We start from the raw sequence: 72,089 nt of genomic DNA on the forward strand, positions 1-72,089 counted from the left end.
ATTAATGGCTTAAACTTATGATATAGCCATTACTAAGCATAAAGATGGTTAGGGAATTTTCTTACCAATTAAGGATGCTTGGATCTTGATTTTGAGAATTTTAGCTTTGAAAAAAAGTGAAAAGCCGAGAGCTAGGTGATGAACAAATGCCTTGGCTGATTTTTTTTGATTTTGATGAAATGATTTGCTAGTTGGTTGGCTTGGTTTTGTTTTTGATTTAGCAAATTACCACCTTGCCCTTGAATTTGTGTGGTCCTTAATCAACCACACCTCCTTCCTTTCATGTCATGCTTATGTCACCCTTATGATGTCATCCTCCCTTCCTTGTCTTCTTTCTATTGGTTGGATGACATCACTCCCCTTAATCCCTTTGATTAGCTTCCTAATCGTTTGCCTAATGACCGCTGATCTGTTGTACGGTTCGCTTAACTTTCGTTCTCGTTTATCGTTTGAAGGATCATACCCGGGATCTTATTACTTAGGTCCCCTTGACCTTTCTCAATACATTATATTCCTTTTTATGATCCTCTATTATAATCCTTTAATTTAAATCCTTTTTATCCTGTTACCTTATACTCAATTCTCTCCGTATCTTGTGGATTTCCGGGAAAAACCAAAGTGTTCGGAATTGGGTTCTGACGATATTTACATACACTTATATACTTCATATAGTACTAATAAAATCCCAGAATATCCATAACAGAACCCCTACATAGTGTGGCGTGAAAAGTTTTCTCATTCAGCTAAAACACTATTCACAAGGGTTACAAAAAGTTGAAAAAATTTTGGGGTTATTACATTCTACTTGGGGAAAGGGGGAACGAGCTTTACGTTTCAGAGTCATGGATTTCATCTGAACTAGGAGTGGCATAAGTGGCCGAGTAGCGCCGGCCCAGCCTTATTATATTGGCCCAAATGGCCTGGAAGTTCCGCTAAGGCGGTCCATTCCTTAGGAGTTCAGTGTTCGGTTGACAAGTAAATCCGACAGGTTCTCCTCTACATGTAGAAAATGGTGGGGTTGCACTACTACGACTGATCATCGTAAGTGGTCTTCCTGGCGCGGCAAACTCCCGTAATGAGTTCATCATCCAATTGGATATTTCTGCAACACTACCCAGAGCATTTCGATAGAAAGGCTACGGTTGGGCGATTGTTGAGTGTTGGCAGGGTCAAGTTTTCAAAATGATGTTTGCATCAAATGAAGTATCTCGTAACTTCATTTTATTTTGATGATATTTTAAAAGATTTAATCTATTCAAATCTTGTCTTGTAGTCTCATCTATGTGATGAACTGTTGAAAGCTCATTATACTTTGAACAGTGGTAGTTCAAGTAGCTTTATAAATGATATAAGTATAGTGAAGTATTTGGTAACTTCATCCCTTGTTTTTACTTATATCTAGTAAGTAATTATCTTACTCATGATAAAAGATTCTAGTAAGTATCCATTTAGATACTTATATTATTGTTATCACTACATATTATCTTGCGAGCTGTAAGGCTCACTCTTGCTTTATTTCTTCATCACACAACAACAGTTAGGAAAGATGGCCAGACTCCAGCAGACCCAGCGCAAGCGCGTGGGAAGCATCTCGCGTCTTCCCGATGATGTTGTGGCTGCTATAGCTGCAGAGGTAGATCTATTGGTAGATCAGGCATTCTATTTTTGAGAATCAAATTATGTATAATTTTAACTTGTGGCAGATAATGGCAATTAACTGTAAATTTATCAAGTAATCATTTTGGGTTGTAATAACTTTTAAATTGTGGATTCAAAGACTTGTACTTATTTAAATTTCATCTCTGGGACTATAACGGGTTGTGGTGTGTGTTAGTGTGGGGTCACAGCATAAGGTTATTATTATTAATTAAGTGAAGTGATATTGTGGAAAGAAAGACCGTGACGACCCGGATCCCCGACCCCGGATCTGGGGGTGTTACACTAATTTTACACATTGAGAATGTAAATTAACAGTTAAAAAGTTTTTCTTAGAATTTAAAAAATTCTAAGATGAATTTTGAATTTTGAAAAATAAATATTCATAGAATTTTGAAATATTTATAAATCATATTTTTGTTAATTTCCAATTAAATCAAATTAGTTTTGATTCATTAGAAATTAATCTGTTGTAACACATTAGCTGAGTTCTTGTCTTTAGGATGAAGAATTTAACATTCCAATTTCACCAACAAGTCTAGTGAAAGTTGCTTCATCCAAAGTTTAGTGAAAATGTCATCTAATTGTTTTTCTTTTGGAACAAAAATAAGCTCAATAGTACCATTTGTAGCATGTTCTCTAATAAAATGGTATCTTACATCAATGTGCTTTGTTCTAGAATGATTTACTGGATCAGCAAAAATAGATATAGCACTAGTATTGTCACACATAATTGGAATTTTGTGTAACAGTAGGCCATAATCCATTAGTTGATTTCTAATCCAAAGCACTTGAGCAAGCAACTTCAAGCGGCTATGTATTCAGTCTCAGTTGTGGAAGTTGACACATATTGTTGTTTCTTACTATACCATGATACAAATCTTTGTCCAAGAAACTGACAGCTTCCATCTGTGTATCCAACAGCTTTAAATCTTGTTCTCTTAGGATACCATAATCCCAAGTTTGGTGTTCCCTTTAAGTATCCAAAAATTCTCTTCACATCCATCAAATGTTATTCCTTTGGATTGGCTTGAAATCTTGCACACAGACATGTTGCAAACATAATGTCTGGTCTACTAACAATCAAATATAACAAAGATCCAATCATTCCTCTATAACCTGAAATATCTACACTTTTTCCTTTATTATCTTCATCCAACTTTATAGCTGTAGACATAGGTGTTGATGTAGGTGAACAATCAACAATTCTAAATTTCTTCAATAAGTGTTTAAGATACTTAGTTTGGCTGATAAAGATTCCATCACTTCTTTGACTAACTTGAAGTCCAAGAAAGTAACTTGATTTTCCCATCATGTTCATTTCTTATTCACTCTACATGAGTATTGAGAATCTTTGACATAGTTTTTCATTAGTAGAACAAAAAATAATATCATCAATATAGATTTGAACTAGGATCATAATACCATCATGCTGCTTGTAGAATAAAGTCTCTTCAATTGTTCCTCTAGTGAATGCAGGTTTAAGCAAAAAATTTAACAGTGTATCATACCAAGCTCTAGGTGCTTGCTTTAATCCATAGAGAGCCTTGAGAAGTTGGTAGACAAAGTTTGGAAATTCAGGATCTTGAAAGCCAGGTGGCTATTGCACATAAACCTCTTCTTCCAACTCACCATTTAGGAATGCACTCTTTACATCCTTTTGATACACTTTAAAGTTTGAGTGTGTAGCAAATGCAAGAAAGATCCTTATTGCTTCAAGTCTTGCAACTGGAGCAAAAGTTTCATCATAATCAATTTCTTCTTCTTGTGAGTAGCCTTTTGCAACCAACATTGCTTTGTTTCTTGTTACAATTCCATTTTCATCCATTTTGGTCATGTACACCCACTTTGTTCCAATTATACTTTTGTTCTTTGGTGCACGAAGCAACTTCCAAACTTTATTTCTTTCAAACTAATTTAGCTATTCTTGCATAACAAATATCCAGTCAGGATTAAGTAGAGCTTCCTCAATTTTCTTAGGCTTAATTTATGAAATAAAGCATGCATATAGACATTCATTAATAGTTGGACTTCTAGTCCTCACTCCAGCATATGGATCACCAATTATTGCTTCTAATGTGTGACTCCTATCCCATTTTCTTGTGTGAGTTTGTTGACTTAAATTTTCTGCATTTTCTTCACTATTGGCATGACTTGTAGAACTCTCTCATCTTTCTCCCCCTGAGTTTGTTCCATCAAATTCAGGTGTGTGAGATGAGTTTCCATTCTTATGATTCATTTGCTCAGTTGACTCTTCATTCATTCTTTTGCTTGTGTTGACTTCAGCTTCATCTTAAGAATCACTATCAATGTTGAGATTTTCAAACTTAAGGGCTTCAGCTTTATTTTCATCAAGGCATTTCAAGCCTGGACACTTGTCATCATCAAAAGTCACATCTGTTCTTTCCATAATTTTCTTTTTTTCAATTTTCTTGATGTTTTCAATAATGATGTGTGGAGTTTCATCATTTGAATATATAAACTCTACCCATGTGTACCTTAAGTAGTCATCCACCATCACAAGTGCATATTTCTTCCTTGAAATTGATAAGACCTTAACTGGTTCAAACATGTTCATGTGAATAAGTTGCAAAGGTACACTTGTAGAATTCAGAGCTTTGTTTCTGTGACTAGAGCTTTTCATTTTGCCTTTTTGACAAGCCTCACAAACTTCATTTTGAGCAAACTCCAGATTTGGCATGTCTCTCACTAACTCCTTTTTCACTAGGGTATTGATAGCTTTGTAATTCAGGTGAGAGAGCTTTTTATGCCACAACTTGTTTTGCTCAACAGATGCCTTGATGTAGAAGCAACATATTTCATCCTTATTTACTGAGAATAAGTCTGTAACAAACAAGCTTCCCTTTCTTTCTCCTTTCAAAACAACTTCACCAGTCCTATTACTGATAATTGAGCATTCCCTTTGTCAAATAAAACCTTGAATCATTTATCTGTGAATTGACTGACACTTAGGAGATTCACCTCAAGTTCAACTACCAGTGCCACATCTTCATTGACAATATTTTCATAAACTAAATTGCCATATCCCATTGTGAATCCTTTGATATTGTCTCTAAAAGTCACCAATGGGCCAACGATCTCCTAAAATTGTGATTGCATGGCTTTATCACCTGTCATATGCCTAGAATATCCACTGCCTATGATCCATATGAATTTCTTCTCTTTGCCCTGTACCAAATAAGGATTAAGTGTGTTTAGCTACCCAAACAATGTTGGGTACTTTCTTCTTGTTAATAGAAGTAACATAAGTAGAATTTGATGATTCAGAAAGAACAGTATTCAGTGACTGATTTGCATTTTCCATTTTAGCTGTAGATCCAATTTTTATTTCTTTGAGATCAACTCTCAATTTATAACAGTATGTCATCACTTTCATATTGCAAGGAATGCAATCAAATCTGTCATAGAAGGAATAAGGATCTTCAGCCTTCGTTTTATTGTACTTGCATGCTCTCACTTTTGGCTCACTAACAACCTTTTTATAAAGGTGAGTTAGATGGCTTGTAGAGCCACATTTTTGACATTGTTTCTTGGGAGCATCTGCAACAAATGCAAAGTTATAGCTCTTATGCACTCCAATTTTCCCATTCCCGTTCTTCTTCTTCTTCTTTTCTACATATTCGGTCTTGATTTCCTTGATTAGGTTCTTAGAAACTTGATCTTCCATGGGCTTTTTTTCAGTTTTAGAAGTTGGAGTTATTTCTGTGCAATTCTTCTCATTATCTTCATCTGCAAGCTCTTGCTTGATGACCAACTCTTCTTCACTAAAATTGACTTCACATGCCTTGAACAAAGGTGTATCAATTTTTCTCAGCATAGCTGGGACATCCTGATTTGCAATTGCTTTTCCTTTGTCACCTTCATTATTCTTATTATTGTTCAAGGCATCATAGTCCAAACCAATAACAATGTTAGCACATGGTTTGTTCTTCTCATGGTATCATCCAACGAACTGAGATGCATTCCTGAATGAATTCAATTTCACTCCATTCTTTTCTAAGTTTTCCCTCGACACATCTTCAATTTCACTAGCAAACTTCAGCTTGTTCTTCAAATATTCATTTACTTGCTGGACAGTTTCAAGCTCAACAAGTTGCAGTTCCAAATCTTGCTTTTCAATCTCAAGCTTCTCATTTATCTTTGACAGCCTACTCACTTCCTCAGTAGCTTCCACCATGCTTGTGTGGATATGAAACATCTCTACACTCATCTTTTCAACAGTTTCTTTATATTGACTTGCATCTAAATCAATAGTGGTTAGAATTGGTACATCTGATTTTGAAGTGGATGATTCTCCATGCTCAAGAGTCATGAAAGCATAATTTTTTCAAATTCTTCTTTTTCATCATCTTCATCAGTGTCATAACAACTCTTTCCTTCAGCAATACAAGCTTTCCCTGTTGTTTCTTCAAGAAAGCTTCATACTTTGCTTCCAATTCAAAATATGCTTTATCATTATTCACTTTCTTTGGCTTTCTGAACTAAGTAGCAAAGTGACCCAACTCATCACATGTTAGGTCATACACACTGTAGAAGGGGGTTGAATACAGTGTATAGCACAATCAAATCAAATTCAACTAACACGAGTAACAGAAAATAGACTTTATTCAAAGCAATAAACTCTGTTATAATATGGAACTGTCCTCTCTTAGTGATGAACAAATATCACGAGAGTTGTTAGGTTTATAATGAATAATATTCTCGATAATGATAACACTTATTGTGTAAACCCTATGTCTGTGTTTATATACTACACAGTTACATGATAATCGCTAATTGATATGGAATATAATTCTGCTTCCTAAAATATATCAATCAGATATCTTTTCTTCCAACTATTCTATTCTTCATAGAATTCCTTCTTCATGCATATCTCTTCTTATGTTTGTCTCGATCTTCTTTCCTTTCAATCAGCCGCCTTCTTTATCTGAACGTTTCCTTTAAGTCCTGATATTATCTTCTGATAAATATCTCCTGAACCTTAAGTACCGATGACTTAAGTTCTGACTTTAGTATAAGTGCTGATTTCAGTTAAGTACTGATTTGTCCTATTTAAGTAAGATCTGGAAACTAAACATAAATCATATTAGTCATGACATTATCAAATATATCTAACAATCTCCCCCAACTTGTAAATTAGCATAATATACAAGTTTAACAGATATTTGATGATGTCAAAAACATTAAGTACAAATGCATGAGAATTTGACTAGATAACTACAACTTACAGTCCTTAAAGCTTTACCAACTTTAACTTCTGATAACAACTTCAGTATGTATTCATATTAGAATTTGAGCAGTTGTAGATCTTGACTTGGCTTCACTTTCTAATCTCTTTGATGTCAGGAGTTGTTCTGAGATAGTTCTTTAACAAACATCTCTCAGCATATCTGAGTTCATCAATCATCCTCCTTTTAGAATCTTTAAGCTCTGCAGAATCTTCACCAGTTTGGAAGATAGCAGCTCTGAGATCATTAATTCTAGCTTTCCTTAAGTCCTGATCCAGTCTGATCAAATATGCCTTGTCAGACTCAAGATTGAATTCTACAGCCTTATAACCCAGAAAGGTAGTTATAATCTTAGCAGAATTAGGCTTCATCTCAACTGTAACACCCCCAAATCCGGGGTCGGGGTTCCGGGTTGTCACGAGTTCCATTTCCCTTAATAACACCCAATCTTAATAAACAATCAACTACTCTATACTGTGACCCCACAATAAACACACACACCACAAGTTATAGTCTCAGAGATGAATATCAAAAAAATAACACGAGTCTTTTTATTCCAAAATTATATGCCATTACACCTTAAAAGGGTTTCTGAATAAATTTACATTTCTTTGCCATTATTACAATTGATAAAGATACATAAGTCTGGTACATCAAAAGTTAAAAGCCTAGCCTATTGGTAGTTCCTACCTCAGCTACAGCGACATCAACGCCTATAGGAAACTGCGGAACGTTTCCTATCCGCTCGCGAATTGGGAGCTTGGTCCTGTTCATCTTGTCTATCTGATGTTGTATGATGAAAGAAGAAAGCAAGGGTGAGCAGCAAGCCCACCAAAATAATATGTATACTGAGTAACAATATATGAGCATTCTCATAGTACTCATGAAAGTCTTGGTCAAAAGAAATGAACCAAGCTGATATCTTAACGCGACCAAGTCGCAAAATATTCAGTATATATATACATATATATATACTTTTCACAATCTTTGAAATCCTCTGACATGTATAATGTACACAGAGTTCCAGTTTATAACTGTATAAAAATATCGTTGCAAGGTGATCTCATATATCTAACCTTGTCTCAACGTTTTTCTGAAAATCTTTCACATGCACAAGATAATCATTTACTAGATATAAGTTTAAAAGATGAAGTTACAAGATACTCCAATATACTTATATCTTTTCCGAATACTACTTGAACTACCACCGTTCAATGTATAAATAGTTCATCCCATAGATTAAGCTACCAGACAAAACTTGTATAGAATCAATCTTTAAAATATCACCAAAATAAAATGAAGTTACGAGATACTTCATTTGATGCAAACATCATTTTGAAAACTTGACCCTGCCAACACTCAACAATCGCCCAACCGTAGCCTTTCTATCGAAGTGCTCTGGGTAGTGTTACAGAAATATCCAATTGGATGATGAACTCATTACGGGAGTTTGTCGCGCCAGGAAGACCACTTACGATGATCAGTCGTGGTAGTACAACCCCACCATTTTCTACATGTAGAGGAGAACCTGTCGGATTTACTTGTCAACCGAACACTGGACTCCTAAGGAATGGACCGTCTTAGCGGAACTTCCGGGCCATTTGGGCCAATATAATAAGGCTGGGCCGGCGCTACTCGACCACTTACGCCACTCCTAGTTTAGATGAAATCCATGACTCTGAAACGTAAAGCTCGTCCCCCCTTTCCCCAAGTAGAAACTTGTTGATATGGCTCCACCAAGAAGTCGTATCCAGTTGGAAAGGAAAACTCACCGATATTTCCCAGGCGATGCCTTTTAATGGATTAACTTGTTCCAAGAATTTTACTTCCCGAGTGTTGGGTAAGTAATCAAAAACTCTTTTATCAAAATAGCAACCTTGTTGCGAATATGAAACACACCATAGAACCGGATCCCTCAGGTTTTGAGCAATTATTTAAATCCCCTTCGAAAGGAGGATCTTAAATATAAAAATGAGTTTTGGGATCCGCCCTAACCCTTTAAAATCATTTTGAAGACTCGAAAACATTTTTTTTTAAGAATGTTTGGAGTGATGTTGATTTAATAAAATAAATCAGTCCCAATGTATTAGAAAATATCTGAATATTATTATTTAAATAATATTCCCATAAAGAATAATCTTTATAAAAATAATTGAAGTAGAAGTTGTAAAACTTATACTTGAAATGAATATTAAATAACCAAAGATATACTTATACGAAAGTAATATATTTATTTGAATAATAAAAAGTAAGTTTGATTATCGACACATTATTCTTTAATAAAATAAATAATATTATGTAGTAAATAATCGGAGTCATAAGTCCTCGAATGAATATTCAAAATAATATTTATTAATAAAATAAACGGAGTCATAAGCCCTCGAATGAATATTCAAAATAATATTCATTAATAAAAATAAAGTTATCGAATAAACCTTATTCGAATAATAGTTTTGAAAACTATTCATATATATATATATTATACTCGGGAACATCGACTCCCGGTTTAGAAAATGTTTACCTTTGGGTCCCCTATACTAAGGGTATACGCAACTACTGCTTATCTCTAGCATAGGTATTATGCAACTATAAGCATTTGAATCAACAATTAGATATCAAGATTACGAAACAAGCATGCATATATACCATATCAACATGCTCCAATATATCGCAAGATTTGCTAATAACAATCATGCACTTATCACAAGATAATGCATGTACATATATACATCACAACAACAGTATAACGGGTAGAAAACTTGCCTGAGTGCTCCCGGATAGACTTAAGCTTAGAGTGGGTCCGATAACCTTTAAACAACAACATAAGTCGGAATTAAACCCAGGTCGCTTAAGAAACTAGACTTTAACCAATTGAACCCTAACGTTTGCTTTTTGCGCTTAACGATTCACTTACATCGCTCGAGTACCCTCGGCTCCACCATTTTTAATAAATTAACCAATAAGAATTTTAAAGCGATTCTTTCACGAGTACCTTACCAACTGCCTAATCCACTTTACATAATTGTTTCTTACCCCAATTAGTCATTTAAGGTCCTTAACCAAGGTTTCAAAGTAAGGCGAGGGGTAATGTTTCGTTCGCGAAACGTCGTTACTTAAAACAGCCGTTTCTCCTAAACCGTACATCGGAATCAAACGAACCACATATCAAAACGAAGATCGTAACATGAACTATCTAAACATGGCAATGGTTAAAACCTAGAAGGGAGTTCTCGGGTCCTAATGTTATGAACAAAAGCAGTCTAAAGTAAATCGGACATTACGACGGCTATGTTTACGCGATTTCCCAAATTTAAACCAATCCAAATCAATCACCAATCAATACCAATTCATTCATACAACCAACATCCATCCAAAACACACTACAACAGTCCCAACACCTCAAGTTCTTCCAATTTATGTTATTATCATCATGAACTTAAACTATACTTAATTCCTTTAACAAATCAACAAGATTCAACATTCATACCACTACCACTCCAACCCAAACTCTAAACAAACAAGCTTCATGCTTCACATATACTATATTACTCATAACCATTCCTAAATACTCAAAACTAAAGCTAGGGTTTGGAGTTTATACCTTCTTGAAGCTTCTTAACACAATCACAAGAGCTTTGAATGCCTAAAGAACCTTGATCCTTGCTTGTATAACCTTAAACTTTCATAAAAATTCAAGAAACTAAAGTTATTTCTTTGAAAGTTACTATTCACCATCTTCTTCCTTGAATTATTGGAAGAGATTGTGAAGGAATTTGAAGCTTAAAGTCATGGAATAGCTATATATATGCATAAGGAGTACTAGATAATTATCTTACCAATTAAGGAAGCTTGGAACTTGAATTTTGAAATTCTTCTTCTTGAAAATGGGGAAAAGCCGAGAGCAAGCTTGGAAGAAAGAGATGATTTTGTGTTTTTTTGCTTTGATTTGTTTTTGGTTGGTTGTTTTTGTTTAGATTTTGGTTAATTACCTTAATAACCTTGAACTTTGTGTGGTTATCATTCATCCAGACCTCCATCCCTCCTATGTCATGCTTATGTCATGCTTATGATGTCATCATCCCTTACTTGCCCTCTTCTTATTGGTTGGATGACCTCATCATCCCTAACCTCCTTAATTAACTTCCTAATTGTTTGCCTAATGACCACTGATCTCTTATACGGTTCGCTTAACTTTCGTTCTCGTTTCTCGTTTGAGGGATCATACCCGGTATCTTATTACCTGGGTTTCCTTAACCTTTCTCAATACATTATAATCCTTTTATGATCCTCTCTTATAATCCTTTATTTTAAATCCTTTTTATCATGTTACCTTATACTCAATTCTTTCCGTATCTAGTAGATTTCCGGGAAAAATCAAAGTGTTCGGATTTGGATTCTGACGATCTTTACATACACTTATATACCACATAGAGTACTAATAATATCTCAGAAGATCAATAAAAGAACCCCTACATAGTGTGGCATGAAAAGTTTTCTCATTCAGCATAATCTGCAAAATCACTATTCATAAGGGTTTCAAAAATTTCCAAAAATTGGGGTTATTACATCAACAATATCACCCTAGTGATCTCTGTACTTTGGAAGATATGTGCTGTCAGACTTTACAGAATAAAGCCTTTTCTGTCTCTGAATTTGAGTCTTCAAATAGTTTGCAGCACTTTCTGTTATTCTGTCATTCACCTGAAGTAAGAATAATACATGTTCCAGTTCTTCAAAATACTTCAGTGGAATAGCATTTTCCCTTATATGGTAAACCTTACCATCTATCATGAAGTATAACAAGATGTGTTCTTTCAAGTAGGTATGGTAAACCATTTGTACAGATTCTAGTTGATTCAATCTTTCAGGAGTTGCTCCAACACCTGGTTCACTTAAGGAAGTTGGATCATTGGTTGTGTTATGTACTCTTCTTTTATCAGCACTACCCAATCCAGATTTATCTCTTGCTTCCTTTCCAGTAACCACTCTTGCTTCAAAACCACTTACAGCAGTCTTCAAAGTTTGAGTCTGTTTGGCTTTGGTGAATCCTGGTAGGAGTAACTTCGAGGATTTAACATAAGCAATGTCAGAGGTTTCCTTTTCCTTATCTTCTGATATCAAGTCAACTTGAGCTATGTCAGAGGTTACTTGCTTCTTTGTAATATCTGAACTAACTATATCTTGACTCTGAACACCTTGAGCCATGTCAGAGGTTATCTTAGAAATCTTTCTTGAAGTCAGAGTAAGATTAGCATCTTCAACAATAATTTCTTCATCCATAGGAGGCACATAAACCTTTATAGGTTCACCAACTTTTTCTTTGCCCTTAGACCTTGGATCTATCTGCAATTGTGATTTGGCCTTGGTTGCTTCAATATTTATTCTTTCTTTTATCACAATGCCTTTGACCTTTGGAAGTTTCTATTCACCAACAGAAGCTTCAGATTTAGAGTTAACTTTTTCTGATTTAAGTCTAGCTTCTTCTTCCAATAGACTCTCAAAGTCCATTCCTGGATTTTCTTTCAGAAATAACTGTCTTGAAATTTCTTCATCAAGATCCAAAAGTTCATCAGAACTTATCCTTTTACTAGTATCAGAAGTAATTCTTTTTCCAGTATCAGAACTTGTTCAATGACTTGTAGCTTCAGCTCTTCTTGATGAGAGACATCTACCTTGACTATGACCTTCGCCCATTCCAGAGTTTCCCTGGTCATCTTTTTCATCATCCTTCCCCTTCAGTGTCTTAACAGTTTTGCATTTGGACTTAATTACCTTCTCCCCCTTTTTGGCATCAGCAGGTAAAAGAAGAGAGACAAGCAATTCCACTGAGGATTGGACCTCATCGAGTTCAGATTGCTGAGAAGCTTGATTTTTCAAAATTTCATCAATCTGAAACTGTTGCTTCTCTTGGGTCTTCTCAATGTAAGCAACTCTGTCAAAGTTAGGTTTGAAAAAGTTTTTCTTGTCCAGCTTGACAAGTGTATCTTGCTGCATTAAGAGTTCTTGAACCCTGTTCAACTTGTCTTGAGTGACAGACTGTTGACCTTGAAGGTGCCTTGTAGTAAGTGCAGTAACTCTTAGCTGTGTCTTGAAATCATCATTAATTAGCATCTTATCAGCTTTTTCCAAGTGCTCAGGAAGAATTTTTTCAGATGGAACAAAAGTAACTGTGTTCCACTCCTTAGTCCACTCCTATCCTCTAGGAGTTTCACTCCAAGGTACTGGTGCTGCCCTTGTAACAAACTTCTTGACTATCTCACTTTTGTGAACAGTTTGTTGAGGTGCATGTCCTGATGGACCAGCTACAGTAGCATCTTCATTTATAGCAGCATCACCAGTAGTATCAGCATTTGCAGCATCAGAACTTATAGAGTCAGCATCTTCTAAAAGAACAGTATGAGAAACAATTGAGGCTTCAACATCATCCTCTAAGTGCTGATCTGCTTCCAAATTTTGATCAACAGCCATAGTCTGATGCTCACATGTAATCTGATCATCAACATCTAGATGTAAAGAAGGTGTTGCAGATAATTCTGGAGTTTCATTAGCATCAGTAGTTGGTGTTGTTGTTGGATTAATTGGAGTTGTTGGAGCTTCTAAGTAGAGAACCTCATGCACAACAAGATTGTGAATATCAATTTCAGCACTTGTGCCTAGGTCTGCAGTAGATACTGGTTCATGTACAGGAGACACAGGTGGTATAGATGTTTTATCTGTAGCAGCTTCCTGAGTTGGTGACAATAAAGATGGAGATGCAGTAGCTTCAGCAAATTTTGGCTCTTTTGAGATCAGAGATTCCTGATCTCCTTCCTTAGCTGCTGCTTCCTCATCATCTGAAGCTGGCCTGTGAGCTCTCTGTTTCTTTCTTTTCTTTGAAGATAGAGATTCCTTGGGAGTTTTAGCATAAGACATTCTTCTAAGCCTTTTGAGAAGCTTAGATCCCCCAATTCCAGTATCCTTCTGAGAAGGGACCTTCTCAGCTTCTGTAACAACAGGTTCTGATGCCGGAACCTGCTCCTCACTGTCTGACTCATCTCTCAGAACAATCCTCCTTCTCTTCTGTGGTGTCTGAGGTACAGTCTTTGTCCTCTTGGGCTTTGAAGATGAAGGCTTCACAGTAGGTGCTGATGATGAAGGTTGAGTTATATGTGAAGGTTTGAGATGTGTTCTGATAGAGGGTTGAGTAGGTTGAGGAGTATGTGTGGTATGTTCTGATGGTTGTTGTGGTGTCTGGGATGTGGTGGTGGGTTGAACATCAGGATAAACAGATCTGTAGGTTAGAGGATCAGCATTTACCAAAATCTGTTTTACAGACTGAGGTATCTGTAAGGGTCTAACCACCATTTTCTTAAGGTCAGCATTTACCAAGTCATTAAAAGCCCGTTTTGCAAGTTTAAAGGGTGGAAATAAAGAACTGGCTAGTTGAGGATCATCAGCACAACAGAAGGTATATATAAGCTGACATAATCTAGCAAAGTAAATTACATTCCTATCCTCTGTTATCCTATCCCCTATAAAGCCTAGCACAACACTTGCATAATCAAAATGAGTTTGGTGAATAATAGCATACCCCGATGTGCTGACTCATTATAGGAATGGCATCAAAGTTAGAACACTTATTTCCGAATGCTTTAGTGAGGCGGTCGAAGAAAAAACTCCATTCCTTTCTGATATGTGCTCTTTTTAACTGTCCAAGCTTGGCCAAACTCTTCTCATACCCCAAATTGGCCATGAGCTGCTGTAGAACGGGTTCTTCCGGTGTTGAGAAAACGCAGCCTTCTGGTAAGTGTAAAGCTTTACGAACTGCTCCAGGAGTGACCACATGCTCAACATCATTTACTTCGAAAATAATGTTTGGAGTACCAGTAGCACCACCATTATCAAAATGCCCAGTTCGCCAGAATGTCAGAACTTGTTGACTGGAAATGACTTGAGGCTGGGTTAATGCATACCCAATCTAACTGTGTGCTAGAAGATCTTGCACAAAGTGCAAATCCGATGGAGCTTCATTATTATTTAAGATTGCAGCATAGTTGTTGGGAACAAACTTGGCTCCATCTATAATCAAATCCTTAGGTGCCATGAGAATAATTGAGAAATAAGTTTGCCTGTAAGGTGTTTGACAAAATGTCTGTATGAAAAAAAAACGTCAGGAGATGAGATAGAATAGAAGTAAAGAAAAGAGAGATAAAGTGTGAAAGTAAATAAAAGATTTTACAATCTTCTCTCTCTTTTACTTATATACGGTAGAAAAAGTAACCGTTGGACACCTTTCAGACATGCAACAGTAAATAATAATTAATGGGCACGGGAAAACAGTAATCATTACTTATCACATGCAGTTTTTCAAGGAAAAACCGGTCCACTTATCAAGTAATCCCATTAATTAAGGGAGTTCAGTTTTAATTTAAAATTTAAATTGTTCCCACTTAAAAATTATTTTTAATGCTAGACCAATATTCTGTATAAATACACTAAGTGAGAGAATGACCATAAAAAAAATTAAGTAAACAGGTACTGCCACGTCAGAATCAGAACTTGATTTGTATCAGATATAAAAACGGTCATCAGAATATGGGTAAATCAGGATTTAAACTTATATCAGAATTTCAAACAACTCAGAGACAAAATCTTGCAAAAATAAAAAAATTAATTAATATATTGAGAAAATACATCCATGAAATTGAAAGTACAGCACAAAATTACAAGATTGTCCTAAGCTACAAAACCTATATCTTCTTCCTACTTTCAACAAAAAGAACAGCGAGACGAATGATTCGCTCCTGCTGTCGAAGAGCTTCCAACCGTTCTTCTTCCAGTCGCTCAACATGGCGATGGTAATCCATATAGAAGAACAAGAGGTCTATCAGAACCTCATGGGGAACAGAGTCCCAAACCTCATCAGGAATGGCAGTAACATGCCATTCCTGCTGCCATTCTGGACAGCTCATGGTGAGAGAGAAAGTATCATAGTTTAGAGCTAAGTTGTAATTAACCATGATTGTGATGAATGAAGAAGAAATGAGTCTTCGTATTTGAGTTGTAAATGAGAGAGAGTTTGTGAGGAATTTAGAGATGTCCTGGCTGGAGTGAAGTGTTGGTTTATATAGCCAATGGAATGTCAGGAGACGCAGGAAAATTTAATGCTGATAGGTAGAATTAATTCTACCTCGTCTCCCTAGACCGAGGAGAATAAAAACAGCCATTGGAAGTATAAAAGAGGGTTTAATGCGCACAAGAAACAAGTAAATATTACTTAGCATGGACGTGTACAACTAACCCTAATTGTAATGACTGTTAATATCTCACCAAAACATTTCTGATTTCAAATACGACTGTTTCATATTTTAACCACAAATAAGTCAAGTAAAGGATCAGAATTTAATATCAGAACTTAGACTTATATCAGAACTTAACAGTCATCAGAACATGATTTCTTAACTCGAAATGTGAATGCCTATCTCTGTAATTCTTCACACAAATTCTGATTTTGGTTATTCAGAACTTAATCATCAGAACCTGTCCTCAGAATATATGCAATCTGACACATAAATTATTCATCTAAAACAACATTGATCACCACAGTAATTTTCATCATTCATATGGAGTGTAAGTGTGTGCATTAAGCTAAATATCAGACAAGGAGTAAAGTCTTATTCACTTCAGTACATCTTAGAAATAAGGAAAAACTAAGAACTTTACTTAAAATCTGTCATTATTCTGAAGCCTACTATTGAATGAGTTCATGCATGAGTCCTCCTCAACTGTTTTGTGCTTATTTTATACATCTTTTGAAATTCCATTTTACAGTGGCTTCTCAGTGTAAGTGAGTCACGACTGCTTATCATAATTTATGCTATTATCAGAGTATTTCTCCAGTAATCATAGAGTGTGAAAAGTCACCAAGAAAAATAATTATTTTCTTTTCTGATGCATATTACTTAATACCAGTAATACACTTGGATCGTCCCTTCCACATTTTAACTCTAGATCTCCAAGGAGTACCTGATTTTTATTCCTTGTTCATTTCTTTTTTTTTCTTTTGATAAGTGAGGTTTATCAGCACTTAGTACATTCAACAGATTTACTAACATCAGAACTTAACAGATGAGAAGTATTATTCTAGTTTTTGACTTAGTAATAAGATAGACAAAGTAAACTTAACTAAGCTCAATATCAGAATTTGCTTGTGTCAATAGATTTTCACATAAATAATTACTTCTAACATGGGATCTTTAGTATATTAAAGAGTACTAGGTCAGCATCTAGCACAGTTATCCTCACAGGATTATATAGTCATATAAATAGTCATATCACTATCAGAGTTTAGAAATTCACATCAGACAACAATCAGTGCTTAAGCAATTTTCAATTAAGCACAAAATACATAAAGATAGTAATATCTGTAAATACTGATCATAAAGTCTGATGCAGCAGAACAAAAGCTAAGCAGATTTAGAGAAAGATCCTGAAACCATTCCAAGTTCATTTACCAATCTTGTAAAATTAGCTTCACACAGTGGTTTTGTGAAGATATCTGCTAGTTGTTGATCTATTGGAAAAAAGTGCAATTCCACTGTACCTTCATCCACATGTTCCCTTATGAAGTGGTACCTAATGATGATGTGCTTTGTCATTGAGTGTTGAACTGGATTACTTGTCATAGCAATAGCACTTTGATTATCACAGTAAATAGGGATTTTAAAATATGTTAACCCATAATCCAGTAACTGATTCTTCATCCAAAGAATCTGTGCACAACAGCTTCCTGCAGCAATGTACTCTGCTTCTGCAGTTGATGTGGAAATTGACTTTTGTTTCTTGCTAAACCAAGAAACCAATCTGCCTCCAAGAAATTAGCAGCTTCCACTTATGCTTTTCCTATCAATCTTGCAACCTGCAAAATCTGCATCTGAGTAACCTATTAGTTTAAAATCTGATTCTCTGGGATACCACAATCCCAGATCAGCTGTTCCCTTAAGATACTTGAATATTCTTTTCACAGCTGTTAAGTGAGGTTCTCTTGGATCTGCTTGAAATCTTGCACAAAGACAGGTAGCATACATGATATCAGGTCTACTAGCAGTTAGATAGAGTAAGGAGTCAATCATACCTCTGTAATCAGTAATATCTACTGATTTACCAGTATCCTTATGTTAGATATATTTGATAATGTCATGGCTAATATGATTTATGTTTAGTTTTCAGATCTTACTTAAACAGGATAAATCAGTACTTACTGGAAGTCAGGACTTAAGGATATCAGTACTTATATTATCAGGAGATAATCATCAGAAGATGGATATCAGAACTTAAGTATTGAAGGACGTTCAGATAAGGACAGCAGCTGATTAAAGGAAAGAAGATCGAGATAAACATAAGAAGAAATATGCATGAAGAAGGAATTCTATGAAGAATAGAATACTTGGAAGAAAAGATATCTGATTGATATATTTTAGAAAGCAGAATTATATTCCATATCAATTAGCGATTATCTTGTAACTGTGTAGTATATAAACACAGACATAGGGTTTACACTATAAGTGTTATCATATTCGAGAAGAAAATAAAAAAGTAATATAATAAAGCATCAAGCAATTGTAACCCTAGCAGCTCTCGTGATATTTGTTCATCATTGAGAGGTAACAGTTCCATACTGTAACAGAGTTTATTGTTTCAATAAAGTTTGTTTTCTGTTACTTGAGTTATTAAAGTTCGATTTGATTGTACTTTGCACTGTATTCACCCCCTCTACAGTGTGTGTGTGACCTAACAAGTGGTATCAGAGCCTATCTGTTAATGCACAAACAGTTTAAAATCCAAACACAATCATGTCTGACACAGAAACTCTAACTAAGCCTACCAAAACTGAAGAACGTCCAAAGACACAAATTCAAAGTCGGTATGAGACCATCAGAGTTCCCATACTGAGACCATCTGAATATGCCATATGGAAGGTGAGGATGACCATGTTTCTGGAAGCTACAGATCCAGAATATCTTGATAGAATCAAGGAAGGACCTCACAAACCAACCAAGCTCGTTGTTGCAGTTGCAGGTGAAGCAACAAAAACTGTACCAAAGGAGAAGAGTGATTATACTGCTGAAGATATCGCATCAATTGCTAAGGATGCTAAGGTACGACACTTACTCCATAGTGCCATTGATAATGTTAAGAACGCAAACAAGGTAAAATCACCTAGGAAAAATATGAATGGAAAGGAAGGTGTGAATAAAAGCAATGATTATAAGCCTGTTCCTAAATCTCCTAGGAAAACGTGTCATAACTGTGGAAGTTCTAACCATCTGGCCTCTTTTTGCAGGAAGAATAAGAATATAATCTCCTTACCTTCAAAGTCAGGAGTTAAGAGTCAGTCTGTTAGATATAAGCCACAAAATCCTTGTTTTCATTGTGGTAGTTTATGGCATTCCATTTATACTTGTAAGGAATATCATAGTTTGTACTATGATTATTATCAAATAAAACCTTCTTCAAAGAAAGTTTCCATTGTTCCTTCTAGTGTAAATTCTGATTCAAAGTCTGATAGTGTAAGTTCTTGTAACACCCCCAAATCCGGGATCGGGGATCCGGGTTGTCACGAGTTCCATTTCCCTTAATAACACCCAATCTTAATAAACAATCAATTACTCCATACTGTGACCCCACAATAAACACACACACCACAAGTTATAGTCTTAGAGATGAATATCCAAAAATAACATGAGTCATTTTATTCCACAATTATTTGCCATTACACATTAAAAGGGTTTCTGAATAAATTTACATTTTCCTTGCCATTATTACAATTCATAAATATACATAAGTCTGGTACATCAAAAGTTGAAAGCCTAGCTTATTGGTAGATCTTACCTCAGCTACAACGGCATCAACGCCTACAGGAAACTGCGGAACGTTTCCTATTCGCTCGGGAATTGGGAGCTTGATCCTGTTCATCTTGTCTATCTGTTGTTGTGTGATGAAAGAAGAAAGCAAGGGTGAGTAACACACCCACCGAAATAATATATATAATAATTAACAATATATGAGCATTCTCATAGTACTCATGAAAGTCTTGGTCAAGAAGAAATGAACCAAGTTTGATCTCTTACGCGACCAAGTCGCAAAATATTCAGTATATATGTACACATACTTTTCAAAATCTTGGAAGTCCTCTTCCATGCATAATAAACACAGAGTTCCAGTTTATAACTATATAAAAATATCGTTGCAAGGTGATCTCATATATCTAACTTTGTCTCAACATTTTTCTGAAAATCTTTGACATGCATATGATAATCATTTACTAGATATAAGTTTAAAAGATGAAGTTAAAAGATACTCCAATATACTTATATCTTTTCCGAATACTACTTGAACTACCATCGTTCAAGTTATAATTAGTTTCAAAAGTTCATCACATAGATGAGACTACAAGACAAGATTTGAATAGATTCAATCTTTATGATATCATTCAAAAGAAATGAAGTTACGAGATACTTCATTAAGTCACGATATATATATCCATATATATCTCTCATACATTTCCTAAAAACCTCTATCATGTAAAGTATGAACAGAGTTTGTAACATCCAATGAATTTTGGAAAGGAAAAGAATTTTGGCATAAACCCGATATCTTACTGATCAGGCAAAGATACCAATAAGTAACCTTTTCTACTGTAGATGGATGAATTCCTCGCCGGTCATCACCCAGGCCGCATTAGGACCTCGCGCTAGACCGTTACCCGGCCACTCACGCGTGATTGGACTGTCACCCAGCCTCTTACACCTTCATAGACCGTACCCCGGCCTGTCGCTTATGCCGACTCAATTAGATGGACTTACTTCCCGAATATTGGGCAAGTAATCAAATTGTTTTCTCAAAACAGCAACCTCGTTGCGAATATAAAATACACCACAGAGCCGGATCCCTAAGATTTTTGAGCGAATATTCAAGTCTCCTTCGAAAGGAAGATCTTAAATCTGGAAACGAGTTTTTGGGATCCGCTCTAACTTTTAAAATTATTTTGAAGACTCGAAAATATTTTTAAGAATGTTAGAGTAATGCTGATTTAATAAAATAAATCAGTCCCGATATATTAGAAAATATCTGAATATTATTATTTAAATAATATTCCCATAAGGATAATCCTTATAAAAATAATTGAAGTAAAAGTTTTAAAACTCATACTTGAAATGAATAATAAATAACCAAAGATATACTTATACGAAAGTACGATCTTTATTTGAATAATCGAAAATAAGTTTGATTATCGAAACATTATTCTTCAATAAAATAAAGAATATTATTTAATAAAAGAAGCGGAGTCATAAGTCCTCGAATGAATATTCAAAATAATATTCATTAAATAAAATAAGCGGAGTCATAAGTCCTCGAATAAATATTCAAAATAATATTAATTAAATAAATAAGCGGAGTCATAAGTCCTCGAATGAATATTCAAAATAATATTCATTAAATAAATAAGCGGAGTCATAAGTCCTCGAATGTATATTCAAAATAATATTCATTGAATAAAATAAAGTTATCGAATAAACCTTATTCGATTAATAGTTTTGAAAACTATATCTATATATATATATAAATAAATATATATATATATATATATTATACTCGGGAACATCGACTCCCGGTTTAGAAAAATGTTCACCTTTGGGTCCCCTATACTAAGGGTATACGCAACTACTGCTTATCTCTAGCATATGTATTATGCAACTTATAAGCATTTGAATCAACAATTAGATATCAAGATTACGAAAAAGACATGCATATATACCATATCAGCATGCTCCAATATATCGCAAAATTTGCTAATAACAATCATGCACTTATCACAAGATAATGCATATACATATATTTACATCACAACAACAGTATAACGGGTAGAAAACTTGCCTGAGTGTTCCCGGATAGACTTAAGCTTAGAGTGGGTCTGATAACCTATGAACAACAACATAAGTCGGAATTAAACCCTGGTTGCTTAAGAAACTAGACTTTAACCAATTGAACCTTAACGTTCGCTTATGGTCACTTCTACGCTTAACGAATCACATAAGTCGCTCGAGTACCCTCGGCTCCATCATTTTTAATAAATTAACCATTAAGAATTTTAAGGCGATTCTTTCGTGAGTACCCTACCAACTGCTTAATCCACTTTACATAATTGTTTCATACTCCAATTAGTCATTTAAGGGTCTTAACCAAGGTTTCAAAGTAAGGCGAGGGGTAAAGGTTCGTTCGCGAAATGCCGTTACTTAAAACGGTCATTTCTCCTAAACCGTACATCGGATTCAAGCGAACCACATATCAAAACGAAGCTCGTAACATGAAATATCTAAACATGGCAAAGGTTAGAATCTTTCAGTGAGTTCACGGGTCATAAAGTTAAGAACAGAACAGTTAAGGAAAATCGGGCATTATGACGTTTATGTTTATGCGATTTCCAATTTTTAAACCACTCCAAACAACCACCATTCAACTCACAACCAACAATACAACCAACCCTCATCCAAACCTTACTACATCAGTCCCCAAACCTCAAGATTTTCCAATTTATATAACCCCACACATGGACTACTAGCTATACTTAAGTTTCATTAACTATAAACAAGATTTCAACATCCAAATCACTACAAATCCAATCCAAACTCTAAACACACAAGCATCATACTTCTCATTTACTATAACCATCAAAACCATCATAATACTCAAAGTAAAGTTAGGGTTTGGAGGTGTTATACCTTCCTTGGAGTGATTAGAGTAGATAGGAAGTCTTAGGGAGCCTCCTACAAGCTTGATCTTTCCAAAGAAATCAAGAACACAAAGTTAGGTTTTGAAGTTTCTAAAAGTCAGATTGAAAGAACTGTCAAAACAAGGGTCTTACCATGCTTATTTGGACGAGACTTGTGAACAAGAGTTGTAGGCCATCTCAATAACTTTCCAAAGAGCTATAGAACATACTATTTGAGTGAGTATTGAAGGAGATATTGTAGTTTGAAGTTGCTGCTCTGGTTTTGGCCGAGAGCTTTTGTTCTTGGAAAGCAAAAGTCAACTTCTAATTTGTGTTTTGTGATTTGTTTTGCCTTGGCTTGGTTGTTTTGCTTTTATTTTGATTAATTACCTTTTAACCATGGTGAAATTTGTGTGGTTTATAATCAACCAACACTTCCTTCCCTTTTGGTCATGCTCATGTCATCCTCCCATGTCATCTTCCCACACTTGTCCTCTTCTTGTTGGTGTGATGACATCATCATCCACTAACTCTTTGATTAACTCCTAATTACTTGGCTAATGACCGCTGATCTGTTATACAGTTCGCTTAACTTTCGTTCTCTTTATCATTTGAGGGATCATACTCGGGATCTTATTACTTGGGTTCCCTTAACCTTTCTCAATACATTATATTCCTTTTATGATCCTCTCTTATAATCCTTGAATTTAAATCATTTTAATCATGTTACCTTATACTCAATTCTTTCGGTATCTGGTGGATTTTCTGGAAAAATCAAAGTGTTCGAATTTGGATTCTGACGATCTTTACATACACTTATTTACTTTATGGAATACTAATACGATCTTAGAATTTCCATAACAGTACTCCTATATAGCGTGGTCTGATAATTTTCCTTAATCAGCATCATCAGCAAAAGTTACTATATATCCGTGTTTTAAAAATTCCAAAAATTGGGGTTATTACAGTCTCCTCTCCTTAAAAGGATTCCGTCCCGGAATCGGATAGAAAATGAATAGGGATGCTCTCTTAGCATTGCACTTTCTAACTCTCAAGTCAATTTTCCCACATTGTGGTTCTACCATCAAACTCTGACTAGTTTGATAACCCTTCTCCTAAGCACTTGTTCCTTTTCAATCTATAACCTTTCCCGGTTGCTCCATATAGGTTACGTTTGGTTGCATGCCTATGCGCTCATATGTTAACTTCCCAATATGACTTAATATGTCCAAGGGTCCAACAATTCGTGGGCCTAGCTTTCCTTTCTTTCCAGACCACATCCCTCCTTTCCAAGGGAATACCTATAACAGCACTAGGTCCCCTACTTCCTACTCTTTTTCATTTCGTGTCAAATCAATATACTTCTTATATCCATCTTGGGCTATTACAAGCCGTCCTCTGATTAGATCTATTATATCCTTGGTCCTTTGGACTACTGCGGGTCCGAACATCTTGCGCTCTACAACTTCATCCTAACATAAGGGAGATCGACATTGTCTTCCCTCAAGGATCTCATAAGGCGATATCTCAATACTGACATATGATCTATTATCGTAAGAAAACTCAATCCGTGTTAAGTGATTGTTCCAATTTCTCTCAAGTCTATTGCACAGACTCTCATCATAGCTTCTAGCATTATTGCTTTTACTTCTCAATACCCATTCTTTTCCAGTTCATAGTCATTACTATCTTCCGTACATAATACTATACTGGTTACACTTTTGCTCGTTAGCATTCTATAACCTTTTAATAATTGCGTCAACATTAGTATCACGAACGCGTTAAATTCGGAATACCACCACACTGATACTACTCCTTCCTAGCTGCTTCTATCTTTGAAAGCTTGATCCATCGTATAGAAGTAAAAGAATTTATTGAGAGATCACTATGATCATGAACACTTGTTATATCGCATAGTTAGTACAGAAGTTGGCCAGCCTTTAGTACTTGACAAGCAATTAAATAACATGTGGTATTCTACTAGGCTTCTATCACATAGATAGATAGTCATTCGGCAATACCTCCCCTTCTGAAAGGGTTGTTCTTCTCAGCTTACATGAAATGAAAAGGAGAGAAAAGAACGAATTGAAGAGAATCATATATATATAAAAATACTGCCACAAAATATCTGGCTTGAAATCTACCTCTAAACTATAGACGTTTGTCATAGGAGAACAAAACATATACGTATATATATCAACATTAAGTATTATAGCATCGCATTTCACATGCCTAAATATTTTTTCTATCCCGTCCATCATTCTATGGACCCATGCTCTTGTACGAGCTTATACACAATCACCTTTAAATCTCCCTCGACATCGAAATTGAATCTGGGATTTCATTCTAGACATCATCATTATTAGAATTCTATGCTTGCACCGCAACCTTCCTCGTATAGTAATACGACTCTCTATTGATAAGAAGGAATAAGTATTCAATAGGTAGATAATCGACTTAATTAGCCTATCAATGATAACTTATACACCACCACGACTCGATTAGTGGTACTTAATCTCAATATTCATTACCATACAACTCTCGCGATTGTAATCGGCTCATTATTCAAAGAATCGTTGATGCATTACTATAGTCCACCACGGACCTATGGTAGTCATTCGTTTTCCTTGGAATCTTAATAGCTAACCATACGGAGTCCATACCTGTCGTATCGAATTCTTCTAAGGAGGTAACATGATCACCGCTCATGATTCATGAAGAACACTCCTGAACTTGACGCACATATGACATGAAGCAGATAAAATTTCAGAAGAGTTTCAATGAAAGCAACGATAGCAGATTAATACCATTATTAACCATATGTCTTTATTAGTAGACATGAAGCTCAAAGGTTCATTTAGTCCTCTCGTAACATGGTCCTGGTTTATCTCAAGATAGGACCTTCTAAAATAGATAGCCCGCTCACAGTGCTAACATGAATTAAATCTTTACCAAACTACTATTACGGTTGAGTATCGTACAATCATCAGAAGAAATGTCAATCTTTCAAACCATAATACAACCTTCACGGCTTTAACCATCGTCACTGTATTCCTCTGGCACGTGTGCTTATAATTGTCCTCTTACACTTAAAGTGTCGGCCACCTCTTTGACCTTTCCTGATAGTAAAATTTCCTTACAATCAATGTCATTTTTTTACCACCTCCAAATAAATTTTCTACCTCATTTCAATCACTGCTTATGTGAAAATGCTTTTCTTAAGTCCTGGTGAGAAGAAAAAAATCACCATTTTTTTTCCATAAGTCATTGTCTTAGTCTTTAGATGTGAACATTGCCACGACTGACTCTCGATCATACCTAGGACGTCTCTTATCTTGGGTCCTTCTTGTTTTCACCAATCTCGACCCTCATTGGGTCGATCTATACTTTCTTATGGTTCAACACGTGCCCCACTTGGCATTATTATAATTACGTCATATTTCCTTTACCAAAATTTCTATTCTGGAGAACTTTGAATATTACCTTTCTCCTTGTAAAACCTCTAAGGTTATCCTTGAATCGTCCCTCCTGTATTCCCTAGATACAGGGCATATCAAAATACCATTTACTAATATTAGAACCATTATCTATGTACTTCTGAAAAATTTCTCCACTAATCCTTAAAGGTTGTTGTTGCTTTAATCTTTTATTCCGTATTACCCAAACTCATAATGTCCCTATTAAGGGTGAAATGCCAACTTTTATGCATTCCCCTAGGGTTCATCTCAAGTTATCAAAGTTATATCCTTAATTCCACCTTTAAAAAGGTACTTACGTCCTTCCATGGATAAATCAAGTCATATATCCCTGATAAGGGTATCTTATTCAATCATTCCCACCTCGATAGTCTATACCAATTTCACAATAGCATCCTTATTCAAACTGAGGTCAACCCATATGGCCTTCAAAAGATAACAATGGTTACCCGCTTTTCTTTCCTAATTTGGTAATGACAACAGGGATGTTCTGGAAGATATTGGTCGTGTTCAACGTGAACTTCTTCTTAATAATTCCTCATTTACTTTTGTTGTTTATCTCAACAGTCATCTCAATGTTGGGATATCTTTCATACCTGGCGTCTCCCTTTCCGGGTATCATGCCACCGGTCTTACATATACTTCACATTCTTGAAGATCACTTCCTTCATCCCATTTTCCTAATATCTTGTTATCCTGTCTCATCAGTCTATCCGCGTCTCATTATTTATCCTTCGAACTATCTCAAGGTTTCCTCGAATCCTCCCAACTTACAGGGGATAAAATATATGTATCTCTTATGCCTTCAACCATCAATTTTAACTCATGGTGAATCACCCTCATCCTGACGATTACATACTTTTCTATTTCTATTGCTACGAGTCTTTAGGGTTTCCTCATACCCAACTCCCTTATCATTCCTCAAACTCTATTGCCTTTATATTCCTTTCCACTTCAGTTTCTTTTTATTTTCCCTTCTCTTATCATTATTTCATGAACCAACAAAACATAAGCATTGATTTCAAACACCCGTCATTATGGATTCGTGTCCTCACGAATCTTGACAACTTTTATAACTTAGATTATCAGATATTTAGCAAAGTTTCCTTATTAACCTAGACTCATGGTAGTAAGCGTTGTTATGTTGCTGACTAAATATCTTCTCCAGTTCGTAAGGCCTCATCAACAGCCCCAACTTTAGTTATTCTCGGCTTATAAGTTAGGAGTCTAGGAATTGCACGACCATGGACTAGTTAAAATGGAATGGTGCCCATGGAGTTGTGAAAAAATATATATTATAGCAGTATTATGTCCATGGTAACTACTCAACCCATTTACGAGGTTGGTCCCCGAAAAAACAACGTAAATGCATTTTGATGGTACGATTAACAACTTCTGCCTATCCGTCGATCTGGGGTGATAGAGAGAAGAAAATTTAAGTTCAATACTACATAAATGAAATTCATGCCAAAAAGTGGTTGTAAAACTGGGATCACAACTCATAATCACCAACTATAGAATCTGGAAGTCCATGTAATTGATAGATGTTGTAAAAGAAAACTTGAGCTACAGAGACAACGGTGAAAGGATGTGCAACTGGAATAAACTGTGCATATATTGAAAGCTGTCCGACCATTATAAGTAGAGAAGATTTTCCACATACTCTAGGAAAATCTTCACAAAAATCTATTAAAATTTCATCCTATATCTATTCTGAAATTTGAAATGGTTGTAAGAGCCTCACGGAATGCAAGTTTTCCCATTTATGTTGTTGGTAGACTAAACAATGGCGAACAAAGTCCTCTACTGTGGTTTTCATTCCTTCCAATAAAAATCAGCCTTGATACGATGGATAATCTTTTGAATCCTTTTTTGAGTGGATTCATGTACAGGTTAAAGATGGCTGGAATTTATATCGATGTGGCCGAAAATAAATAAGCACACAGACTGTTACATGCAATATCGTGACGTGAAAATGCATCAACAACCTGTTTAGTGCACCGGCTTTGAATTCTACCTTGAAATCCCCAACAGCTTGTTGACCTAATGTTGTTGTAGAGAGGTCATCAATCGGTGCTCCAACAGAAATTTAAGATTATAATTAATGATCAGTTTTAATGATGGTCTTCCCCAAATATATGGATGCCAATGTTAGACAGCTTCAACTAAACCAATTAGTTCACACTTATTAGAAAGGAATTTAAGATGTCGTTCAGCCAACTTATTGAAGGGTTTTTAGCACATAAACGCAGCGAAAACGTAAATTTAAATCTTAAAAAACCGAAACCCTCCGCAGGATCCATGCGAAAAATAATATTTAATTCATAGTTCAGTATATTTACCTTAAGAAACTTTACGTTAATGGAAAGAAGGAGGTCTTTAATAGTGATCCAAGAACAACGAGCGGAGATCCTTAGAAGCTGTTCCTCAAGTGTGAAGCACTCCACCGGTATCCACCAAGAAAATGATGTAATGAAGGAGGAGGAGGTGGAGAGAATTAGGGTTTTGTAAATCTTTTGGTTGAGGCAAAAATAGGGTTTATAATAGTATATTTATAGGCAAAATTTTTAGCTGAAAATTTTCCCATAAAATATTATTATCATTAACCCTTTATTATCTATTATACTTATTATAGGCCAACATGGTCTTTCAGGCTATTTAGTAAATTAATCATTTACCCCTCTTTCATATTAATGTTGAAAAAATATGTTTGTCATGAGAATTGAACCCATAACCTTCCCATTATGAAAAGATTATGTTCACATCTCCAACCACTACATCAAAGATATTTATGATGCTTTTTTAAAAATCATTAACTACATGCACAAAAAACTCACTGACTACATTCAATTTAATAAATATAAATTATCATAACAATTTCCCCACTAATAAATAATATTCTATTTAAATGAATTATGTTGCCTATATATTATATGTAATACATACCAACATGGTTTTTATCAGTTATGAAAATACTATTATATACCTTCTATTAATTTAAAACTTGAGTTTTTGACCAATCACAAAACGACTGAAGTACTCTAACTATTTTTGCAAATAACTTTCATGTTATAGCAACTTTAATGTTCAATTTAGATAAAACGATAATAGTTAACATACAATACACAAATAATGATAATCGATAATTTGAATTTACATATAAGTAAATTAATTGTACTTAAAAAGATAAATTCTAAAATAACCAATTAATTTTATTTATTAATTTTCAAGATTTTAACTTAATATAAGTGAATTTTTAATGTAATACTATATGAAATATATATTTACACACATATATATAATTATTATAGAGTTTTAGGGAAAACGAATTATATGTAAAATTATATATAACATATAGTATTATTCATTATTATAAATAAATATATATATATATATAAGTTGAGTAATATATTTGTAATTCATTTTTTGTGAATATAGCGATATCACCATCCCTTTCACCATGACTATCACACGATCACTACCAAGCAACACTGCCAAAATTGTCAAAACAAAATTGAAAACGCTAAGTATCTTTATTAAAACCACATCAACACCACCGAAATGAAAGTAAAAGCACTAAAATCTGAACTCAAGTACCTAAAATTTGAAAAAGAAATTACTACAATTTTTCATATTTGGAGGTGCTGGTTATAGTGATACCGACGGTAGAGGAGGAGAAAAATAACAATCATTGGGTTTTTAACTCATATATATCATTGAAGTATGAAAAATGATATAAATGAGCTTACAGAGGTGTGGTTTGTAATGAAGCTGAAATTCAGTGACAAATTTATCCGTAAGTAGTGGCCGGAATGGTGGTCGATTCCGTGATATGAAGGAATGGTTAAGGGAAGATGGTGTACACACATAATATACATAGGTGTGTATGTAGTAGGAACGATAATGACGATGAGGATGTACAAGTTGATGATATGTAATGATAATGTCACTGTTGTCGAAAATGGTATAAAATTTGGAAAAATCCATGAGGATGATGGTGAAACATATATAAGATTTGAATATGTTATTATGATTTAATATATTTATAAAAAATAAGACCACTTGTCACGGGGTCAGATTTTCAACCTTGAATTCTCTGATCTGTGCGACCTACTCAGTCACCAACCTAGGCGCCCAAGCAGTCAGCCTTCCCGAGAGGTTGTCGCTCAGCAGCCCCTAGCAGCCCCGACAACACCAGCAACCCCAGCAAACCCAAGCATAATGTATATAATATTGAACCAACGCACAACAAGAACCAATCGTGTGTGCAAGTGTGTCTAATTACCAATAAAATGTAAGACACAACAGATTTATGAGCCTGAATGCTCAACCTTCTATTGACCAACAATATAAGGATACAACTCGATTATGCTTACAGACTTATACTACTGCCTAGCATAATAATATAACCCAACATATATTTACAGACTTTTACCCAACTGCCTAACATATGGATACATGTTACAATGCATACATGCCTACATACATTTAAATATGTTATTATGATTAAATATATTTATAAAAAATAAGAGCATATGATTAGTTCTTAATTCTACTTTGAGCATTTAGACACACCAACACACGTCAGTCTACTAACTCAAGGATATGTCATAAGTTTTTAAAAATTGTGTTATTTTGTCTTTATAAGTTATATTTTTTTAAATGATATATAAAATTCCTTAAAAATTCTTACATTAGAGCAAGTCCAACGATGTCCTAGTAGGTTCCTTATAAATATTATAAAATATTAACTCTTAATGATTTAAGAAATGATTTTGAATTTTTACTACAATAATGATCCTTATCTTCATTCATTATTATTATAATAATAACAAATTTGAATGAGATAAGAAAGCAGGAGAGAGAAATGAACTAAAAAGAAGAGAGAGAAATCAATTTTTTATTGATAAAAATGATATAAGGGATGACTTGTGGTTCTTTAAAGATAAGATATGAGAAAGGTGTTTTAGTGATATAAGGAACCATTAAGACACCGTTGGAGTACAGTTTTATGTCATATTCCTTATATTTGGACTTAAGAGCATGTTTAATGAACCTGTTGGACTGGTTCTAAGAGTATATCATTATGATTACATATAAAATTCAGATAAGAAATTCAAGTTAGTATCACTTTTTATAAATGAATTTTTTTTACCAAATGTATCAAACTAATAACTTATAATTTTTCAAAAATTATGAATCATCAATTTCAAAAATCAAAATGATCAAATTATAGGATTTAAATGGATCTCGTGCTTTGCACGAGCTACCATGCTAGTTCTCACTAATAATTAAAACACCTTTTAATTATTAATCCTTTTTCTAAACTCTTTAGAAATAATTCTCTCACTTAATTTAATTTCCAAAAATTAAATTCTTACTTAATAATATTAAGAACCTTTTCTTAATTAATTTATAATTAATTAAATCTCATTTAATCAATTATTAAATTTACCAATTAATTATTTATTTCATAAATAAATAATTATCAGCCGTTATTAATTAATTCCTCCACCATTAAAGCATTCTCTTATATGGTGTGACCCTGTAGGTTCAATATTAAGCCGGTAGTAGAAATAAATAATAATAAAACTATTTTATCATTATTTATATAAATTCTCTAATTTATTAAATATGATTAATTAATTAATTAATCATATTTATTCAACATCGTGAGGGATACTTCTCAGCATATCGCGACTATCCGAATAATACGAATTCACTGCTTAGAATACCAAGAACCTATTCAGTGAGTAGTTACCATACAATTAATTCCTTCTACCCTGCAATGTCACGATTAAATACAAGGTATGGAACTTGTGTCAAGCCTATCTTATTTAATCACTTGCTTTCCCATTCACTATGCTTAGTTCTATTTAATGTAAATTAGAAACTCCTTTCTAATTTCATTCACTCTGGCCAGAAATTCCTGAACTAACATAAGTGGATCAGCATTGAACATTCTCTTCTTACACTGGAAGGGGTAGATCCTTTATTGATCATACACTATCTTCGTGTACAAATTCCTATACCCAATAGAGCCCTTATAATTGTCCCTTGAGACTAAGAACTAAACCAAAGCATAGTTCAGTGTACACAAGATGACTATGATGACCTCAAATCTAAGGATACTTGTATAACTATCACTATGTGAACAACTGCTAACACGTGAGTGAACTCCATCAGTTGTTCAGCTGTGTGAGTCATGTTCAGTGAACTTATTCTATAATAAGCACCTACATACTAGCTATAGTGTCACCACACAAATATCTATGAGAACAGACATCCTTCATAATGAAGCAATCATAGTATGTATCAATATTTGCGGATTATTAATTACCAGTTAGTAATCCTACGACCAGGAACTATTTAAGTTTAGAGTTATCATCTTTTAGGTCTCGTTATTATGATCTCATCACAATCCATAAAAAGCTTTACTCTAAATTGTGGTATATCTTATTTAAACATTTAAATAGATAGAGCCTGCAATAAAAATAAAACAAGTCTTTTATTAATATTAATGAAATCAAAACAGATTACATAAAAGTTATTCCTAAATCCTCATACATGATTGGACTTAGGACATATCTCTTTCACTTATGACATAAAAAAGAAATTGGATATTCTTTTTGTTACAATACATCCCTATGTCAGCACTAGATGCATCAAATTCTATCATAAAGTCTTCATCAAAATTTGGTATTTGTAAAACTTGAGTAGAAGAGAGTCCTTGTTTCAAGGATTGTAATTGCTCAGCTACATGTGTCCACTAAAAATAATTCCTTTTTAGTAAACTCATGAGAGGTGTCGCTTAAACACCATAAACTTTCACAAATTTACAAAAGTTATAAGACAGGCCTAGAAATCCCTTTAAAAGCTTATATGATCTCGGTAAAAACCTTCACAACGGCTGCAACTTTACTTACATCTTCTAAAACTCTTATTTCATGAATAAAATATCCCAAGTATGTGACTTGAGTCTCACCAAATGAACACTTGGAAAGAATAACTGATATAATTGAAAGAAAATAAAAAATAATCACAAATGTTGAATGTGTTCAATCCAAATACTGTAATAAATTAATATATCATCGAAAAAGATAAGTACAATTTTTTGTAATTAAGCTTAAAATATCTTATTCATAATTGACTGAAATGCCGATGGACCATTTATAAGTCCAAAAGGAATAATAAGAAACTCGAAGTGCCCATGGTGGGTAGAAATGCCCTGGGGTTACAAAACCCAACCTAACCAACCCTATCCAACCCGAACCGATCCTAACTCAACCCGAAAAAAGTAAAATCGAAGTTTACTTGGGTTAAAAATTATTCAAATCGAAATAAATGGGTTTGGTTAGGGTTTTACCGGCCCATTCTAACCCGACCCGTAAATTTCATTATTATGTTTGCATGATTTATAATTTTATAACTACTTTGCATGCACATTTTATTCTATCTTTATTACATATTTACAATATTATTGCGTAGAGTTTAAATTAGTTTATGTTTATGACATTTATAATTTAATCTTTGTGTTTAACCTCTGTAAACACAATGAGCACATGCTCTATTAAGCGAATGTAACTTTAAAGTTACATCTAAATATAACACAAGACATGATGTGGATTTTAGTTAGTTAAGTTGATATAAGAGTTTATTTTAACTTCAAATGTTTGAAATGAGAATTTACAAAAAAATAAATTATATTTAAACCCACCCAACCCGATGAAATTAAAACCAAACTTTGATTGGGTTATAATATATTAAAACTGAATTAAATTGATTGGGTTTAGGGTTTTGCGTATAACCGGCCCAACTCTACCCGCGGGTTCCCCTAATTGTGGGTTCTGAAAGCCGTTTTCTCAATATCTCTTGTATACATACAAACTTGATGATATCTAGACCTGAGATCCAACGTTGTAAATAAACGAGCTCCATGAAATTTATCCAACAACTCATCGACTAATAAAATTAAAAAATTTCCTTTGATCATTCGTGCATGTAATTTCCGAAAGTGCACACAAAGTCGCAATGAACCATCATGCTTTTAAACTAATAACATTGTAGAAGGGAATGGTGAACGACTTGATCTAATAAATACCTTGAAAAAGCATGGCTGAATATTATCGTTTAATATCATCTTTTTATCGGTGTGGATAATGGTAAAGCCGCAACACAATTGGCTTGGTGCCTGTTAATATTGTGATGCGATGATCACAACTCCGCGCTGGTGGAAGTCATTGAGATTCTTAAAATAGGTCTATAAATTATGCCAATAATTTTTCAGTAAAGATTATGGAGTCACCTCTCCTTGAAGCACATAAGATGTTGCTGCCTTGTCAACCAATTTTTGCTGTCAAGTAAAAAGATGTCCTTACAAAGTAAACTATATTGTCATTGATGAAAAATCCTAGAATCTAGGTCCCAAGGCTTGTAAGAATTTTACTTCCAATACTACATCAAAGCCCTCCAGAGAAATGATCAATAAATCAATGTAAAAGACTTTAATTTCAAATTGTAATTGAATAAATGAGAAATACACGTACTTGTTATTTTTTCACCATTTGCCGTTATAACTTGAAGCCCATTTCACTTCCTAAATTAACTAATGAAACTGTGAGCCCTTCCTAAATCAACTAATCCCAACATAGGGTGCCTATTCACTAATATATGCAGTTGCATCCTATAAAATTTCTTTTTCCTATTATAGCATGTAGAGATATCTCCAGAAGAATGTCCACTTCATCCTCATTTTCACCGGCGTGATCTTCCACTGGTTACCAAAATATTCTTTAAACATTGATGGCCAATTAAATAAGATTCATCTTTATTATATCAAAGGCCTTCACTACATCAGCTATTTCTGCCCTCAACAATCTCTTAATAATATGACACCTGGCACTACCTATAGATGTAGTTGTTGATAGAGCATGTGTTGCAGGTTTTGATTGTGTTTGACTTCTTGTTATAAATAAGACTACTGATGACTTCTGAGGATTTCATGTTGATGTGGCTCATCGCATTCTGCTATTAGCAATTAAAGATTTCTGCTCAGATGCTCTCGCCAAATTCATGGCAGTGACAAGATTAAGAGGCCCTTGTATCTTGACATCAATTCTTAGCCCTTCAGTAAGACCAGTTGTAAAGAGGCCCACTTGTCGCTCAGGCCTAACTGATGTTGCCCTTGCCAACAGGTTTTGGAATTGCCTCTGGTATTGCTCAAGCGATCCAGTTTGTTTCATGTTCACTAAATCACCTAATGAATTTTCACAAAGGGGAGGTCCAAATATGAGGAGACAACATGATTTAAATTGTTCACGTGTCATGCCGAGTTCTTTTAATTCCAATTTGTAACACCATAATTATGCTTTCCCAATAAGATGGAAATATGCCAATCTCACTTTATCAATAGTTTCATCTTTTGGTTGGAAAAGAAGTATTCACATCGGTACAACCAACCTAACGGGTCTTCAACGCCATCGTATGTTGAAAATTTCAATTTGAAGTATTGTGGGATAACAGGCTTGTGGCTATTTCTCGTTCGACTTTCTCTGATCTTTCTTTCTAAATAAAATCTTCTTTTTTAGTAATTTTGCTAGAACTGAATTTTTTTCTTGCACCTATCATTGTTACGTAACTTTAATTTAACAAATGTTGAATTGTTAAAATGTCTTTACGCAACTCCTTAATAATCTCTCCGGACTAACACGCCTATCAAGTTTTTGCGCAATTCCGGCTAGTTGATATTCGAAAACATCATGAGCTCTGTTGCTAAGTTATTAGGGCCCTGGATATAGAACTTGTAACATGTCTATGTGTTAAAACAGATTTTCTAGACGAGTTCTTTTCCTTCCCGAAAGAAGCTATTTTTAATGTTAAAGTTTTACTTAAGAGACTCCTAACTCTTCGTATTTATCGAGTTATGAAATATTTCATGTATTTATTCAATACTATTTTGTGTATTTTATTCAATACCATTCCATCTCTTTATAGATGAAATAAATACACCTTAATAAAAATGGATAAGCAAGTATTTTTTACAAATTAATTAGGAGATATCTCATAAGTCAATAACAACTCGAAAGATTAGCTAAATATCTCTAAATTATGAAAAGGAAATTATTCCTAAATTATGTATTCTCTTACCGGAGAGTTTCCAATAATTGAAATTATTTAAATAAATACTTAATAATTTTTAAATCTAGTTCCCTCCTCCGGGCCTCATATATTTCCTTCCGATAGATGTTTTGTCCAATAAAAAACATAGAGAAAATGTTTAGACCACCCCTGAGTTACTTCAAATAATTAAACAACTGCATAGAGCTGCAAACGAACAGAGTTGAGCTGAGTTTTACTTTTTCTAAACGAACTAAGCCGAGCCGAGTTGAGTTTAAGAACTGAGCCGAAAGTGATGTTCACGATCGTCTCGTTTATAACTGAGCCGAACACGAGTTTGTCCAAGAACAACCGGGCCGCGCCGAACTCGAGTCGAGTTCGCAGATGATCGAGTAATCCACTAACAGTTCGCATAAATTTTTTACTCGACCAACCTTATGGTTTAATTTTATAATTTTATAGGTTTATGGAGATCGAATATTAGTTTTATCGTATAAATATATACGCACACTCACACTTTACACTTGTTTTGTAACATATTACCTATAGCAGGTGACTAACTTGACGATGTAGTATATTCAAATTTCATTTATGTATTTTTTTACTTTAAGAAAAATATCGATAATTTTATGATTTTTTTGACAAGTTTGTAAAACTGAATCATCGATATTCACTTTCTAAAAAGAAATTTCAATCAATCTGAGAAAGTTACAGAATTATAACAAAACAATATATAGTCCCATGTAAATTTTATAAAAATACACTATTTTTCATATAAATATTAATAAAAATGATTTAAATATAAATATTATATATGAATAGAAATGATTTGAATATGATATTAAAAATACTGTTTATACGAATTAAAAAAAATTCAAAAAATTAAAATAAAATAAAATACGGGCGTAGGAATAGGAATATAGTATATAAGATTTGTACACCTAAGATTAAGACCAGTAATATAATATATATAGGCGGGAGATGACCTCTACTTCCCCCAAATATATCTTAATTTTTAATTAAAAAAATTAAAAATATTTAAACAAGTGTTTAGTAAATATTTATTATTATTATATATATATTTATAAACTTTATTCGAGTCGAGCTGAGTTAAAGAATTTGAGTCGAATCTGAGCCGAGTCCGAGCTAAACGAGCCGAGTCTGAGCCGAGTCCGAGCCAAATATATAAAAACTCGGCTCGGCTCGTTTAACTATCTGAGCTCATTTTCATGTTAACGATCGGCTCGTTTAAGCAAATCAACTAAATCGAGTTCACTTAAACGAGCCGATTCCGAATTTTGTTTACGAACAATTGTGTATAAGAATATTCAAGTTTATAGAAGTTTGGTGTACCGTGCCGATTACATTTCTTTGACGTGTCATTTTCAGAATTCATCCATCTGCACATTAATGTTAAGTTGTATTTGCCATATAATAAAAGTGCATTATATTCTCACACGTTTGCGAACTTGAATTGACTTAAATAAGTATAACTATGCATGTCAAAATACATACTCCTCCAATCGAATATAATACAAAAATTTTGTAACACGTGTAATTAAACCCCAAATGATTAAGCAGGTAGATTAGAAGTTTCGTTAATATAGAGTTGAACTTTAAAAATTAGTTTTCCAGAACGAAACGAGAAGCTTCCATTCGTTTAAGAAGGTTCTACGCGTGTGTTCGAAAATTCTTCTCCACTTGAAACAGTGTTCTGTGAACTGCCTTTTCTACTTCTGCGGCTCCAACCTACACATACATCATACGTACATCCATATTTAAAACACAACTTGGAGTGAGAACTAAGCACGTGGTCCAATTACCTTGTGTTGTAGATTTGTACTATATCTTTATAAAATTAAGAAATTATGTCATGCCATGCCATGCATGATAATTTGTTTTTTTTTTTACTTTTTTTTTAAACTTGGACAATCTGGTGATAAAAGTTATATCCACGGTCGATTTCAGATTTTTTATCCGCAGTCATAAGCAATGAATGTTATATATTAGCTCCCCACACTTATTTTGTCACTAGTTTTATTTTCACCTTTTATTCAATTATATTAAATAAATTAAAAGCTACGAGAATAATATATTACTTCTTAAAAAATATTAACATAATTAATTCCTAACTTATTATATCAACGAAACGTGGACAATTGTTATCGGAGAGATAGGATAAAAATGTGACAAAGGAACAGAACGGAGAGAGTAATTTTTTCCAAACGATATTTCTAAATTTATGTTTGTAATGTGAATATTTAACGAAGATGCTTATAATTTAGCTAGATTAACTTTAGCAAAATTAGGTATGTGGAGGTTGTTCTATCACACTGCCTGGGTAATGTTTTGTTTTAATTAAATATTTTTCTTTCAGAAAAAAAGACTGCTATAATAGTGTATTAAGTAATTTACCTTGGTTTCAATTCCTAGGACGGCAGAAAATTGTTGAGGCAAGAACTTGGATTGTACAAGTCTGATATTGGAGCTAGTTTTTTTGAGACATTTTAAAACCTCCAGCATCGAATCAATACCAGATGAAGGATATGCCACATTTATCCTTATCTTAGCTTCCTCCATTTCTGATCCCTCCCTACTACTACTCTCTCTTGCTCCCAGCATCTTATTCATCTCTCTCTTCTGCCTCTCCAGCTCTTCTCTACATCTCTTCAGTTCTTCCACCTTTTCAACCGCTGCTAACATTATTGAATGCTTATCCCTCTGCAAACAATCAAAAACACCAGAATGATCATGATCATGTGACGGTGAGAGACGTATACTTAAGTGGTTCAAATTCTACGGGGCACTACTAGAATTGCAGCAATAGACATCACCCGTTACACCGTTTGATAAATATTTCCGCACTTTGACAATTTCCAGAATGATGCATGTATCAAGTAGAAACTTCACTAACCTTGGTTCCGGAGGGCAACAAAGAATGCAAGCGCATGTAATTGTGCTTCTGCTTCTCCCTTCTCATTCTCTCAGTCAACATGTGTCGTCGACCCCGTTCCATTTCCGAATAATCATGAATTTCCTGATTAGTCCTACTCATACTCTTGATCAAGAATTCACTCATTCTTTTCTTTATGTTAACATTATTATTACTCCCAATTGCTTCAGATTCGTTGAGTCCATGTTGTGTATAACTAACAAAAGCACTCGGTTTCGGAGGAATCTCTTCTTGTAGCCATGAGAAAACTGGTTGAGAATGATAAGCAAAGAAGTGCTCCATCTCAATACTTTAGCTCACTGGCTAGCAAGTTCTTGAAATGTATAATAACGGTCTTGTTTGGAGGAAGGGTCCAAGGGATATATATAGGTAGTAAAAACCACATATTGATCATGTGGGTCAATAGAAAAAGTGGAAGCAGAGTTATTTTCCTTGTTTGGTCAAAGTGTTCGCGTTTGTTAGTGCGTGTATTTAACATTCTTCAAATCTTCCCCACCCAACATTAAAATATGTACAAAAATTATACCCCTTACAGAGCCGTTCGCGAACTGAGCCGTTCGCGAACCGAGCCGTTCGTGAACAAGCTCGGGTTCGGCTCGTTTCGTATTAATGTTTTGATTTTTTAAAAAATATTTATAAATGATCAAACCGTACGGATATTAAGATCAATATATTTTATTGATATGACAAAATTTTTAGAAAAAAATAAAAGTATTTGGTTTGTTATTTTAACAATTAACCGATGTTTTGACCAGAATTTTTTAATTCAGCTCGGCTCGGCTCGGTTCGGCTCGACTTGACTCGGCTCGACTTGGCTCGTTTTGATGTAGAAAACTCGTGTTCGGCTTGTGTTCGGCTCGGTTCGATTTTGTACGATAAAAGCTCGTATTCGACTCATTCGTTAACGAGTTCGAGCTCGAACACGGGTTTTTGTTCGTTAAGAAAGCTCGGCTCGGCTCGGCTCGGCTCGTCTGAAAAAAAATTAAAACTCGACTAGGTTCGTTCAAAACTCGGCTCGGCTCGGTTCGTGAACGGCTCTACCCCTTACTCCACTATTTAAATTGCCCAGTTGTTAAATTTCCACTCCATCCGCGTTCCCACCCAAGGTCCCCATTAATCTTGGCAATAGTGTTTATGAAAATACAACAAAAACTATTCTGCAAGGCAAGCTCCACTATTGTCGGATATGTTTTAAATGACCTACAAATTTGTCTGATATATGTTTCATCTGGGAGCCATTGTCGTGATACTTAAATAGTTGGCTGAAGCGTCTCCTTCGTGCAGTTTCCTCTCAGTCAAGAATCCAGGTTGTTTAGGGGGGAGTTTCACTTGTGGATATGGTTGCACGCATAACTCGAAACACTTCAAATTGATGTTCATGGATTGACTTTGCAATAACCTCATCTACTATGTCCAACAATTCGGAAATTGTACAACTTCTCCACGCCTAAATTTGGCGAGATGCACATAGTTCGTTAACCATAACATAACACACAGGTTTAGTTAAAAAAAAAAACTTTTTATTAAAACAGCATAGGAACTTACATGTTCGAGAAGGCTAAGATTGTCATCTGGATGAGTAAAATTTGAGTTTCTCTTTCCACTGACTATCTCTAACATCATAACTCCAAAGCTGTACACATCAAATTTTACTAAGAATTTGCCATCAATTGCATACTCAGGGGACATGTAACCACTACAAGAACAAATCAAACAATGAATCAGAATCCGTAATCAGGAAAGAATAATTTTTAAGAATTGTGGTGAGGTGATTCTTACTATGTTCCAACTACCCTAGTTGTATTGGCTTCACTTGCAGCTTCTCCACAGATTATCGCGGTACCAAAATCTGAAATCTTTGAGTTCATCTCATGATCAAGTAGAACATGCTGGCTTTGAGATCCCTATAATTGATGTATCCGGTTGAAGATAGAGACTAGCAATCCCAATTATTATGTTACAGCGCTTAGGCCAGTCAAGTACCTTGCTTTGATTTTTATCTGTTATCATATATTCAGTAGGTTACTTTACAATTTAATTAAACGAAGGTAAGAAAATACTGGACATATATCTTACTTGAAAAGGAAGAAAAAATAACAATTACTGAAGAGGATAAATGTACCAAATATAAATGAGTCTAAGCTTTTATTAGGCATGTATTCTTACACCAACATTCGTTCTCCTCCCTGCATTGAACATCGAAGAAGCTTCACAAGATTTTGGTGCTGAAGTCGAGCAATGCACGAAACTTCATCTTGAAATTCTTTTAATACTTGAGTTGAGTTCTTTGATAGCCTCTTTACAGCTATATCTCTTCCCTCGCCTAGCAGACCCTAAAAGGTATCAATGTGACAGTGTTATTTGGCAATGTAATCACATGGCGTTGAGTCCTTGTAATTTTAATGTACAAGAGTGAAACCAGTCGTTCTATTAGACTGTCTCTGTACATGCGAGTCACCTATACTTTCGTGAGAGAACAAGTGCACTAACATGGTAACTACCTTATACACGGGCCCCAACCCACCTTCTCCAAGCTTAGAGTTTGTAGAGAAGCCATTGGTGGCATTAGCTATGGTTGTGAAGTCGAACAATGGCAACTCTAAATCCTCATCATTATTCCTATTGCCCCCATCATCTTTAAAATACAGCCTTCTAATCCCTGCAATTTCATTATTTAAATTAATACAGTTAAAACTAAGCAAAAATTTGAAAACAAAAATCGACTGGCTACATTTAATTACGGTAGAATATGACTTCAATCTGTTTTTTTTAGAGATTATCTGTTTTGGACATAATTTTTGGGCTTTTGTTAACCGTCTAGAGAGTTGTACTATATAAACTATTTAGAGCATCACCTAAATATATGCTTTAATCTGTATTCTCAAGATAATTTTTTTTTCTATTTTGCCTATTTGTATTCTTTCCTTATGTTTATTACAATATTTCTTGTTTCCGATATAACAAACTGGCATCAAGAACCTCGTTCTAATTCTAGGATTTGAATTTCGGTTCACGGAGAAAGATATTTTGGGATGTCTGGTAGTATTAATGTGAAGGTCGACAAATTTATTAGGAGAAATAATTTCAGTCTATGAAAAATCAAGATGATTGCCTTGTTAAAGCAACAGGGGCTCTGGGCGTCGTTGAACACAAAATCGGCTGCTTTTGAAAGCGCTGAGATGGCCAGTCTCGAAGAAAAGGCACACTTAACAATTATGTTGTGCCTTGCAGATGATATTAATAGTGAAATCGCGGAGGAGGATATCGCGTCTAGTTTATGGTTGAAGCTTGAAAGTCTCTACATGACAAAGTCTTTAACAAATATGTTGCTTCTGAAGCAACGTCTATTTAGTCTGCGAATGCATGAAAGTATGCCTCTTCGAGATGACTTAGGTCAGTTAAACACAATTTTATTAGAATTGCGTAATATTGATGTTAAAGTTGAAGATGAGGATGTTGCTTTAATTCTGTTAGTTTCTTTACCATTATCATATGAGAATTTTGTGCAATCGTTTATTATTGGTAAAGATATTTTTTCTTTAGAGGAGGTTAGATCTACTCTTCATTCTAGAGAGCTGCGCCATATGGGGGCCGATACAGGTTGTAATATATAAGGGATGATGTCAAAGATCAATGGAGATAACAATATCATTAGTGTCTCTGATCAAAGTATGAAGCAAGCCAGATGGACATCTAATCTAAGGAGGAGATTAATGAACTATTATTTTTGGTAATCAGTTAAACTTGGGGCCAACCCTAAGTAAGTTGTATTGTTATCTTAATTTGTAACTTGTACTTGTAACACTTAAAGTCTATAAAAATATAAAGGAGCAGACTGGAGTCTTTTTCCTGAAACAGTATCAAGCCTAAGGATTCTATCTGGAAGAAGATCAAGAAGATCATGTCTCAGAAGAATTTTGAAGAAGCTTGGAGTTGAATAAATCTGTTTGGAGAAAAATATTCTAAGTCAAGATCTCTACAAGTCACGGATTTAATGTTATAGACAAGTCATTCGAGAACTCCAAAATGACTTATCGAGAAGTCAGGAAAGCTACTAGAGAACTCAGGAAGATATCGACAAGCCAAATTGAAGAACTGAAGATTAGAGATATTGACAATTCATTCCTTCACTAGAGAACTCAGAGTTATCGACAAGTCTACATTCAATAGAGAACTCTGAGTTATTGATAAGTCAAGTTCCACTAGAGAACTCAGAGATATCAATAAGTCAAAATTCACTAAAGAACTCTGAGATATCGACAAGGTAAATTTTGACTTGAGAACTCTGAGATATCGACAAGTCAAGAAGCCACTAGAGAACTAAGAGTTATCGATAAGTCAAATTGTAGATGTGAAGACTAGAGATATCGACAAGCTGAAGACCTCTACAAGCCAAACTAAATATGGAGTGCTAGAGATCTCGATAATTCTATATACTTATCGAGATGTCAAGTGTTCTATATACTTAAATTGGAGATCTCGATGTACAGTCTCAAAGTACAAGGTTGCAGATCAGTTCAATATCCAAGATAAACAATCAACAAACAATCCAACAGCTGGATTGACATGTCTAAAAAAAGCAGCTTGAAGAGTGTGCAAGATCAATGGCAAAGATTAACTGAGAGAGGAAGATTAAAGTGAACACGGGATGTTAAAGATATGATAAGCCAGAAATGGAAGATCTGTTTTTCTATAAATAGAAATGACAAGTGACCGTTTAGAAAAGCTAATAGCATGTTTTATTATCCACTGTGTAAACCAACAGTTAATTGAGTTATAAAGTTAACACTGGTCCTTTAGTCAGTTGTAACAATTTAGATCAGATTTCTTGTAACACTCGCAAGGAGAAGCTAAGCTCTTTATCAACAAAGAGCCTAGAAATTTTATAGCAAAACAATCTTAATTTTAATATAAAAAGTAAGTGAGTTTTAAAGATTTGTGTTCTTTACTTTTCTGCAAGTTTAAATTCTGCATGAACACATTTCACTACAAGAATCAATTTACTTTGTTCAACCATAAACATTCAAGAAATGCTCAAAAACAGTAAAATACATTCATCCCCCCCCCCATCTGTGTGTTATTCATTTTCTCACAAGTGGTATAAGAGCAAAATCTGAAAGTAAACAGATTTAAGATCTTGGAAGAATGAATACACAGAAAATCAGTAGCATCAAAATTCCTACCTTTGACAAAGCTAACTACACTCTTTGGAAAAAGAAAATGATGTTGTTAATCAAGATGGCCAATCCACTCTACATTCAGATCCTCAAGGATGGACCTTTCATTCCTATGGTTAGAATTGAGGAATCTATAGATGGAGACAGTATTATCCCAGCTCTTTATGCTCTAAAAGATCATGTTGAGTATACTGATCCTGAAAAAGAGAAAATCTCACTGGATAGTAGCTTGCAATTAATATTAATTGAGTCACTTGACAATGTGATGTACAACAACATTGTCAACTGTGACACTGCCAAGCAAATATGGGAAAAGATTGAGATATTATGTGAAGGAACTGAAAAAGTTAGGTCAAACCAAAGAATAATACTGATTTCACAGTATGAGGGTTTCATGGCTAATCCAAATGAAAGCATTACTGATGTGTTTGAAAGATTCAATAAGCTGATAAATGACTTGCAACTTCATGACAAATACTATGAAGCTGAAGAAGTGAATCTAAAGTTCCTGCTTACTCTCCCTAATCATTTAGAACAGAAAATCTCAGCAATCAGGGAAGGGAGAGACTTAAGCAGAATAACACTGGAAGTTCTATATGGAATTCTCAAAATATATGAATTAGAGATGATTCAAAGACAATCATTGAGATCTGGTCAAGGACATGTTGTGGATGGCTCAAGTGCTTTAATTGTAAATGAAAGTCAAACATCCAATGATGAACCAAGATCTCAAACTCCAGTTGCCTCAGCAAGAGAGCAAATAACAAATGATTCACAGGAACAAGTCATTCGGGAATTGGAAAAAGATGAGTTCTATACTCTGGAAGAACTTGATGAGCTAGATTAGTCAATGGCTTATTTGGCTAGGAAATTCTCTAATATTAGAGTAAAGAAGCCAAGATACTTTAAGAATAAAGGACAGTATTTCAACAAAGACAGCAGCTAGAAGGAAAAAGGGAAATACAATTCTGATAGCAAGAATGGCTACAAAACTGGATCTGTTGATAGATCTAAGATAAGGTGCTTCAATTGTGATGAACTGGGTCACTTTGCTACAGAATGCAGGAAACCCAAGAAGGTAACAAAAGATAAAGCTTATCTTGAACTTGAAGCAAGGTATGAAGCTCTTCTGAAGAAACAGCAAAGCAAAGCTTATATTGCAGAAGGTAAAAGTTGGGATGACTATGAAATTGATGAAGATGAAGTACTTGGAAACTATGTACTCATAGATTTGGAGCAAGGAGAATCATCCTCATCTAAATCACAGGTACCAACTCTTACCACCACTGATTTAAATGTGAATCAATATTAGGAAACTGTTGAGAAGATGAGCACATAAATGTTTCACATCCACACAAGCATAGTTGCTGTTAATGAAGAAGTTAGCAGATTAACAAAGTTAAATGAGAAGCTTGAGAATGAAAAATAAGGAACTAAATTGTTGAAAATGGATCTTGAAGCTTTGAAACAAGAAAATGGTTATTTGAAGAACAAGCTCAAGTATGTAAATGAGATTGAGGCTGTGCTAAGGGAAAAACTGGAGAAAAATGAAGTAAGGTTGAATTCTTTCAATAATTTATCTGAATTGGTTGGTCAGTACCATGAGAAAATTAAACCATGTGCAAACATTTCTATTGGTCTTGATTATGACGCTTTGAATAACAAAAAGAAGAACATAAGGGATAAAGAAAAAGCAACAGAGAATGAAAAGGTTCCAGCAATGCTGAAAAAGGTCGGGTCACCTATGTTCATGGCTTGTGAAGTAGACTTCAGTAAAGAAGAATTGATTATCAAGCAAGAAATTGCAGATGAGGCTAAGGAAAAGAAAAATGCAAACTCAACTCAATCTTCCAAGGCTAAAGAAAATCTCATGAACAATCAAAGAACCAATACTCCCGTCAAAGAAACCAAGATTGAAGATGCAAGAAAGAAGAAAAATAGAAATGGGAGAAAAGGGATAAACAAAAGCAATAATCTGGACTATGTTGCAGATGCTCCCGGAAAGAAGTATGAAAAATGTGCCTCTACAAATCATCTAACTCACCTTTGTAAAAAGGTTGTTAGTAAGCCAACTGAAGGAGCTTGAAAATACAATGAAGTAGATTTAAATGATCCATACTCATTATGTGATAAGTTTGACTACATCCATTGCAACTTGAAAGTGATGAAAAGTTGCCACATACTGAGAGTAGACCTTAAAGAAACAAAAATTGAGTCTACATCAGAATGGAAAAATGCACAACAATCATTAAACTCTATTTTATCTGAAACAACTCACTCTACTTCTGTAAAATCAGTTAACAAGAAGAAAGTACCCAACACTGCTTGGGTCACTAAACATACCTGAATCTCATTGTGTGTAGGGCAAAGTGAAGAAAGTTATATTGATCATTAACAGTGGATGCTCCAGACATATGACAGGTGATAAGGCCCTGGTATCACAGTTTGAGGAGAAAGCTGGCCCATTGGTGACCTTTGGAGACAACAGCAAATGATTCACAATGGGATATGACAAGATTATTTCTGAAAATGTTGTAATTGATGATGTAGAACTAGTAGCTGGTTTTGAAGTGAATCTTCTCAGTGTTAGCCAATTTGCAGATAAAGGATTTGAAGTTTTATTCAACAAAGAAGAATGCACTTTTATCAGCAAGAAAACTGGTGAAGTTGCTCTGAAAGGAGCAAGGAAAGGAAGCTTGTTTGTTACAGATTTGGACTCAACAAATAAGGATGGTATTTGCTGCTTCTACACCAAGGCATCAGAAGAACAAAGCAAGTTATGGCATAAGAAGCTGTCTCACTTGAATTCCAAGGCAATTAACAACTTAGTCAAAAAGGAGTTAGTGAGAGACATGCCCAAACTGGAATTTGCTCAAATTGAAGTTTGTGAAGCTTGTCAGAGAGGAAAGATGAAAAGATCTAGTCACAAGTCAAAAACTGTGAATTCCATAAGTGCACCCTTGCAACTTATTCACATGGACTTATTTGGGCCAGTGAATGTCTTATCAATTTCAAGGAACAAATATGCACTTGTGATGGTGGATGATTTCTCAAGATACACTTGGGTAGAGTTCATGTACTCCAAAGATGAAACTCCACACATCATAATTGAGCATATTAAGAAGACAGAAAAGCAGGTTGAAGATTATAATTGTGTGAAAAGACTGAGAAGTGACAATGGAACAGAATTCAGAAATGTTACATTAAGTGACATCTGCAAAGGCAAAGGCATTGTTCAAGAATTCTCAGCTGCCAGGACACCTCAACAAAATGGAGTAGTCGAGAGAAAGAACAGAACTTTGGTTGAAGCTGCCAGAACAATGCTGTAAGATGCCAAATTGCCAACAAGTTTCTGGGAAGAGGCTGTTAACACTGCTTAATACACTCAAAACAAATATCTCATTAAAAAGGCACATGGCAAGTCACCTTACTCAATCATGTCTAAGAGGAAGCCTATTGTAAAGCATCTTCATGTGTTTGGAAGCAAGTGTTATATTTTGAAAGACAACTCTGAATATGTGGGAAAATTTGACTCAAAAGTTTTTGAAGCAATTTTTCTGGGATATTTACTAGAAATAACAGCCTACAAAGTTTATGTGACTGATCAAAAGAAGATTATGGAAAGCACATATGTGATCTTTGATGATGACAAATGTCCAGGCTTGAAATGCCTTGATGATAATGAAGTTGAAGTCCTAGCATTTGAAAACCTCAACATTGATAGTGACTCTGATGGAGAAGTTGAAGTTGATGCACATCAGACATTAAATGAAGAGACTACTCAATAGGAAAATTATGAAAATGGAAATTCATCTCAAACACCTGAATTTGAGAGCACAAACTCAGGAGGAGAAAGAGAAAAAGTATCCAACAATCATACCAACAATGAGGAAAATAATGACGGCACCAGTCAACAAACTCATACAAGGAAGTGGGATAGGAGTCACTGTTAGGTCACACACACTGTAGAAGGGGGTTGAATACAGTGTATATCATAATCAAATCGAATTCTTTTTTTTTTGCCAGACAATCAAATCGAATTCTAATAACACAAGTAACAGAAAACAGACTTTATTCAAAGCAATAAACTCTGTTACAATATGGAACTGTCCTCTCTCAGTGATGAACAAATATCACGAGCGTTGCTAGGGTTACAATGAATAATATTCTCGATAATGATAACTCTTATAGTGTAAATCCTATGTCTGTGTTTATATACTACACAGTTACAAGATAATGGCTAATTGATATGGAATATAATTCTGCTTCCTAAAATATATCAATCAGATATCTTTTCTTCCAAGTATTTCATTATTCATAGAGTTTCTTCTTCATGCATATCTCTTCTTATGTTTGTCTTGATCTTCTTTCCTTTCAATCAGCCGCCTTCCTTATCTGAACGTTTCATTTAAGTCCTGATATTATCTTCTGATAAATATCTCCTGAACCTTAAGTACTGATGACTTAAGTTCTGACTTCAGTATAAGTGCTGATTTCAGTTAGGTACTGATTTGTCCTATTTAAGAAAGATCTGAAAACTAAACATAAATCATATTAGTCATGACATTATCAAATATATTTAACAATCTCCCCCAACTTGTAAATTAGCATAATATACAAGTTTAACATATATTTGATGATGTCAAAAACATTAAGTACAAATGCATGAGAAATTAACTAGATAACTATAACTTACAGTCCTTAAAGCTTTACCAACTTTAACTTCTTATAACAGCTTCAGTCTGTATATATATCAGAATTTGAGCAGTTGTAGATCTTGACATGGCTTCACTTTCTGATCTCTCTGATGTCAGGAGTTGTTCTGAGATAGTTCTTTAACAAACATCTCTCAGCATATCTGAGTTCATCAATCATCCTCCATTTAGCATCTTTAAGCTCTGCAGAATCTTCACCAGTTTGGAAGATAGCAGCTCTGAAATCATTAATTCTAGCTTTCCTTATGTCCTGATCCAGTCTGATCAAATACGTCTTGTCAGACTCAAGATTGAATTCTACAGCCTTATAACCCAGAAAGGTAGTTATAATCTTAGCAGAGTTAGGCTTCATCTCAACAATATCACCCTTGTGATCTCTGTACTTTGGAAGATATGTGTTGTCAGACTTTACAGAATAAAGCCTTTTCTGTCTCTGAATTTGATTCTTCAAATAGTTTGCAGCACTTTCTGTTATTCTGTCATTCACTTGAAGTAAAAATAAAACATGTTCCAGTTCTTCAAAATACTTCAGTGAAATAGCATTTTCCCTTATATGGTAAACCCTACCATCTGTCATGAAGTATAACAAGATGTGTTCTTTCAAGTAGGTATGGTAAACCATTTGTACAGATTCTAGTTGATCCAATCTTTCAGGAGTTGCTCCAACACCTGGTTCACTTAAGGAAGTTGGATCATTGGTTGTGTTCTGTACTCTTCTTTCATCAGCACTACCCAATCCAGATTTATCTCTTGCTTCCTTTCTAGTAACCACTCTTGCTTCAAAACCACTTGATGCAGTCTTCAAAGGTTGAGTTTGTTTGGATTTGGTGAAACCTGGTAGGAGTAACTTTGAAGGTTTAACATGAGCAATGTCAGAGGTTTTCTTTTCCTTATCTTCTGATATCAAGTCAACTTGAGCTATGTCAGAGGTTACTTGCTTCTTTGTAATATCAGAACTAACTAAATCTTGATTCTGAACAACTTGAGCCATGTCAGAGGTTGTCTTAGAAATCTTTCTTGAAGTCAGAGTAAGATCAGTATCTTCAATAGAAATTTCTTCATCCCCAGGAGGCACATAAACCTTTATAGGTTCACCAACTTTTTCTTTGCCCTTGGACCTTGGATCTATCTGCATTTGTGATTTGGCCTTGATTGCCTCAATATTTATTCTTTCTTTTATCACAATGCCTTTGACCTTTGGAAGTTTCTTTTTACCAACAGAAGCTTCAGATTTAGAGTTAACTTTTTCTGATTTAAGTCTAGCTTCTTCTTCCAATAGACTCTCAAAGTCCATTCCTGGATTTTCCTTTAGAAATAACTATCTTGAAATTTCTTCATCAAGATCCAAAAGTTCATCAGAACTTATTCTTTTACCAGTACCAGAAGGAATTCTTTTTCCAGTATCAGAACTTGTTCTATGACTTGTAGCTTCAGCTCTTCTTGATGAAAGACCTCTACCTTGACTATGACCTCCACCCATTCCAGAGTTTCCCTGGTCATCTTTTTCATCATCCTTCCCCTTCAGTGTCTTAACAGTTTTGCATTTTGACTTAATTACCTTCTCCCCCCTTTTGGCATCAGCAGGTAAGAGAAGAGAGACAAGCAATTCCACTGAGGATTGGATTTCATCGAGTTGTGATGGTCGGTTGAACATCAGGGTAAACAGACCTGTAGGTTAGAGGATCAACATTTACCAAGATCTGTTTTACAAAATGAGGTATCTGTAAGGGTCTAACCACCGTTTTCTTAAGGTCAGCATTTACCAAATCATTAAACGCCCGTTTTGCAAGTTTAAAAGGTGGAAATAAAGAACTGGCTAGTTGAGGGTCATCAGCACAACAGAAGGTATATATAAGCTGACATAATCTAGCAAAGTAAATTACATTCCTATCCTCTGTCATCCTAACCCTTATAAAGCCTAGCACGACACTTGCATAATCAAAATGAGTTTGGTGAATAATAGCATACCCGATGTGCTGACTCATAATCAGAATGGCATCAAAGTTGGAACACTTATTTCCGAATGCTTTAGTGATGCAGTCGAAGAAAAAGCTTCATTCCTTTCTGATATGTGCTCTTTTCAACTGTCCAAGCTTGGCCAAACTCTTCTCATACCCCAAATTGGCCATGAGCTGCTGTAGAACGGGTTCCTCCGGTGTTGAGAAAACGCAGCCTTCTGGTAAGTGTAGAGCTTTACGAACTGCTCCAAGAGTTACCACATGCTCAACATCATTTACTTCAAAAATAATGCTTGGAGTACCAGTAGCACCACCATTATCAAAATGCCCAGTTCGCCAGAACGTCAGAACTTGTTGACTGGAAATTACTTGAGGCTGGGTTAATGCATACCCATTCTCACTGTGTGCTAGAAGATCTTGCACAAAGTGCAAATCAGATGGAGCTTCATCATGGTTTAAGATTATAGCATAGTTGTTGGGAACAAACTTGGCTCCATCTATAATCAAATCCTTAGGTGCCATGAGAATAATTGAGAAAGAAGTTTGCATGTAAGGTGTTTGACAAAATGTCTGTATGAAAAAAAATGTCAGGAGATGAGAGAGAATAAAAGTAAAGAAAAGAGAGATAAAGTGTGAAAGTAAATAAAAGATTTTACAATCTTCTCTCTCCTTTACTTATACACGGTAGAAAAAGTAACCGTTGGACACCTGTCAGACATGCAGCAGTAAAGAATAATTAATGGGCACGGGAAAATAGTAATTATTACTTATCACATGCAGTTTTTCAAGGAAAAACCGTTCCACTTACCAAGTAATCCCATTAATTTAGGTAGTTCAGTTTTAATTTAAAATTTAAACTGTTCCCACTTATTAAATCATTTTTACTGCGAAACCAATATTCTGTAAAAATACACTAAGTGAGAGAATGACCAAAAATAAATAAATCAAGTAAACATGTACTGCCACGTCAGAATCAGAACTTGATTTGTATCAGAAATAAAATGGTCATCAGAATATAGATAAATCAGGATTTAAAAATGTATCAGAATTTTAAACAACTCAGAGAAAAAATCTTGCAAACATATAAAATTTCATTAATATATTGAGAAAATACATTCATGAAATTTAAATTACAACTCAACATTACAAGATTGTCCTAAGCTACAAATCCTAACAGCATCAACTATTGTCCTAAGCTAAGAAGCCTGACAAAGCTGACGGTGAAGAGAAACAGGGAGCATAAAATATTTCTTCTTCCTGCTCTCAACAAAAAGAACGGCGAGTCGAATGATTCGCTCCTGCTGTCGAAGAGCTTCCAACCGTTCTTCTTCCAGTCACTCAACATGGCGATGGTAATCCAGAGGTCTGTCAGAACCTCTTGGGGAACAGAGTCCCAAACCTCATCAGGAATGGCAGTAACATGCCATTTATGCTGCCATTCTGGACAGCTCATAGTGAGAGAGAAAGTATCATAGTTATGAGCTAAGTTGTAATTAACCATGATTGTGATGAGTGAAGAAGAAATGAGTTTTAGAATTTGAGTTGTAAATGAGAGAAAGTTTATGAGGAATTTAGAGATGTGCTGGCTGGAGTGAAGTGTTGGTTTATATAGGCAATAGAATGCCAGGAGACGCAATGAAAATTTAATGCTGACAGGTAGAAATAATTCTACCTCATCTCCCTAGACTCAGGAGAATAAAAACAGTCATTGGAAGTGTAAAACAGGGTTTAATGCGCACAAGAAACGAGTAAATATGACTGTGCACAGAAGTGTACCACTAATCCCAAATTGTAGTGACTGTTAATATCTCACCAAAATATATTCTGAATTTAAACAAGACTATTTCAGATTTTAACCACAAATAAGTCAAGTAAAGGATCATAATTTAATATCAGAACTTAGACTTATATCAGAACTTAACAGTCATCAGAACATGATTTCTTAACTCGAAAAGTGAATGCCTATCTCTGTAATTCTTCACACAAATTTTGATTTCGGTTCTTCAGAACTTAATCATCAGAACTTTCATCAGAACCTGTCCTCAGAATGTATGCAATTTGACACATAAACTATTCGTCTAAAACAACATTGATCACCACGGTAATTTTCATCATTCATATGGAGTGTAAGTGTGTGCATTAAGCTAAATATCAGACAAGGAGTAAAGTCTGATTCACTTCAGTACATCTTAGAAATAAGGCATAACTAAGAACTTTACTTAAAATCTGTCATTATTATGAAGCCTACTATTGGATGAGTTCATGCATGAGTCCACCTCAACTGTTTTGTGCTTATTTTATGCATCTTTTGAAATTCCATTTTACAGTGGCTTCTCAGTGTAAGTGAGTCACGACTGCTTATCAGAATTTATGCTATTATCAGAGTATTTCTCCAGTAATCATAGAGTGTGAAAAGTTACCAAGAAAAATAATTATTTTTGCTTTTCTGATGCATATTACTTAATACCAGCAATACACTTGGGTTGTCCCTTCCACATTTTTTTTACTCTAGATCTCAAAGGAGTGCCTGATTTTTATTCCTTGTTCTTTTCCTTTTTCTTTTGATAAGTGAGGTTTATCAACACTTAGCACATTCAGCAGATTTACTAACATTAGAACTTAACAAATGAGAAGCATTATTCTAGTTTTTGACTTAGTAATAAGATAGAAAAAGTAAACTTAACTAAGCTCAATATCAGAATTTGCTTGTGTCAATAGATTTCCACATAAATAATTACTTCTAACATGGGATCACAAGTATATTAAAGACTACTAGGTCAGCATCTAGCACAGTTATCCTCATAGGATCGAATAGTCACAGAAATTGTCATATCACTATCAGAGTTTAGAAATTCACATTAGACAACAATCAGTACTTAAGCAATTTTCAATTTAGCATAGAATACACAAAGATAGTAATATTTGTAAATACTGATCATAAAGTCTGATGCAGCAGAACAAAAGTTAAGCAGATTTAGAGAATGAACCTGAAACCATTCCAAGTTCATTTACCAATCTTGTAAAAGTAGCTTCACACAGTGGTTTTGTGAAGATATCTGCTAGTTGTTGATCTGTTGGAACAAAGTGCAATTCTACTGTACCTTTATCCATATGTTCCCTTATGAAGTGGTACCTAATGCTGATGTGCTTTGTCATTGAGTGTTGAACTGGATTACCTGTCATAGCAATAGCACTTTGATTATCACAGTAAATAGGGATTTTAAAATATGTTAACCCATAATCCAGTAACTGATTCTTCATCCAAAGAATCTGTGCACAACAGCTTCCTGTAGCAATGTACTCTGCTTCTGCAGTTGATGTGGAAATTGACTTTTGTTTCTTGCTAAACCAAGAAACCAATCTGCCTCCAAGAAATTGGCAGCTTCCACTTGTGCTTTTCCTGTCAATTTTACAACCTGCAAAATCTGCATCTAAGTAACCTATTAGTTTAAAATCTGATTCTCTGGGATACCACAATCCCAGTTCAGCTGTTTCCTTAAGATACTTGAATATTCTTTTCACAGCTGTTAAGTGAGGTTCTCTTGGATCTGCTTGAAATCTTGCACAAAGATAGGTAGCATACATGATATCAGGTCTACTAGCAGTTAGATAAAGTAAAGAGCCAATCATACCTCTGTAATCAGTAATATCTACTGATTTACCAGTATCTTTATCCAGTTTTGTTGCAGTGGCCATGAGAGTGGATGCACTTGAACAATCTTGCATTCCAAATTTCTTCAGCAAGTTTTTGGTATACTTGGTTTGACAAATAAAAGTGCCTTCTTCATTCTGCTTGACTTGAAGGCCCAGAAAATAGCTAAGTTCTCCCATCATACTCATTTGATATCTTGACTGCATCAGTTTGGCAAACTTTTTGCAAAGTCTGTCATTTGTAGAACCAAAGATGATATCATCAACATATATCTGAACCAAAAGTAAGTCCTTTCCATGGTTGAGGTAGAACAGTGTTTTGTCTATTGTTCCTCTGTTAAATCCATTTTCCAGAAGAAACTGAGCTAAAGTCTCATACCATGCTCTTGGAGTTTGCTTAAGGCCATAAAGTACTTTATCAAGCCTGTAGACATGATTTGGATATTTGGGATCTACAAAGCCTGGAGGTTGTTCAACATATACTTCCTCCTCCAATTCTCCATTGAGAAAATCACTTTTCACATCCATTTGAAAGACAGTAAACTTTTTGTGAGCAGCATAAGCCAAAAATATCCTTATGGCTTCCAATCTAGCAACTGGTGCAAATGTTTCATCATAATCAATTCCCTCATATTGAGAATATCCTTTTGCAACCAACCTTGCTTTATTCCTTGTAATTATGCCATCACTATCAGTTTTGTTTCTGAACACCCACTTTGTACCAACAACAGATCTGTTCTTTGGTCTTGGCACTAGGGTCCAGACTTTGTTTCTTTCAAATTCATTTAACTCTTCCTGCATTTCTTGCACCCAATCAGCATCTTGAAGAGCTTCTTCCACTTTCTTTGGTTCAGTCTGAGAAAGAAAAGAATTGTAAAGACATTCACTCGAAGTAGTTGTTCTAGTTCTGACACCTGCATCAGGATTTCCAATAATTAAGTCAGGTGTATGTGATTTAGTCCACTTCCTTACAGATGGAAGATTTTCTCTAAAACTGGATGCTCCCCCATGATCCATGCCATCTTCATCAACATCTTCTGATGCTCCCCCTGAAACTATGCTCTCTGAGTTGGATCCTTTAGAATTTAAGTTTTCAGAACTATCAGAACTTGGCTTATCAGAACTTAATAAATCAGAACTTGAAGAGCCAGCTGTATGTTCTGATGCTTCTTAAGATGTGATTATATCTTCAGTATGCTCCCCCTGCACAGGTGCATCTTCCTTTGACGTAGTTACCATAGTTTCAATAATATCAGAGTTTGCATTATCAGGATTTAGACTGTCAGGATTTTCAGTATCAAAATTTAAGTCTTCATTTTTGAATCTCAGCTGATCATGATCATTGAAATCTTCAAGTCCAGTAATCTTCTTATCATTAAAGGAGACATTGATAGATTCCATGACAACCCTTGTTCTTAAATTGTAGACTTTGAAGGCTTTTGTGGAAAGTGGATATCCAACAAAAATTCCTTCATCAGCTTTTAAGTCAAATTTGGATAGTTGTTCAGGATGAGTCTTAAGAACAAAACACTTGCATCCAAATACATGAAAATACTTCAGATTTGGCTTCTTTTTCTTCACCATCTTATATGGTGTCTTTCCATGCTTGTTAATGAGTGTTGCATTCTGAGTAAAACAAGTAGTCTGCACAGCTTCAACCCAAAAATAGGTTGGTAGCTTTGCTTCATCAAGCATAGTTCGTGCAGCTTCAATAAGAGTTCTATTCTTTCTTTCAACAACTCCATTTTGCTGTGGAGTTCCAGGAGCAGAAAATTCCTGCTTGATTCCATGGTTTTTGCGGAACTCTTCCATTATCAGATTCTTGAACTCAGTGCCATTATCACTTCTTATTCTCTTCACAGAATCTTTGTCCAATTTATCCAGTTGCTTGATATGATCAATCAAGATAGATGACGTTTCACTTTTTGTGTGCAAGAAATACACCCATGTGTATCTGGTGAACTCATCCACTATGACCATAGCATATTTCTTCTTTACAATAGACATGACATTTACTAGACCAAATAGATCAACATGTAATAGGTGATAAGGCTCAAGAATTGATGATTCAGTCTTGCTCTTGAAAGAAGATTTTCTTTGTTTAGCCTTCTGACATGAATCACAAAGGCCATCAGGAGCAAATACTGTCTTTGGCAGTCCTCTCACAAGATCTTTCTTGACTAATTCATTTATATTGTTGAAATTTAAATGAGAGAGTTTCTTGTGCCAGTTCCAGCTTTCTTCAATTGATGCTCTACTCATCAGACAGATTGCAGAACCATCGGTACTTGTTGAAAGCTTGGCTTCATAAATGTTACCATGTCTGTATCCTTTCAGAACAACTTTGCCTTTAGATTTACTCACAACTTCACAGTGTTCTTCAAAGAAATCCACATGATAACCTCTGTCACAGATCTGACTAAAACTTAGCAGATTGTGTTTAAGTCCTGAGATTAGAGCTACTTCTTTAATGATGACATTCCCAAGATTGATATTGACATATCCCAATTTTTTTCCAATGTTGCCATCTCCATAAGAAACACTTGGGCCAGCCTTCTCCATAAAGTCTGATAGCAGGGCTTTATTTCCAGTCATATGTCTTGAACATCCACTGTCCAGAACTAGGATGTTTTTCTTGTTGCCCTGCAATCACAAAGACCACTAATGATTAGTTTTAAGGACCCAGACTTGCTTGGATCCTTTGGCCTTATTAGGTTTGTTAACATTTGCAGCGGTTTTAGCATTAGAGTTTATGTTAACATTTTTCTTATCAGAATTTACACTATCAGACTTTGAATCAGAACTTACACTAGAAGGAACAATGCTAACTTTCTTTAAAGATGGTTTTATTTGATAATAATCATAGTACAAACTATGATATTCCTTACAAGTATAAATGGAATTCCATAAACTACCACAATGAAAACAAGGATTTTGTGGCTTATATCTAACAGACTGACTCTTAAATCCTGACTTTGAAGGTAAGGAGTTTATGTTCTTATTCTTCCTGCAAAAAGAAGCCAGATGGTTAGAACTTCCACAGTTATGACACATTTTTCTAGGAGCATCAGGAACAGGCTTATAATCATTGCTTTAATTCACACCTTCCTTTCCATTTCTATTTTTCCTAGGTGATTTTACTTTGTTTGCATTCTTAACATCTTTCAGCTTATGCTTAAGCTGCTTCTTAGTCATTAAGCCTACGTTTACTTTAATTGTCTTTTCCTGTTTTAGTTTGTCAAAAGTTAATTCCTTTTTAACTTCTGATTTCTCAGTATCAGACTTTACAGCTACAAACTTAACAGGTTTTAACTTTGGCTTTTGTTTAACAACTATAGGCTTAATATCTACAGTTCCTTTATCATCCTTATCATCTCCATAACCTAAGCCCTCTTTCTAGTTTTCACTACTTAACAAATTCTAAGTTGTTCTGCCAGAGTTAGTCCAAATCCTGATAATCTCTCTTTCCTTCTCTAACTCAGCTTTTAGAGATTCATTCATTTTAAGTACTTCATCCCTAACATAGAAAGCATCATCTCTATCTTTCTGAGTTTGATGGAATATGACTAACTCTTTTTCTAAATAATCATTCCTCTTTTTACAAGCAAGATTTTCAGAAGTTAATCTTTCACATGTTAAAGTTTGATCTCTATAGCTAATGAATATGGTTTTAAGATATCTTCTCAACTCATTAATATCATCAGTATGAAAGGCATAAGTAGTTTGAGGTACCTTTAACTCAGCATCTTCAGTACTGCTATCAGCATTTGCCATATCAGCATTTGCCATCAAGGCATAGTTCTCCTCACTTTCTGAATCTGAAGTGTCTATCCAGCTTTTCTTCTTTCTTGCAATCAGGAGATATGTGGCCTTTCTCACCACAATTGTAGCATTTGACATTTATGTAATCTCCTCTGTCAGACTTCCCTCCTTTACCTTCAGATTTTCTGAAATTCTTCTTATCAGAACTTGCACCTTTCCTTAAAAACTTCTTTCCCTTTCTGAACTTCCTGTATGCAATCTTTGTGATTCCTTTCACCATAAGAGCACACAGCTTTATCATCTCTTGATCAGCATCCGTCTCAAGCAAGCTTTCAGTTTCTGAGTCATCTTCACTATCAGAACTTGATGACTCAGTATCAGACTTTGTGATGAGCGCTTTTCCCTTGCCTTTTCTTGAGGTTGCTGCCTTGGGAGATTCTTCTTCAGCCTTAAGAGCAACTGTCCTTGACTTTCCTCCTTTCCTCTTGCTTCTTTGTTCCATCTCAAGTTCATGAGTCTTGAGCATCCCATAAATTTCATCAAGAGTCATTTCATCAAGATTATTGTTATCTCTTACAGTTGTTGCCTTCAAATCCCAGCTTTCAGGAAGAGCTAACAGGAATTTAAGGTTTGAATCTTCAAGATCATACTCCTTATCAACCAGTGACAAATCATTCAAGAGTTTGACAAATCTGTCATATAAATCAGTCAATGACTCATTTGGCTTTGAGTCAAAGTGTTCATACTCTTGAGTGAGTATTGTCTTCCTGTTCTTCTTAATCGAATCAGTTCCCTGACATCTTGTTTCCAAGGCATCCCATATCTCCTTTGCAGTTTTGCAGTTTATTACCCTGTTTGACATTACATTATCAATGGCACTATGCAGTAAATGTCGTACCTTAGCATCCTTAGCAATTGAAGCGATATCTTCAGCAGTGTAATCACTCTTCTCCTTTGGTACAGACTTTGCCGCTTCACCTGCAACTGTAACTGCGAGTTTTGTTGGATTGTGAGGTCCTTCCTTGATTCTGTCAAGATATTCTGGATCTGTAGCTTCCAGAAATATAGTCATCCTCACCTTCCATATGGGATATTCAGACGGTTTCAATATGGGAACTCTAATAGTCTCATATCGACTATGGATTTGTGTCTTTGGAGGTTCTTCAGTTTTGGTGGGCTTAGTTGGAGTTTCTACTTCAGACATGAATATTTTTGGATCTTAAACTGTTTGTGTGTTAACAGATAGGCTCTGATACCACTTGTTAGGTCACACACACTGTAGAAGGGGGTTGAATACAGTGTATATCACAATCAAATCGAATTCTAATGACACAAGTAACAGAAAATAGACTTTATTCAAAGCAATAAACTATGTTACAATATGGAACTGTCATCTCTCAGTGATGAACAAATATCACGGGAGCTACTAGGGTTACAATGAATAATATTCTCGATAATGATAACTCTTATAGTGTAAACTCTATGTCTGTGTTTATATACTACACAGTTACAAGATAATCGCTGCTTGATATGGAATATAATTCTGCTTCCTAAAATATATCAATCAGATATCTTTTCTTCCAAGTATTTCATTCTTCATAGAATTTCTTCTTCATGCATATCTCTTCTTATGTTTGTCTTGATCTTTTTTCCTTTCAATCAGCCGCCTTCCTTATCTGAATGTTTCCTTTAATTCCTGATATTATCTCCTGATAAATATCTCCTGATAAATATCTCCTGAACCTTAAGGCTGATGACTTAAGTTCTGACTTCAGTATAAGTGCTGATTTCAGTTAAGTACTTATTTATCCTGTTTAAGTAAGATCTGAAAACTAAACATAAATTATATTAGTCATGACATTATCAAATATATCTAACAGTCACACTAGAGATTCAACTATTGGTGATCCTACTGCTGGTGTGAGGACCAGGAGTGCAACTGCTAATGAGTGCCTACATGCATGTTTTCTGTCTCAAGTAGAACCTAAGAAAATTGATAAAGCTCTTCTAGATCCTGACTGGATATCTGCCATGCAGGAAGAATTAAATTAGTTTGAAAGAAGCAAAGTCTGGAAATTAGTTCCTGCACTAAAGAATAGAAGCATCATTGGAACAAAATAGGTGTTCAGTAATAAGATGGATGAAAATGGTATAGTTACTAGAAACAAAGCAAGGTTAGTTGCAAAAGGTTACTTATAAGAAGAAGGAATTGATTATGATGAAACTTTTGCTCCAGTTGCAAGACTTGAAGTTATAAGAATTTTCTTAGCATTTGTTGCACATTCAAACTTCAAAGTGTATCAAATGGATGTCAAAGGTGCCTTTCTGAATGGTGAGCTAGAAGAAGAAGTTTATGTGCAACAACCACCTGGCTTTGAAGATCCAAAATTTCCAAATTTTGTGTACAAGTTACTCAAGGCTCTATATAGACTAAAACAGGCACCTAGAGCTTGGTATGACACACTATCATATTTCCTACTAAAGCATGGTTTTACTAGAGGAACCATAGACAAGACTCTCTTCTACAAAAATATGGTGAAGATATGATCCTAGTTCAGATTTATGTGGATGATATCATTTTTGGTTCTACTAATGAGAAGCTTTGCCAAAGATTCTCTAAGTTTATGCAAAGTGAATATGAAATGAGTATGATGGGGGAACTGAGCTACTTCATTGGACTTCAAGTCAGCCAAAGAAGTGATGGTATCTTCATCAGCCAAACTAAATATGTCAAGGATCTATTGAAAAAGTTAGAAATAGTTGATTGTTCACCTGCATCTACACCTATGTCTACTGCAACAAAGTTGTATAAAGATAAAAAGGGCAAGAGTGTAGATATCTCAAGCTGTAGAGGGATGATTGGATCATTGATTTACTTAACAGCAAGTAGACCAGACATCATGTTTGCCACATGTCTATGTGCAAGATTTCAAGACAATCCACAAGAATCACATTTAATGGCTGTAAAGAGGATTTTCAGATACTTGAAGGGAACTCCAAACTTGGGATTATGGTATCCTAAGGGAACTGGTTTTGAAGCTGTTGGTTACATAGATACGGATTTTGCTGGATGCAGGGTTGACAGGAAGAGTACCAGTGGAAGCTGTCAATTTCTTGGATAAAGACTTGTATCCTGGTATAGCAAGAAATAACAATCTGTATAAACTTCTACAGCTGAAGCTGAGTACATAGCTGCGGGAAGTTGTTGTGCTCAAGTGCTTTGGATTAGAAATCAGCTAATGGATTATGGCCTAGTGCTACACAAAATTCCTATTAAGTGTGACAATACTAGTGCTATATCTATAGTAGCTAATCCAGTTAATCATTCTAGGATAAAGCACATTGATGTAAGGTATCATTTCATCAGAGAACATGCTACAAATGGTACCGTTGAGCTCATTTTTGTACCAACTGAAAAACAATTAGCTGACATTTTTATTAAACCTTTGGATGAAGCAACTTTCACTAGACTTGTAGGTAAAATTGGAATGCTTAACTCTTCATCCTAAGGCAAGAACTCAGCTAATGTTTTGCAGCAGATTAATCTCTAGTAAATCAAAATCAATTTGATTAAATTGGAAATTAACTGAAATATGAATTATGAATATTTCAGAAATCTCTGCATATTTGTTTTTTAAATTCAATTAACTTGGAATTTTTCAAATTCTAAATAAACTGCTCAGTTGCTAATTTACATTCTTAATATGTAAAATTAACACAAGGCAGAATTACAAAAACCCAAAAGTATATATGGAACTGAGTTCTCGATAAGTATAAATTGACTTCTCTACAAGTCATTTTAGGACTTCTCGAGTGAGTCCTCAATAAGTCAATTTACTGACTTCTCGAGTGACTTCTCGATAGGCTTAAAAGTGACTTATCGATAAGTCCTTGTAGAGTTTTCTAGTAGTGTTTATTCACAGAGTTCTCTACAAGTACAATTTTTGACTTATCAATAACTCAGAACTGAGATAATTTAAATTAATAAATTATTTTGGTAAAATAGTTTTGGAAAATTTATTCTAAATTTATTTTGAATTTATTCAAATAAAAGTTGGAATTAATTCAGTCCACTTTTTGGACAAATTGGGTATTCATTTGACATCTCGATAAGTCAAGTTTGAGTTCTCTAAAAGAGTAATTTAAAATGACTTCTCGATATGTACTTTATTTCTCAATATGGCTTCTCGATAGACTAACTTCAAATGTCTATTTTTGAGTTCTCGACAAGTCATTTACTTTTACTATAAATACCCAGACTTCTCGAAAATATTGTTTTTAACTTGGAATTTCTCAAAATTCTAAGCAAACTGAATATTTATGAATTCATATTCTAAATATATGAATTAATAAATAACATATCAAAAGAAGCAAAAAGTATGAAAAACTGAAATAATTTAATTCATAAATTATGTTCAGCAAAATACTTTTGACATACTTTGTCTATAATTACTCAGTCTTATTGACACATTTACGTGTTTTTGTGCAATTTTTTTAGTGTGGAATATGTTAGTCTAATGTAAGTAGACTAGTGCATTATATGTGATGTTTTACTAATGCTGATAATAGTTAAATTTATTTGATTATGTGCTAATAATATGTTTTGAATTTATTCAAAATATTTCCTTATTAGTATTTGTTTTGATGAGTAAGCTAGTGAAATATTTTGCTGATAAGAGGGATTACTTTTTATGTAGGGAGTACTTGTTTATTTACATGGGAAATAGTTATCCTAGAAAGTGAACTAAGATTCTTGAGTACTTGCATGGGGAATAGTAACTAGTCATTTTTAACTGTCTAGTTTCTGGTAAAGTATGCTTGTGTGATTATTACACTTATTAACTGGGTATTTCAAGAGTCTCTTGGTTTCTTTCTTTTCTCCCTCTATAAATTCAAACCCTTCACTCCTCTTTATCCATCACTACTCTCATTCTCAACAAACATCCTAATTTCAAAACTCACCTCTTGTTCATCTCTCTCTCCAATGGATGCCCCAGTCTTCTACAGGATTTTTAATGGAGTTTATCAACCAGTTCATCATCTGGATGACGACCAAGTTTACTTTGATCCTATTGGACTTCGTGTCCGTATCAAGGGGCTTGTTTGCATCCCCTTTGATGTTCCACTTGAGGTCTTTGATGAACTCTCGTGGGACGAACAGGTCAACTTCCTTTTCTTTGAGGGAGAAGTCTCTCTAGAGCAGGAGAGACATGCAAGGGTGGCTGAGAAGCAATGCCTTGCTGCTCTGGAGTTGCAGGAGAGGATCATCTCTCTTGCACACTCCATGTCCAGAGCTTACCAGCGTCGGGCAAGGAGGATAGAGGCCGAGAAGAAGAAGCCAAAACTAGAGTAGTTAGGATTAGGATTTACTTGATGTAATCTAAATCTTAATATACTATGTGCTTATTAACAATGAAAAATTCTCTTCTTCTCTATCAATTTATTTTTGTTGCTTGTTGTTTAAGTCATGATTGCCTTATGTTTACAACTCCATTGATTATTATTTTTCCTGTTAGAGAGTTTGCAACTGTATATCTCAATACATATGCCTAACTAAAATTCCAAAAAGACAAGTATGTTCAATGCATTACAGGTCCAACACAATCTACTCAGACAACAACAAGAAATTCAAATAATCAATCAACAGGTATTTGTGCTAAACTGTAGCTAAAACATTTCCTAACCAAACTGCAGTTCACCCAGGCACAGCAACACAAACACAAACTCAAACACAATCCCATTCAGGTGACTCTCAATAGAAGCCTGTTTTACAAAAGGACAGCAATTTCACCATGTTCTTCAGATTGTTTTGTTGTTTGAGAAGAGAAACCATCACTAACATGGGAAATTCATCAGTTCCTACTGAATATCCCATGAACACCTCTAATGCACCTTCATGTGCAAAACAATCTTCACAGACTGAAAGGTTTGAGGGTAGTACTCTTGAGGGAGAGCTATCTAAATCCTCTCCAATTCAATTGAAGGTTCCTCATGAAGGAACAACTCCCTTCACAACTCTAGCAAAAGCTGCCTTAGCAATTAAAGCTAGAAGTACAATTGCCTATGATAATATCATGAGAAGGGCAAGTATAGTACATTTATGTGCCAGTGTGTTGCAAGACACACAAGGGTTTGAGGCTGGTGTACATGATAGTAACCCAGTCATATCCCCTCCAATTCAGTTGGAGGTTCCAACTACAAGTGAGGAACAACACACTGTCAAAACCACGGAGCAATTTATGAGTCAAACTGTGACCCTAGTCATAGGTGTTTCTGATGATTCATTCATTTTACAATCTCAAACTGGTATTTACCCTTCTGATGAAATGAGTATGGTTAGACCTATATGGATTACCCCTAATCATATAATCACAGACAACTCTTCTCAGCCACCTCTTATTGCTGTAAGCCAAACAATAATTGAGCCTTTCATGTGAGAATGAGAGAAAAAATTGAGAGAAAAATAGAAAGTAAGAGAGGCGGGATCCTTCTTGGCAAAAGGAGATGAGTGTCTGGATTTAGTAATCCTTGTGAGGAAACTCTGACTCTCAAAATTCATGAGACTAGTGCAATGAGAAAGTAGTGAGACTACTTATTCAAAAGAACAGAGAGTTTAGGACTTTTGTTACTGACAAACTTCTTCTGCAGATCTAAGTGAAACTCCCATTGTACTTGATAAACTGATAAACACAGATCTAACTGAAGCTTGAAGCTGTAGACAGTGCTCTAAATGGACAATGACAACAGCTTGAACAATGTACATCTAACTGGTTCTTTCTACCTGGAGATAATGTCAAAAAGGGGGAGAATATGTCTAAATGCCAAAGCAGCTGATGGATGTTGTCAGATAATAAAATTCTATTCATTATAGGTGGAGAAAAGAATAAATATAAATACAACTCAAAAGAAGACCAGATCGGGAGATTGAATTATGTGTTTAGCCAGAGTTTTGACATCATCAATCAGAACTTGTGCATAATTCCATAATGAACAAGTTGGGGGAGATTGTAATATATAAGTGATGATGTCAAAGATCACTGAAGATAACAATATCATTAGTGTCTCTGATCAAAGTATGAAGCAATCCAGATGGACATCTAATCTAAGGAGGAGATTAATGAACTGTTATTTTTGGTAATCAGTTAAACTTGGGGCCAACCCTAAGTAAGTTGTATTGTTATCTTAATTGGTATCTTGTACTTGTAACACTTAAAGTCTGTAAAAATGCAAAGGAGCAGACTGGAGTCTTTTTCCTGAAACAGTATCAAGCCTAAGGATTCTATCTGGAAGAAGATCAAGAAGATCATGCCTCAGAAGAATTTTGAAGAAGCTTGGAGTTGAATAAATCTGTTTAGAGAAAAATATTCTAAGTCAAGATATCTACAAGTCACAGATTTAATGTTATAGAGAAGTCATTCGAGAACTCCAGAATGACTTATCGAGAAGTCAGGAAAGCTACTAGAGAACTCAGGAAGATATCGACAAGCCAAATTGAAGAACTGAAGATTAGAGATATAGACAAGTCATTCCTTCACTAGAGAACTCAGAGTTATCGACAAGTCTACATTCAGTAGAGAACTCTGAGTTATCGATAAGTCAAGTTCCACTAGAGAAATCAGAGATATCAATAAGTCAAAATTCACTAGAGAACTCTGAGATATCACCAAGGTAAATTTTGACTTGAAAACTCTGAGATATCGATAAGTCAAGAAGCCACTAGACAACTAAGACTTATCGATAAGTCAAAGTGTAGATGTGAAGACTAGAGATCTCGACAAGCTGAAGACCTCTACAAGCCAAACTAAATATAGAGTGCTAGAGATCTCGATAATCCTATATACTTATCGAGATGTGAACTGTTCAATATACCTAAACTGGAGATCTCGATGTACAATCTCAAAGTACAAGGTTGAAGATCAGTTCAATATCCAAGATAAACAATCAACAAATAATCCAACAGCTGGATTAACAAATCTACAAAAAGCAGCTTGAAGAGTGTGCAAGATCAATGGCAAAGATTAACTGACAGAGGAAGATTAAAGTGAACACGGGATGCTAAAGATATGGTAAGCCAGAAATGGAAGATCTGCTTTTCTATAAATAGAAATGACAAGTGACAGTTTAGAAAAGCTAATAGCATGTTTTATTATCCATTGTGTAAACCAGCAGTTAACTGAATTATAAAGTTAACACTAGTCCTTTAGTGAGTTGCAACAATTTAGATCAGATTTCTTATAACACTCTCAAGAAAAAGCTAAGCTCTTGATCAATAAAGAGCCTAGAAATTTTTTAGCAAAACAGTCTTAATTTTAATATAAAATTAAGTGGGTTTTTAAGATTTGTGTTCTTTACTTTTCTGCAAGTTTAAATTATGCATGAACACATTTAACTACAAGAATCAATTTACTTTGTTCAACCATAAACATTCAAGAAAAGCTCAAAAACAGTAAAACACATTCACCCCCTCCCTCTGTGTGTTATTCATTTTCTAACACAGGTGCAGATGATTAGGCTGTTGGGTTCGTAACCGGAGGAGTACCGGACAGGGAAATTCGGGGAAGTATAAATCCAATAAATCAGCTCCCAAGGGTTCGAAATCTAATGATGTCTGCATTTACTTTAAAGAGAAGGGGCACTGGAAATCTGGCTGTCCCAAGAAAAAGAAGCAACATGATAAATTGGCGGGTACTATTTCATGTACTGCTTCTGTTGCTAGTGATAATTCTGGAAAAGATATTGCTCTAGTAGCTTCTAATCACACACATCACTCTGATGTGTGGATTCTTGACTCATGAGCATCTTACCATATATGTTCACAACATACGAGCAAGTAGATGGTGGAAAAAATTCTATGGCTAACAATTTTGTTAATGAGACGGTTGGAATAGGCTCGGTTAAACTTCAGACTCATGATGGTAATTTCTGCACATTGAATGATGTTATGCAAGACATGCCTTAACATAACAAGACTAAGTCACTTTGAAAATCCTAAGATTTAGCTGACTTGTAATTTTATGTAATCCATAATGGTATTTCTTGAGTCTGTAAAAATGTTTAAATAGACTAGACTGGAGTATTTTTCAGTAAACAACCAACAAGCTAGGAATAAACAGTGATCATGCCTCAAAAAGAAGATAAGCAACTTGTGAAGAATAATGTTGAAGATGGAAATATGTTCTAAGTAAAATATTAATAAGTCACAGATCAAGAAATGTCAAAAAGTATATCGAGAAGTCAATTTGGCATGTAGAGAAGTCACTTTACTTGTAGAGAATTCACTTTGGCCTATAGAGAAGTGAAGATGTCGACAATTCAGTTTAGCATATACAAAAATGGAGATATCGATAAGTCAAAACGTATGTGGAGAAGTGGAGATATCGACAAGTCAAAACACGTATAGAGAAGTGGAGATATCGACAAGCTATTTACACATGTAGAGAAGTGGAGATATCGACAAGCCATTCTACATCTCGATACAGACATCTCTATACACTTTGAAGATCTCGATAACAGCTTCAATTACGGAATGCATCTATCCTTAAAATTCAAGATTATCTGTCAACAATCCATTTTATCATTAAAATGGAAAGTCTACAAATTCAGCTTGAAGAGTGCAAGATCAAGGGCCAAGATGAACTAGACAAAGAACGGTAACAGACCTAGAAGATTGTATGCAGATTTATAGCACTTAAAATAGAAATAGACAAAAGGACTTAAAAACATGTTAGTCAATTTTAGTGCAATTTCTATAAACTATACATGTTGATCTATAAAACATGTCACCGGCCCTTAGTTCCAGTTGTAACAAAACAGTCTAGGATTTCTTGTATTCTCTCAAGCAGTAGTTGAGTTTTTAAATATTTAAGAACACATATTTGTAGCACAACATATTTAATTTTCAATATAAAGATCAAGTAAGTTTTTTTAATTGTTTTTGTGTCTTTTACAATCAATTGATTATCACTGCAAATTTTATATAGTCTGTTGTGTTCCAAAGCCTAAATAAAACAACTTGATTTTCTTGAAAGTATTTTATAGAGTTTTCAAGAAAAATCAAGAAACACACATTCACCCCATGTGTGCATTTCATATCTAACAAGTGGCATCAGATCAAAATATGGAAGTAAAAAGATTAGATCTTGGAAGTATGAGTGCAAAAAAAACTTAGCAGTATCAAGATCCCTATTTATGATAAAGGAAACTACACTCTATGAAAGAAGAAGATAATGATGTTCATCATGATGGCTCATCCACTGTATCCTGCGATTCTCAAGTATGGACCATTCATTTCTATGGCGAGGGTACCTGAAACAATACAAGATGATGTTGGTATTCCTTGTCATTATGCTCCAAAAGATCCATCTACATACACTAATCCAGAGTAAGAGAAGGTCTCACTTGAAAGTGGCTTGCAACTTATTTTGATTGAGTCTCTTGATAATGTTATGGACAACAACATTATCAACTATGAGTCATCCAAGCAAATCTGAAAGAAGATAGAGATCTTGTGTGCAGCAACTGAAGAAGTAAGATCAGACTAAAAAAGAATCTTGATCTCACAATATGAGGGTTTTATGGTTAAACTAAAAGAAGGCATTACTGAACTGTTTGAGAGGTTCAATAAGTTGATAAATGATTTGCAGTTTCATAACAAGTTTTATGACACTGAGGAGGTCAACTTGAGGTTTTACTTACTCTTCCTGATCACTTAGAATAGAAAATTTCTACAATAAGGGAAGGAAGAGATGTAGGCAGAATAACCCTGGAGGTGTTGTATAGAGTTCTGAAAAACTTATGAACTTGAGATGGTGTAGAGAAAGTCAATGAAGCTAAATTAAGGGCATGTTGTTAATGTATCAAATGCTTTGAGAACAAATGACCTGAAAATGATTGAAAATAAAACTTAATCTCAAATTCAAATTGTGCATTTTATTGAGGAAAAATACAAGGAGTCTCAAAAACAAGAATCTTGAAAGTAGGAGAAGAAAAGTTCTATACTCTCGAGGATCTGGATGAAATGGATCAATCGAAAAAACTTCAAACATAAGGTTCAAGAAGCCAAGATCTTTCAAAGGTAAAGGTCAATCCTCCTATAACAACAACTGGAAAGGAATATCTCAGACAAACACAACTAGAAAAGGTGGCTACAAGTCAGGATCTGTGGATAGATTTAAGATTAGATGCTATAATTGTGATGATCTTGGTCACTTTGCCACAGAATGCAGAGAGCCAAAGTAGGTGAAGAAAGATAAGGCATACTTGGAGCTTGAAGCTAAGTATGAAGCACTTATGCAGAAACAACACGGAAAAGCTTACATTGTTAAGGGGAAAGAATTGGGATGACATGGATGATGAAGATAAAGAATATGGAAATTATGCACTTATGGCCCTAGAAGAAGGAGAATCATATGCATCGAAATCTGAGGTACCCTAACCACCATTGATTTGAATGCCTCTCAATATGAAGAAACTGTTGAAAAGATGAGTATGGAAATGTTTCACACTCACACAAGCATGGTGGCTGCCACTGAAGAAATGAATAGATTGTCAAAAGTGAAAGAGAAATTGGAAATAGAGAAACAAGATCTAGAACTGCAACTTGTGAACTTAGAATCTAATAAGCAAGAAAATGAATATTTTAAAAACAAGATAAAATACGCAGAATAGATATAGGTTGTGCTAAGAGAAAAGATTAAGAAAAATGAACTTAAACTTAAGTCATTTAAAAACGCTTCTGAATTAGTTGGCCAATATCATTAAAAGAACAAACCTTGTGCTAATGTGGCAATTGGGCTAGACTATGAGGCTAGTTCATCTCAAAAGAAAATTCAAATTGATAAAGGCAAAGAAAGTGTAAACAAAGAATTTCCCATTGTGTTTCAAAAGGTGAATGCACCCTTGTTCAAATCCTTTGAGGTGAATTTCAGTGAAGAAGAACTTATCATCAAGCAAAAAAAAATTGCAAATGAGGATGTAAGCAAGCAAAGTGTCAAATCAACTACCAACACTTAAAGTGAGAAGAAGCATGAGACTAGTCTAGTTCCCATGATACCTAAAACTAAAGCAAAGAATGAAAGCACGAGGGAGAAAAAGAAGAACATGAATGGAATGATAGGATTTAACAAAAGCAACAACTATATTTATGTTGCAAATGCCTCTAGAAAACAATGTCAAAAATGTGGCTCAACAAATCGCCTAACTCATCTTTGTAAGAAGACTGTTAGTGAGCCAAAATTAAAATAAATTACAATTTATTAATCTAAATTCAATTACAAAGATCACTAATACAAAAGCGCAACTAATGGAAGTCCAAAAGTCAATTTAGTACAATCCTAAGTTCTCGAACTCCAGTTCTATCCAACTCAAACTCTTAGAAGAAATATGAAATATCAAAAGAATGGGCTGCGAAGCCCAGCAAGCAACTACCGTCCAACGGCTCAAAATAATATCTTTTATTTATTTTCTCAAAAACCCAATTTAGACATGTATCACATAGCAGAGATCACATAAAGTCACACATATATGCGATAAAAACTTGAACAAAGATTCACATGACATAATATATAACAATTATCAAAGAAAACACACGACACATTCTACAATCCACATAATCAAAACAATTATACTTATTGAATAATCAAATTCTAATTTTTAAATTCCACGATTACTATCACACTATGCCAGCTACACGACTCTAAATTCGATGATTCGATATTCGATGGCTCGATGGGGGCCAGTTTACGCCCTTGTTAAGACAAACTCAACAAGGCATCTATATGTTCTGGATAGTGTCACACTATCTAGTCACTGGATTATATGATTCGATACATATTTTAAAACTGAGGGATTCTGAAAATAAATTCTTTTCTTATTAATCACATATCGATATGTTAATTACGATAACAAAGTCAAATAGCTATGAACATGTAATCAAACATACAGAATACGTTACACAATAAATACAGGGCAATGAATAGTCACTTACAAAACACATCTCAAAAAAATAATACAGAGCAACGGGAGTTACTTACCTCAGTTATGCAAACAAATAATCCACGTGATGATAGATATCGAATACTCAGCAATCTGTCAAACATGAAACATCTAAATTCTTGAAAATTTCCACAATTTTGATTCTGCCCAGATCTATTTTTAGCCTTTTTGACCCTCTATACGACATTTTCTTGAAAAATATGAAATATGTAGAGAACGAAAAGAACTTCCCAAAAAGTCCATGATCAACAAAATCCGGCTTACAAAGAATTTTCTATGAATTTTACAAGACTGTTGATTTTTGTGTTAAAAGGCCTACGAAATTTAATAATTAAAATGAGAAAGATGAATATGATATATAAATAGTGTTATAAAACCCTCTTACTTAACCTATAAATTACGTGTTTTCAAGTTGATCTAAATTTTAGGCCCATTAGTCTAATTCAATTTTAAAGCATACTCATTGTCTAATTTTAATACTTTTTTCTATTATTTTTATTGTTAATCTAATCCTAAAAATTACGGGATATTACATACTACCATCCTTAAAAAGAATTTGGTCCCCAAAGTCATAACAATCATATATACGTCTACGCCCTATAATCTTCTACATGTCAAACTTAAACTACGGT

The 72,089-nt window shown here is 34.7% G+C and overlaps 2 protein-coding genes across 2 annotated transcripts; both read right to left on the reverse strand.

Annotated features, from left to right (window-relative positions):
* Window positions 1–37,273: 37,273 nt before the first annotated feature.
* On the reverse strand, window positions 37,274–39,526 carry LOC141677035 (transcription factor bHLH92-like). Its single transcript, XM_074482765.1, has 3 exons — window positions 39,163–39,526; window positions 38,664–38,969; window positions 37,274–37,997 (listed from the first exon to the last, which is right to left on the reverse strand). Exons 1-3 carry the CDS (start codon window positions 39,481–39,483, stop codon window positions 37,920–37,922), a joined length of 705 nt encoding a protein of 234 aa, XP_074338866.1. The 5' UTR covers window positions 39,484–39,526; the 3' UTR covers window positions 37,274–37,919.
* Window positions 39,527–40,513: 987 nt separating this feature from the next.
* On the reverse strand, window positions 40,514–42,173 carry LOC141680300 (G-type lectin S-receptor-like serine/threonine-protein kinase At4g27290). The gene is made up of 5 exons (XM_074486565.1): window positions 42,140–42,173; window positions 41,703–41,860; window positions 41,368–41,534; window positions 40,747–40,897; window positions 40,514–40,648 (listed from the first exon to the last, which is right to left on the reverse strand). The coding sequence occupies exons 1-5, from the start codon at window positions 42,171–42,173 to the stop codon at window positions 40,514–40,516; spliced, it is 645 nt and encodes a 214-aa protein (XP_074342666.1).
* Window positions 42,174–72,089: the final 29,916 nt, after the last annotated feature.

This window comes from Apium graveolens, chromosome 8 (genome assembly GCF_009905375.1).
Source record: "Apium graveolens cultivar Ventura chromosome 8, ASM990537v1, whole genome shotgun sequence".
NCBI lineage: Eukaryota > Viridiplantae > Streptophyta > Magnoliopsida > Apiales > Apiaceae > Apium > Apium graveolens.

Coding starts and splice junctions, on each gene's coding strand:
- LOC141680300 (XM_074486565.1), bottom strand. CDS start 42,173: ATGCCAGTTTGTTATATCGGAAACAAGAAATATT. Junction 41,861..42,139: donor TATCGGAAACAAGAAATATT/GTAATAAACATA, acceptor ATGAAATTGCAG/GGATTAGAAGGCTGTATTTT. Junction 41,535..41,702: donor GGTTGGGGCCCGTGTATAAG/GTAGTTACCATG, acceptor GATACCTTTTAG/GGTCTGCTAGGCGAGGGAAG.
- LOC141677035 (XM_074482765.1), bottom strand. CDS start 39,483: ATGGAGCACTTCTTTGCTTATCATTCTCAACCAGTTTTCTCATGGCTA. Junction 38,970..39,162: donor TGTTGCCCTCCGGAACCAAG/GTTAGTGAAGTT, acceptor GATTGTTTGCAG/AGGGATAAGCATTCAATAAT. Junction 37,998..38,663: donor TCCTAGGAATTGAAACCAAG/GTAAATTACTTA, acceptor ATGTATGTGTAG/GTTGGAGCCGCAGAAGTAGA.